Source organism: Siphateles boraxobius, unplaced genomic scaffold, assembly GCF_051911475.1.
Source record: "Siphateles boraxobius isolate OS27281-9 unplaced genomic scaffold, OSU_SipBor_1 77, whole genome shotgun sequence".
NCBI lineage: Eukaryota > Metazoa > Chordata > Actinopteri > Cypriniformes > Leuciscidae > Siphateles > Siphateles boraxobius.
The window spans coordinates 16,662,344-16,723,291 of record NW_027509205.1 but is presented as its reverse complement, the minus strand read 5'-3'; the positions used below and the strand labels follow the sequence as shown (position 1 = coordinate 16,723,291).

The 60,948-nt window shown below is 36.7% G+C and overlaps 4 protein-coding genes across 8 annotated transcripts; 2 read left to right on the top strand and 2 right to left on the bottom strand.

Moving 5' to 3' along the window:
* Positions 1-210: 210 nt before the first annotated feature.
* On the bottom strand, positions 211-8,891 carry copz1 (COPI coat complex subunit zeta 1). 2 transcript variants are annotated; one of them, XM_077218249.1, is made up of 9 exons: positions 8,794-8,891; positions 8,371-8,439; positions 6,513-6,594; positions 6,339-6,430; positions 6,203-6,258; positions 6,026-6,103; positions 2,690-2,741; positions 2,415-2,513; positions 211-715 (listed from the first exon to the last, which is right to left on the bottom strand). In XM_077218249.1, exons 1-9 carry the CDS (start codon positions 8,809-8,811, stop codon positions 668-670), a joined length of 594 nt encoding a protein of 197 aa, XP_077074364.1. In that variant the 5' UTR covers positions 8,812-8,891; the 3' UTR covers positions 211-667. The 2 variants fall into 2 exon arrangements, with proteins under 2 accessions (XP_077074364.1, XP_077074365.1); XM_077218250.1 differs by having other exon boundaries at positions 2,415-2,453.
* Positions 8,892-17,986: 9,095 nt separating this feature from the next.
* nfe2 (nuclear factor, erythroid 2) lies at positions 17,987-23,550 on the top strand. Its single transcript, XM_077218241.1, has 4 exons — positions 17,987-18,185; positions 19,927-20,005; positions 20,553-20,690; positions 21,236-23,550. Exons 2-4 carry the CDS (start codon positions 19,958-19,960, stop codon positions 22,445-22,447), a joined length of 1,398 nt encoding a protein of 465 aa, XP_077074356.1. The 5' UTR covers positions 17,987-18,185; positions 19,927-19,957; the 3' UTR covers positions 22,448-23,550.
* hnrnpa1b (heterogeneous nuclear ribonucleoprotein A1b) lies at positions 22,725-27,332 on the bottom strand. 3 transcript variants are annotated; one of them, XR_013198297.1, is made up of 12 exons: positions 27,223-27,327; positions 26,593-26,712; positions 26,322-26,468; positions 26,035-26,245; positions 25,855-25,947; positions 25,652-25,777; positions 25,492-25,563; positions 24,450-24,638; positions 24,193-24,363; positions 24,024-24,095; positions 22,882-22,951; positions 22,725-22,808 (listed from the first exon to the last, which is right to left on the bottom strand). XR_013198297.1 is itself a non-coding variant. In XM_077218242.1 (11 exons), exons 1-10 carry the CDS (start codon positions 27,232-27,234, stop codon positions 24,034-24,036), a joined length of 1,203 nt encoding a protein of 400 aa, XP_077074357.1. In that variant the 5' UTR covers positions 27,235-27,327; the 3' UTR covers positions 22,725-22,951; positions 24,024-24,033. The 3 variants fall into 3 exon arrangements, 2 of the variants coding, with proteins under 2 accessions (XP_077074357.1, XP_077074359.1); XM_077218242.1 differs by having other exon boundaries at positions 22,725-22,951; XM_077218244.1 differs by lacking the exons at positions 22,725-22,808; positions 22,882-22,951 and adding an exon at positions 23,533-23,831 and having other exon boundaries at positions 27,223-27,332.
* A 440-nt stretch (positions 27,333-27,772) lies between these two features.
* On the top strand, positions 27,773-39,266 carry cbx5 (chromobox homolog 5 (HP1 alpha homolog, Drosophila)). 2 transcript variants are annotated; one of them, XM_077218247.1, is made up of 6 exons: positions 27,773-27,908; positions 29,052-29,124; positions 29,637-29,850; positions 31,899-32,130; positions 32,373-32,473; positions 38,106-39,266. In XM_077218247.1, exons 3-6 carry the CDS (start codon positions 29,711-29,713, stop codon positions 38,245-38,247), a joined length of 615 nt encoding a protein of 204 aa, XP_077074362.1. In that variant the 5' UTR covers positions 27,773-27,908; positions 29,052-29,124; positions 29,637-29,710; the 3' UTR covers positions 38,248-39,266. The 2 variants fall into 2 exon arrangements, with proteins under 2 accessions (XP_077074362.1, XP_077074363.1); XM_077218248.1 differs by having other exon boundaries at positions 27,784-27,908; positions 29,052-29,120.
* Positions 39,267-60,948: the final 21,682 nt, after the last annotated feature.

The window sequence follows — 60,948 nt, the reverse complement described above, 5'->3', positions numbered from 1 at the left end:
ATTTCTGTTTTGTTGCTAGGGAGGTAACATTTACTAGCTCACCAAGAGTCCCTAATCATACGTATGAGCAGTAGTAATAGTGATGAATGACTTTAAACTCACAAAACAGTAAACAAAATGACCTCAAAATATTGGCAAGGGAAAAAGAAGTCACAACCGCCCCTGCAAACCCAATAGTGACCAAAAAGAGGAGAAAACACACCGCAGCAGTACGAGGGTGAAACGGTTTGTTTATTTCAATCAAAAAAAGGGTCAGAGTGAAGAACAGAGAACAAGATCAACCACTGGAATGTACATGAATCGTAATGAAAATCAATCTCATAGTACGACAGTGATATCATTCACAAAACCAGCCATATATTCAAGCGTTTACTGGAATGGGATGGAAAAAATAAAAACACGCCCCGGTACTTTTCCCTAAAAAGAAAATCCCGCCAAGACAATATTCCAGCTTCTTCATCTTGCCATGACAATCTTTAGAAATGTCATGTTCTTGGTCTTATATTTGAGATAGAGAGAGAAACACTAGAAGTCAATTGCAGTGGATGTACACTTTAACAGTCAAGAAAATACTTGAGGAAAAGGGCAGATAGGACAGTAGTGATGAAAAGTGGTTGAGTCTCATTCATTCCCCTGATCTCAGCTCAGGAACGGGACCAAAAGCGTCCTATCGGAGTAAAGACCATTTGATCTGTTCCTTAGCTGACTGTAGCACCTAGAAATAAAAAAATAAATAAAATATAAATTAATTTTATAATGTAAAACTAAAAAAAATTTATAATGTAAAATTAAAATATAATGTAAAACATTAATATTATATTACTTAAAAAAATATATACATGTATATAAGTTTTAATTCACCAAAAATTATGAAATGAAAATTTCTAAAATGTATATATTATAAAAAAATATAAAATGTATTAATATAATCTAATAATTTTATTCCACAATCAATCTGATAATATGAGGGCTACCGAGATAAAGTGAGATGTTTTTTAGATGTCAAACTTTAAATGGAAGAAACATAACTTGGTGCTCCTTTAAATCCACTTATAATGGTTGTTATAATTAATCTGAGGTGTCATTAGGAGCTTATGAAAGAATATATGAAAGTGGCTTCAGCCAATTTATTATAACCTGAAGTTTTAAATTAGGCAATGCAAAATAATTAGTCACATTTAATTTGAATGAATTACCATCTTCAGAATCATTTATTTGAAATATTTTGTGTTCCTCTTCAGTAAATCCAATCACTCAGTGAGGACGGATAGACCAAACCACTCCCACAAAACCTCACTTGTCTCCAAAGCTACAAAAGGTAATTGAATTTTAACGTGTTTGTGTTCTTGACTTATTAATGCCATCATTTTTTTAAAAGACACATCCATCCTTTATGGTTTTCAATACTTACGAGGCAAAATATTAGCACCTCCTCCTCAAGATACAGTGAGGTCCAAAAAGCCTAAAACTATGGGTGAAATCACTATATTTTCCTAATTTATATCCCAATTTTTTATAACTCCTAAAACCCGTGTTTGGGGTCCAAAGGTTTAGGGTCGCAAGAATTTGCTAACCGAGGCTGCATTTATTTGATTAAAAATACTAAAACAGTAATATTGTGAAATATATATTGTAATAATATATTAAAATGTAATTGATTCCTGTGATTCAAAGCTGAATTACTTCAGAAATCATTCTTACATGCTCAATATTTCTTATCAATGTTGAAAACTGTTACGTTGCTTAATATTTTTGTGGAAACCATGATACATTTTTGTTGGATTTTTAGACAAATTTAAAGTTCTTTATATTTTAAATCCTTTGTAATGTTCAAAATATATCTTTACAGCCACTTTTGATAAATTTAAGCATTCATTTAATTCATTCTATTAAATAACTGACCCCAAACTTTCTAAAACTGTCTCTAAAATGAAAAAACTGCATAAGTGAAAAAGCAAAACTTTTACATGTAAAGGTGCCAATGTTAAGGGGAACCCTGTAATCGAGTAATGCAGGCGCAGCAAAACATCCAGGAATTAATTCATCATCTTAATTTGCAAAAGACGAGGCAAAGCATAACCATATAGCATGGAAGACGAGGAGACAGCCATTAATCATGGACACCAAAGGGATACAGGCAGCCTCTTAAACGAGAACATTAATCAGTCCGCACTCACGACTACGCCAGCCGCGAGGAGCCATCGCTGGCAGACAGCCGCCAATAATTAGCCATCATGTTTACATGCGCCAGACACACGCGGGAACCCGGACCAGCGACTGAAAAGTTCTTAATGTGGGAGCTGTGAAACCAGACCACCACAGACTCGTTTTCCAAATGAATCATGGGTAAATCACAGAGCCGCTATTAAACATAAGAGCTGTGTCGCTGAAGGAAGCGCGTGGACTTCTCTCACCTGAGTGACTGTCTGTTCTGTCAGAGGCACGTCATCGCCCTGGAACGAGATGAGAGAGGGAGATGCTGATGACTTTAGGACTGCTGGCTTGCTTGCTTCCTGTCTCGTACATGCAAGATTATTGGAAATCAAACTTAATAGCTGCCTAGCAAGTACCATAATGCTCATCAGTGGCGTCAGAGCACGAGAGATGAAGCAGAGGCAACAAATACTAATCAGATTAACATTCACATCAGTGTAATGGAACTCAATAGAGGAGAACAAGATGTAGTTACCCTCAAAGCAACACGGTGAACCACCTGCTGTGGGTCGCTCTCCAGGATCACACTGCAAAACAGACGATTAATCAGTGCTGCGACCACAACAATGGGATTTTTAGGCTCAATTACGATTGTTTTCAAAAATGCATGCTTCCTTTTTTGGCCCTCTTTTATAGAGGGAACAGGAAAGGATGTGGACAGGACCAGGAAATAACACTCGCCAGAATCAATCTTATGTCGCCCGCATGAGCACTAGTGGTCGCAGTGGAGTTTTCAGTGGCCGATGTCTAGACCCAGAAGGAATCTATAGGCTTTTTCTGCAATGATTTTTTGTTTTATTCTCTCAGTGGATTGCATCAAAGTATCTGCTTTATTAGTTTATGCATTACACATACCTGAAATCTGGGCATTGCAAACCATTGTTTGAGCTACAGGATTGACATTTAACCATAATAAAAAGTGTTAAACAGAGCTGAAAGAGTATGACAGTCTTAATGGTATCTGAAAGCATAATATAATCAAAACAGCCTGAATATCCAATAAATTAATGGAAGGAGCGGCTGATTTATAGTATTTAATGAATGATTTGCATGTCTGCAATTCTTTAGCCGTTGATTGTGTGTGGGCCAGTTGATTACCAATTATTTTTATAAATACAGTATAATTATAATTATATAAATATTAATGACACAAATTGATTGATTAGAATACTTAAAGCTGCAGTCGGCAAGTCTGGCAGATTGAGGGGACTTAGCCAAAATTCTGAATGTTTACAACTCTCATGCCCCTCCCATCGAGTTTGTGCTCGTCAGTGCGTGTATATTGTAACGTGCTCGAGGGGGGATCTTTGGCGTGTGCACTAGGGCTGCAACAACTAATCGATAAAATCGATTATAATCGATTATGAAAATCGTTGTCAACGAATGTCATTATCGATTAGTTGGTCTGCTTACGTCACGGGGAGCGTTTACTGGTACGCACACACACGCAAGGTCTCTCTCCCTCAGGCGCTCTGCCGAGCGCGCGCGCTACACGGTTTGGAGCAGTCTCTTCTGTCTCGCATGCGCGCTCTAGATTTCGGGAGTTTGAACTAATTCGCGGGCATCAGGGAGCCGCAATCAATATGCGGGAGACTCCCGGGACTTCCGGGATCTTGGGATGTCTGTATTTTGTCTCGAGCATCAGGTTGCGCAATCAGTTCGCTCGCAACGTAAGTGATGGATTAAAATAGCGCTACCGCAGAAATAGGTTAAATTAAAACGGTCTTTACAAAGCGAAGCACTAAATATAAAGGCAGTTAATAACAGCAGCAGTAAAATATTGTTTTTTAGTCACTGTACTCAGTGGTTTTCAGCGAATGCTTGTGCACTAATGCATAATTTCTCGTTTCCTTTACTCAAGCCTGTTAGCTTGCTGGGTAACGTTACCTCCATTCCGTTCTCTTTTTATAGCATTTGTCTACTAAGTTTTAATTGTTTTTCAAACGCGATCTACTGCGGCTCTACATTCACACAATTGTTTTCAGTCTTTCTATATTTATTTAATCAATTTATCCTTATATTATATTATTTTCTATATTATATATATAATATATATTATATTCTTTATCCTTATATTCCTTATATATAATTAAATTTAAATAAAAATTAAATGAATTATATATTTTAGATGTTTTTAATTTGTTTTTAGTTCAGATATTCACATCTGAACAACATGTCTGTGTAAATTTGTTTTAACAAAAATTGTGTTAAAACATAATATGTTGGATATCATTTTTTTAACAATAATCATGTTTGTCAACTTGCCATCAGCAATTATCATTAAAAACAATGCAAATATTGATATTAGTAAAACTCAATGTGTGGCTTTTGCACTTTTTAAAGTACACTTTTACACATAAATACCCTGATTTACGGTTTTATTTAGTTATAATAAAAAAATATATAATTTAATTTCTATCCGTTTAATCGAAAAAATAATCGTCCGATTAATCGATTATCAAAATAATCGTTAGTTGCAGCCCTAGTGTGCACGAACTGTGATTGACAGTCAGATCTCACAGCCCTGCGCTGATTGGACCAGAAGAACCGGGAGCGTCGGATTTTTGCAAATCAAATAACAGGCTCTAGGTGGAGGTAGAAGCGCGGGATTCATGTTGTTCTGTCGGAGCATAGTGTCCATTTCAGTGAATATGATCAAAAAAGTATTGCCGACTGCAGCTTTAAAATATTATTTGTAATAAATTACAATGTAATAAAATCCATAACATTTCTGTAGGTCAACTAGTAGAGCACAGTAGGTTTGACTCCCAGAGAATGCATATACTGCTTTGGATAAGAGCATCTTACAAATATGAATGTAATTATAATGTACACTACGGTTTAAAGGTTTGGGTTCAGAAGATTTTTTCAAGAACAAAAAAGTGACAGTAAAGACATTTATAATGTCAGAGAAGATTGCTATTTCAAATAAATTATTGTTCTTTTCAACTTTATTCTCAAAGAATCGCTCAATTGAGGACGATACATTTTTTATCAGATCAGACGACGTGCGCATAAACTATGATAGAAACTCGTTTACTGAATAAATCCCTCGATGCGCAACAAAAGAACTCGAGTAACTTTGCCTCAACAGTGGATGTGATCTTCTTCATGTGTGCATCACACTGCATCTCAAATGTTGGTTTGATTATTCTAAAATGCCTGAGCCAAAATGATTTGGTTTAATTCCCTGCCAGAAGCATCTCACATGATTGCGTTCCCAACACCAGGCATCTGAACGCAAGATAACATGACAGCGTTTATGGAATTTTGTCTGAGAAACACAAGTAATTTATGATGTAGGACAGAAGAGCCACAGTGGCTTTACCGATTGCAGCAACTTCTATTTTTATTACAGATATTTTTTGCCAATTTCCCAGGAAGTGGCGATTTTGTTCTCTTGAACACATGGGATGGAAACGGTGCTTTATTCGCAAATGTTTTATGCAACATTCCTAATGCACACAAGTTAAATTCACAACTTTGGATGGGATGATACCAGTATTTCTCTCTAGCATTTTGAGCGCTGTTGAATGGATTCTTAAACACCTCTGATTGGCCATTGCACTCACGCACTCAAAATGCTAGCGGGAAATGCTGGTATAGTCACAATTTTTTTTTATTTTATTTCACAACATTAATGGCTATTGATCAGAAGAAACAAAATGCAGAATTGGCGAGACGCATTTCAAAAATCTTACCGACCCCAAACTTTTGACCGATAGTGTATGTACAGCAAGATCTCTATGGAACAAAATTGTTTTTTTTCTTTAAATTAAATACAAGTTTGAATACATTCATTATGGCTTACCCTCCATCAACAATCTCATCAACGGCCAGGAACAGACCCTCCATATTTTCAAGCAGGGCTCGCTTTTCTACATTTTTCCTAAAAAGAGGAAGAAAACAATCAAAGTCAAACTTTTTTGGGGGGAGGGTTTTTGACAGAACCATATAACTCATAATGAAGAAGTCTTTCCTACAGTACCTCAACATTTGGCTCAAGGAATCAAAGAGACAATTCAACACTGACATAAGCATCAACTGTGTGAAGAAAGACAATGACACTTATGAGATTCACATGGTTATGATAAGACAATACTGGATAAAGTATAAAGCATTACCTCATTTTCATGGGAGCTGCCGATTACGTAGAAATACAGATCAATATTGCTCTTGTACACAACCGTTAGACCCTCCAGTAATGCTATTTCACCTGTGTGGAAGAGAGGAAGAATGACTCCAAGATATGACTTTATGTTGGCGAACACAAGACTGACAGTAACATAATCACTTACTGTCTGTCCTGTGTGTCTTGTTGAAGATGTTCTTCTCAAAGGCTTTCTGCTCTTTCACTGTGGGGTACGTGTCATCATAATACTGAAACAAACACAACCACTCAGTCGCAAACTAATATATGAAGCTTATAATACAGACAGAGCACTTCTATATTACTGAAATAGAAGACAAATTAAGTGCTAATAAACACACTTTCATACACCTTATGCAAACAAAAAGCTTATGTTTCTAAAGGGTGTGAGTTTGAAAATGACAGACTGTTATACGGTTTTGAATAACATGAGGGTGAGTAAATGATGACAGAATTCTAAATCTGTGTTTACTTTCAGGTTTAACCCTATAAAGCCTGCTATTTGATGAATTTCAAAGGCCTCTAAATTATCAACATGATCACAACTTTGCTGAAAACCTGTTGCACACAATCGTCTATTTACTCACCCTCATGTTGTTCCAAACTTCATCTTCGGAACACAAATTAATATATTTTTGATTAAATCTAAGAGCTTTTTGTCCCTTCATTGACAGCTATGAATCAAAAAATTCATAAAGAGATCATAAACGAATCTAAATTCTGCATAACACACGAGAATAAACCAAATTAGTTATCTCACGTCAAGCAAACATGCTAAAGCTTCCGATTTATATAAAGCATTCGTGTCTCTACAGAAAATTTTGGACTAAACCGCTCAATTCATATGGATTAGTTTTACAATCGCTTTATGAACTTTTTGAAGTGTCAGAGTGCTAGTTGCGTACTGTCAATGGAGGGACAGAAAGCGCTCAGATTTCATAAGAAATATCTTCATTTGTGTTCCGAAGATGAACGAAAGTCTTACGGTTTGGAGGAATGACATGAGGGCGAGTAATTGACCCTTCGCTAAGCCACGCCCGAAAACCGCCACTGGCCAATCGTGTCTTAGCAACCGTAACTAGGCGCGGGAGGTCTGGCAAGCTTTCGAGCGAGGGAAACATGCCGAAGCATTGTGCGTATGGATTGTGCAAATCTGATACCCGGTATCCTAAAAGTTTGGACGGGGAGTGGATTTTTTTTTCCTTCCCGAAAATCTAAAAGCCAAGGGGAGAAATGATGGGCGTGGATCAAGCAGTGTGGGAGACCCCATTCACAACTACTTGTCGACAGGTTAAAAAAACCCACCTATTGCTTGGAAGTTGGAAATAATTACGGTTCTTTGTTCATAATGCACGTTTTAACGTAAAATAAGACGTTTAAAGACAAGACGGAGGCTCACTGACATACTTTAAAATATATTTCAGCATTTTGTTAATCGACGGCATACTGTTGGCCCTGACTGAGTAACTTTAACCCAATCTGATCGCGGCTCTCCCGGTGTTAGTGTTATTCCACAAGATTTATGGATAAACTGTTTGATTTATAAATATTAGATTAGTTTCACATTTCACTTACCCTGCTGTGCACGAACACAGCTGTACCTCAATTTGTGCGTTTCCCATTTTTGAATGGTCAGCGTATGAGGCGCTGCTGCTTGCGCTGGGCTTTAGCTTAAATTTTTATGAAATTATTCTCTAATCGGTTGCATATTATGTCGTGGATATATCCCTTGAATGCACACTGCAGTCCCTTTTGTCTTGCTCTCTCAGATATTTCACATATTCGCTAAAAATTACTAATTATCTCATTGGAAATCTCTGACAAGGTGCATACACACTCTAATAGACGTGCTAGATGTGAAAGCTTGACAGGCGTAGCAACAGTAACTAAGGAGGGCGGGGCTTAGCGAAGGGTCAAGTGGGTGAACTATACCTTTAAATAAAACGTCAATGTAACGTTATATCAACTCAAATCTGATCCTGATGTTCATCATCTGATGATCTCACCTTAGCATAAAGTCTCTCTCCGTCATTGTCCATGATCAGAACAGCTTTTACAGTGTACAGAGAAGGCTCCTGTCACAGCACAGACACAAACATGACAGATAACCAATGAATTACACAGTCAAATGAATCAGCTGATCAGGGCAAAGGTTGAATAGACGTATAACTGTAGCTCAGATACCCATCAGCAACTGCGGAGGTTGTAAAGTCAATATTATAATGTAATATTTCAGTATAATCTTTAACCTTTAAATATAATAATTATCTTATACACGACGCTGTTGCTAAACTCGTATGATTGATTAGTGATTAAATTGTTTAGCGTCAGATGTGGCGGAAGAGCTATTTGAACAGGCAACAGAGCAGATTTAACTGCTAGCGGATGATTTACACTTATATTGGGATATAGAGATAAAATCGTATTACCAGTATTAGCGTATCCATCTTGTACTGTGCAGAAGGCTCTCACTCTAGCTCCGTGTATTGAATTCCTGCGTATGTGTACTTCCGCCTACGACATGAGGTAAAAGGTCAAAACTAAGCGGAAGTACTTTGTAACGTCTTTAATAATTGCGGGAAATAAATAGCCTACCTAAAGTTATTATTATATATATTTTTTATTATTATTAATGTTAAAAAAAACAATAAAAACATTAAAACAATGACGTGAACATTACAATACAATCTACACACTACAATACATAGTCTAGAAGCACACAAATCGTAAGAATCCAGATGTGTACAATGTGTGTGTCAATAGCCTGTTTGGCTGCTTGTGAGAGCAAAATGTTGGAAAATGTCCTAACAAATTCCATGAGATTTTGTTTTTATTATATGTGTTTATTATATGTATAGTATAGCTTATAGGTAGCCTATATTGTATTCACTTTACACCAGTGAACTAACGTTAATGCAAACAGGGCTTTAAGAGAGAAATTGGAGAGTATAGCCTAAGGGACATTCTAACAGAAACGGACATGATCTGTCCTTGAATTGTTACAGTGAATAAAAAGTATTTCATCCAAAAATTTCTAAAACTGGCTGATGGTTGATTTCTGTGAGTTGTTGTGTAGGCTAAAGCAGGGATGCCAACTCTCACGCATCTGGCGTGACACTCAATCTCACGGTCTCACTCTCAACAAAGAAATCTCACGCTAAATAAGACATTCTTCTGTCCTGTATATTTTTTTTTCAGTCATGTGCTCTAATTTCCGAATTACTATAAGCAATTTCAGGCTCTTAACTACTGATTGGACCACTGCACTTTCTCACGCAGAGAAAAATCGCGGACAAAGAGGACACGAGCTACCAGTAACTCGTGGCCTGATTGGAGGTAGTTCGCCAAGGGGCCGTTCACATATCGCGTCTTTTGCGCGCTCAAGTTCGTTATTTCAAATGTAGGAAGCTCATAATTGAAGCGACGCGCTCATTTTTAGCAGGCGCAGTGAGATAAAAAATGCATTAGCTACTAAAACGTCTTTGTCATTGTGGAGAGCGCGGTGCATGGTTGCATAGCAACGACAGACGCCACGGGAAAATCGGAGCGAATTTTATTATTAATAATAAAAGATAAGCTAATGTGCATTGTAAACGTCAGTAATTTATCTTTTTTGACTCATTCTTTTTATAAAAATGATTAAAAGGCTGAAATATTCAAGGTTTCTTTATATAAATCTTTTTTGTCAAAACTTTATTTGAACTTGTAGGCTACATGTAGATGACATGTCCAGTATACTCCTTTAAAATCTGGCCATCATTTTTAATGTTTTTATTTTAATGTTTATGTAAACAAAAAGTGCATATTAATGCTAATTATATTTGTTATTTGCTGGTTTTCGACATAAAACTTGGTGAATTGATTTTATTGTGTAGTAGTAGCCTACTTTTTGAACAGGATTCTGTGTAACCGTGATCATTTTGGTCACTATAATCATGAAATGAAATTTCCATGTTTTTACAGTATAATATGCAAAGTAAAATTTTCTTTAAAAAAAATTATCTCTGATTCTGTTCTTTTCTCTGACATTTAAGGGTGACATATATCATGGGCCTACAAAAACTCTTTTAGGTCTAAAACAGTTTAGATAGTTATTAATATGAGAGTTATGAGACATTATTTAAGAGATTAAAGTATTGTATTACATGAGTAGCTCTCGGCCACTATCTTTTTTAAAAAGTAGCTCTCAAATGAAAAAAGGTTGGAGACCCCTGCACTAGACAGAGAAGGTTACTTTTGATTTGGAACAAAATAATTCCAGCTGTCAGATGTGTGGTTTGGCGGTTTTAAATGTGACCGATCGCTGTAGCGCGTCAGTTCAACGCGAAACATGTCTAAAAAGGTTATTGAAATTGCTTGCATGCATGTTAACAGTTTTTATGCTAGCATGCTAGCAGGTTGGCAGTTTAAAATGGCCGATCGTCAGGCCCTGTCACATCAGACCTGTGTGACACGGCCTTACACATGAATGGCATTGTTCTTTTCTTTTTACCTTTATTTCATATAATATGTATTTAACGCATGCCATAATAAAACATTGTTAGAATAAATCGTCATTACACTCTAAATATATTCTAATGAATTAGGTCCTTATTATACACTATATTGTCAAAAGTTTTGGGACGTCTGCCTTTACATGCACATGAACTTTAATGACATCCAATTCTTAATCCGTAGAGTTTAATATGGAGTTGGCCCACCCTTTGCAGCTATAACAGCTCCAACTCTTCTGGGAAGGATTTCCACAAGGTTTGTGTGTGTGTGTGTGTGTGTGTGTGTGTGTGTGTGTGTGTGTGTGTGTGTGTGTGTGTGTGTGTGTGTGTGTGTGTGTGTGTGTGTGTGTGTGTGTGTGTGCGCGTGCGCACTAGTCTAATTAATCTAGTAATCTCCTTGTGTGCACTGTAAAAAAATATTTTCATGATTTATCACAACTTTTAATCTTTAGTCAAATCAACTTAGATAAGTAATGTGGTTCAGATAACAATATTCTGAGTTTCTATTTATTAAACCAATATCTTTGTTGTAATAATAAACTCAAAATTTTAAGGCAACCAGGTAACTTTTTTTTTAAAAGTTAAACCAACAATATTTTTTTTTTTACTGTGTGTGTGTGTGTGTGTGTGTGTGTGTGTAGTAGTACAGGGTAGAGAAGAACCATGCTTACAGGGAATGTTCTCAGAACTTTAGTTAATATTATGTCAAGGTTCTCTCAAAGTTCTGAACAAATATTCTTCCAGTATTGTCAGTAGAATGTTAATTCAAAGTTATCTGGTGTTTAATAATGTTCTCAAAACGTTTTTTCCTGAAATGTTTTAGTTGAACGTTCATCTAACATTTTTTACTACTTGTTTTAGTAACATTCCCATTATGTTTGAAGACTGATTAAAAATGGAATGTTTCCTTAACGTTCACATACACTTTTAAAAAACAGGACATTTTGAACAGCGAGAAATAATGTGTTCATAACGTAATGGGAATGTTAGCAAAAGTTTTTAGAACTTATTTTTGTTAGCTGGGAACCAATCATGATCCCGGAAAACTCTTAAACAATGAGGAACACATTTTAGCCATGTTTTTCCTGTATAATCCAATATTTTGAGATCCAACATTTTGTCTGAACTGAAAGTTTTACCAACTGAATTTACCAGCTGAACTAACTAATTAAAAGCTGCTAATTTGGCCTGTTCGCTTGAAATTTAATCTAACTGATAAAAAGGTATAGATGTCGAGAAAAAAACAAATGGTAGGCTCACAAATTAAAGTAAAATTCCCATTTACAAACTTTTCATACTTCATTATGTATGTGTCCTATTAGTCATGTGTGTGTTTAAGGATAATATAACAACCTCAAAAAATATTTTTAAAACAAACTTGCTCCTATTTACATGATGATTCAGGTGATTCACAGTCTACCTGGGTACAATGACTTCATCATGCTTCCAGAAATGGAAATAAGCCGAGCAGTAGTTCTAATGAAGTAAACCTCTGGCTCTCAGGACCAGACGCTTAGTCAAACATAATGAGTGATTCGGATCCTGATTCTGAACTGATTGGGTTTGGAATCTGTTTGCTCTCCGTGAATGACACACTGGCCTCAATGACACAAGTCCTCCTCAAAATTGCATATGCTTCCAGCCTGTCCGTTTTTTTCAGAGATAATTTAAGAGATCCTCCTACTACTGGGGATCATAATTACATTGGTCACTTTTTCTGGGAAGCACCACTGTGAAAATGAATCCGTACAGGGGTTTTCCCTGCGCGGCTAACGGCTCTTTACTACAGCGAATACACTGACATCAGAGGTCACTTGTTTTGATCTCAGACTTAGAGAACGGTTTAATCTAGAGATCTGTGGTGGGATAACCTGTAAGTAAAACTCACGATAATATTCTGAGCATGTTGGCTACATTTCATTTTGCCTGCAAAACCAGTCTTAAAGCACAAAGTACAAAAAATAGTTTCTATTCTGAATAAAGATGTTCTTGCTTTTTCAGAAAGGTGGCTCACCAGCGAGTTTCGCAATGAAACACTGGGTTTTCACAACTTTACCACGAAGAACATTTCGAAATTACCCTATGTTATATCAGAAAGGATACAGTATGTGTTTCCTTGGTGTCATTTTTTCTTTTCTTTTCTTCTTTAGGTATGGTTATGTCACCCAGAGTATGAGAGTCATAGCCCTACGGTTCTGTTCTTTACGGATTTTTTTATTTTTTTTATCCATAAATGTTATTATATATTATATTATTTATATATTATTTGCCATGTTCATTATATAGGCTACTGCCATTCAAAAGTGTGGGATCAGTTTTATTATTTATTTATTTATTGAAAAAAATTAATGCTTTTATTTAGAAAGGCTGCATTATATCGATCCAAAGTGACAGTAAAGACAAGTGCTGTTCTTTTTTTTATTCACCAAAGAAAAAAATTTTTTTGGTTTCCGCAAAATAAAAGTTAAATTCAACATTGATAATAATACAAAATGTTTCTTGAGCAGCAAATCAGCATTAGAATGATTTATGAAGGATCATGTGACACTGAAGATTGGAGTGATGATGCTGACAATTCAGCTTTGCATCATAATATATTTCATAATATATTACCATAGCAAAAGCTATTTTAATTGGTAGTATTTTGTAATATTAGAGATTTATTATATATATAATAAAATATATATATATATATATATATATATATACTGTATATGTGTGTATATATATATACATACACAAAAAAAAAAATATATATATATATATATATATACATGTAAATTATGCATTTTTGATCATAGCTCCACGGTGCTGTTCCCAGAACAATAATTTTTATTTCCAGCCTATATTCAGCGTAGCGATCATGTCTTTGTATTGTGGTGCATTCATATACTAACATTTGAAAATTTGCGGTACATAGTATTTAAAAAAAAACATATTAATACTTATTTCAGCAAATATATAGGTGTGTTTATAGTAAATATGTGTGTGTTTATGGTTGCAGCCATTTAGAGCTTGCTGTACTTGTTGCATTTCATTTAGTCTTAGTAATACATTCATAAGGCCTACAATGTTCGGCGGTTGATTATTATGGAATAATTTCTAAATCATTACTTAAGTCTTATGAGACTCTCTGAGACCTACATAAACTCTTTGACTCCTTAAATAGCACTGCTCTAATGTTTCATCTAGTCAAATGTACAGTAGAAAAAATTTCCAATAGAGATGATCTTCTTAGAATCCAATTTGTCACCAAACAATCGTTACACCTGACGGACTCCAAAAGAGGAACCTGCGCCCACAGTATCATTGCGCATAACTGTGTCTCAATAGTGCTCGAGATCAAACTCTTCAGATAATCGGACGTCTTTCACAATAAGATCTTTATCTGTGCGGTCACGGCATAGTATGTGTCCGCTGATCTTTTCCACAGCGTATCAGAAGGGCATTGATGGACATCATCATCCTCATCATCATCATCATCATACTGGCCTGTGATGAGTGTCTGACATGAAGGTGGCTCTGTATCCCACCGGTTCCCAGTGTGGGCTTGGGTGTGGTGAGAGTTGTGGTTGCAGAAGGAGAGGAGACCAGGGGGAAAGGGGATGTTGGGTGGCGGAAGCTCTGGTGAGCGCTGATAAAGGCTTGTCTAGGTGCTCATGCTAACTGTTGTGGTTTCTGGCATGAGACGTGGGTAGAGGGGAGCTGCTTACACGATCGTTATATTCTTTAATTTACCCGGCCTGCTCTATTACACAATACAGCATGGGGTTCAAAAATGCATCTTGTTCTTCAATGAAAGCAGGAGTTCACATGGGGAATGTCATACATTTGATGTGCATAAGTGACCTATAGTGTGGATTCTTAAATATTTCTGCAGGTGACATTATAGCTTTTCTTTGACTTAAATATTTCTAAATCCTAAAACATTTCTGCTTTTCTTCAGGTTTAAATATTAAAATCCCCCATTTAATGTAGTAACACAAGTTTTGAACCTGACTATTTGCAGGCATGCATATGGATCTGTTTAGTAAACAGATTGATATATATTGCTACAATGCATTGCACTGGACTGTGAGTTGAATTAAAAACATATACTTTATTTGAGGTTTAAGGGAATGCTATTTATTTATAGCTCTTACTGTTACGGTATATATAAATACATATATATATATATATATATATATTTTTTTTTTTGCATTGGATGAAATTACGTTACTCTTGATTACTCATACACATATTTTCCACTTTTCCCAGCAGTAGAATGAATTTTCCCAATGGACCACAAACCAAAGACATGAACTTGAACGACATGAACGATCATAACTAGCTCGGGAGGATTTTCCGTCTAATTGAAAACGTGTTCTCATGTTCACTTGTGGCTAATGACAGTCTGATAGTAATGTTATGTTTTTTGACTGGAAAAATTAGTTGTTAAAAGTATAAATACTGTTCGAAATTTTGGGGTTGGTAATATTTTTGAAAGAAGTATCTTATGATCACCATGACTCCAATTATGTGTTTAAAAATACAGTAAAAACTGTAATATTGTGAAATATTATTACAAATGAACATACCTGATTTCTTTGTTAATATATTTTAAAATACAAATTTTTTCTTTATATTTGAAATATAAATCTTTTGTAACATTATAAATGTCTTTACTGACATTTATGATCAACTTAATCTTCTCGCTAAATAAAAGTTGAATCTATTTCTTTGAAAAAATAAATGAACTTACTGAACCCAACCTTTGCACAGTAGTTCAAATTTAAATAAATAAATATAAATTCATATATAGATGATATACTAAATATTATTATATTACATAAAAAATATAAAGGCTGAAAAAAGGAAATTATTACAGGCCTAGTTATATTAGTGCTATCAAATCATGATTAATCCCATCTATCATAAAAGTTATATAGATATATACCCATTATATATATTTGTTAGATGCAATTAATCACAGTAACAAAAACAATTTCAAAGCAGTATATATATTGTAATATATATATTATAATTTATTTATATTTACCTGTATAGAAAGTCTCACTACTCTATTTTTACTTAGAATATTTATACTCTTAGAAACCATCCAGTTTTTGTCAACTTTCTTCTTCTTTTTTTCTTCTTTTCTTTACCTATGGGAAGCAGGAAGAATAGAAATAGTTGGATGGGTCAGGATGGTGTCATGGGGCTGTTTCACTTCCTGTGGTCAAACCAAAGAGGGTCAAGAGAATCACGAGGCCACAACGTGACAGAGGGTCAAATGAATACAAAAATACAATAAAACACATTAAAATATGCAATGAACAGCAAGAATAAGTAGATGAAAAGGACAACAAGGTCACACAGCCGTGAGGTATAGAACTGTGCGAGCGACTCGATGACCTGAGCTATGTGTGGAGACAGTCAGAACGGCTGTTTAGGTTGGAACACGGCAAATCCCAAACCACTGTGGTGGATGTAATAGCAGGCTGTTTTCATGTGTGTGTTTGTAGGTGGTGAAGTCGGGTGGGTGGGTGGGTGCTAGGAATCAAGGCTTGGGAAGTCCCGTCTCTCTGGTTCCTGGCAGGCGCCCACCTCTTTGGACGATGTCAGCCACCTACGTCCATCATTATTGTGCATTTACATACAAACATATTAACGCGTGGGAATGAAAACACTGCATTGTAAAAGACGAGCTCAAACAAGTAACAAGAAACCACTGTAACAATCCTTGATAAGCAGTTTTTAGTCATAGCTTTCTATTTCATTGTACTCAACCACACTATCGAGCTTCTAATATGTTGCCATTTTTATAGGAAATTCTCTACACAGGCAGTCTTTGGTTTCTAATGATTGTGGACCGCATGCACCTGAACGCTCTTTAACTGGTGTAATATTGAGAACTTTAAGAAAAATATTTTGCTTCAGAAGCTCAATACATAGGTTGACTAAACTGTCATTATATTGTAAATATATTCTATGCAATTTGAAATATATTATTATTTTTTCTTTATTATATGTTGATTATGGGGTTATTTTATTGAGATAATGTAATATATATATATATATATATATATATATATATATTAATTTTTTTTTAAAAGAGTTGCTTTCTTGCAGACATTTAAATATGTACATGGTTATTTAGGTCTAAACTTTTCTTTATTTTTCATTAGACACTAACCACTTTTTTGATTATCACAAAACTTGCCATGCATAGAGTAATGTTTAAAAAAGAGAGAGAGACAAATGTATGAAATAGAAGTAAATATTGTTTATTTTTTTATGTTTCTCAACCAGAAGTGCAACTGCATGCACTCCAATGGCAGTCCTTGGTTTCTAATGACCGTGAACCATCATGCACCTAAATGCTCTTAAACTGGTGTATTATCGAGGGTGGGTGTAACATGATAAGGCATTGGTCAAATAAAATGAAGCACTTCAAATAAACAAGGAAAACACATCCTTTCACCTCGCTTGACGGTTGTGCCTAAACAATCCTGCCGATTGTCCCATGTGTGTGTGATTTCGGAAGGACTTCATCAAGGACTCGAATGGTCACTTGCAATGTAAGACACGCTCTTCCACCCTCCCGTCCCGTCCCCCTGCTTTCACTGGCTGTTTGTGGTTGTGCGGCAAATACAGGAACAATGTGGCCTTTCTTACCTGTTGAAGGTGTACATTCCATCCCTACTAAAGCAAGTCAGAAAACAGCCCTTCCTCCGCACAGCAATCCCAGATTTAACTCCAGGTGCGCCTGTTCATAGTGTCTGTGTTCAAACCCCATCCCTCACATGGGTGTACATGATCACCTCAGGTCATTTTTGCACCCCATGAAAGACATGGTGATAGACTTTAGGACACGTACACACTTAAGCTGTGGATGGGACTCACTTGTCCATAAACCACAATCTGAAGGGTCTAAATCTATATTTGGTCTGGGAAGTCCACAAGTGCGAGCTTATATATATCCCTGGCTTAACCGTTTTTGGTCTTTTTTTGTGGGCAACGTATTTTAAACATATTAAAGTGCAAGTGTTGCATTTAGGAGGGCAAAAAGTGTGGGTGCTTTACAGGAAACCTGCTTGCATCGCCCATAGACCCATCCCATTTGTGTGAGTGACAGCCAAAAGCAGACAGGGTGAGTGGGAGAAAGAGTGAATGAGAGAGGAAGACAGGTTGAGCGCATGCACACTTGTAGTTGAAAACTAAGAGCATTCAGCGAACTCTTTCACTCTGCAGTTTAACACAGGGGTCACTGGTTTCTGCTCACAGGATAATATGATATTGTGAAGACTTTTTCATCTGAGCTCAGTGCTCAAGGAAATGCTAACAAGGTACAGTTTGTCATTTCATCTTTTTTGAGGGCTTGTTGGAAAGTGTTTTTTCAGTAAATATGGCTGTTGTTGACAGATATTGTACAATTCTGGTTCACTTTCAAAATCTTCAAGATTCTAAATGAAACTTTGAGTTTTTGAGTCATAATTGTAGTCATAAAAACTCTCTAAGGACACATTAAATGTAAAGAGTGTTAACTTTTTTTTGCTTCAAAAACTGAATATAAGTTGACTTTATTATTAACTTGATTAAAGTGTCAAAGTTGTTGTGTATGTGTGTATGTATGTATGTATGTATATATATATATATATATATATATATATATATATATATATATATATATATATATTAGATGTAAAAATAATTTTAAATTGAAGTATTAACTTTTTAAAAGTTAATTTTAATAAAGTGTTGCTTCGTTGAAGACTTTAAAATATATGTGCATGGTTATTTCTTGCTCCAAACTTTTCTTTATTCTTCATTAGACGTGAACCACTGCAGTCACTTTTTGATGATCACAAATGTTTTAGAGTAATGTTAAAAAAATGAGAGAGAAAAAATTATTAAATTAAGGAAAATATTGTTTAATTTTTCATCTTTCTTGATTGCTGTTGGCTCATGTACACTGCTACAGTGGTTAGTACCACAGCTGATGTTGAAATTGGGAGGCCTGTCCCACAGCCCTGTCCCCTCAAAATTTCAGAAACTAGTCAAAGGAAATAAGCTAGACACCGCGGTAAAGGCAGGATATATGTCTTTTACCCTCAAAATGTCAAAAGGAGTTAGAGTTAGTTATCTCATCACACATGAAATACAAAATCATTAGATGTTATACAGCATTTTTGCCGTCATGTCCTGTCAAACTTGTACCTAACAGTGGATTTAAATTTTTACGATTAGCTAGATTGAACAGCTTTCAAAATTGATTAAAATTGGTATTGTTTCTGGCAAAAATAACCAGCATTCATACACAATTTCTCTCTTGTAAAAGATAACAGTTTTCCTCTTTGGTACAGTTAAAACTTAAGTGCGAATAGTAGACGAATGACATCTGAATGCAAAGTTGCATTGTTTTTATCGCACCAGAATATATACCCAATTTATCAGGAACCCGCCATTAACATTTCAAGCAGTTGTTGTGTATAAAAAGGCTTCACCAATAAAAGCAAACCACCAGATAATGAGGCATCTGTTTCACACAATCATAAAAACACAGTGGTAACCGGAATAAATGCTAATGCATATTAAATATCACTATACATCAGCTCATTTATTATCAACATGAAGGAGTGTAGTGATAAATTCTTCCTGACATTCTGATGTCTGTGGTTAGGCCCCTGCCTTAGTTTACTGGAGAACAGGCTGGCTCCCGAAAGATTGTCTTATCAAGGGTTGACATTACTGTTCAAAAAGCCAGATGATAGGACAAATCCAGCACAACGAAACTTCCTGTCCAGTGACACAACATGACATTTGGAGCACATGGGAAGGGAAACAGTTTTAAAAATATATATATATATATATTCTTAAGGTTCATTTTTTGAAGTTTCAGAGTGACATCATCCTCAGTTTACGGGTGTGGAGATGGAAATGTACTCAAGTCAGTTTAAATTTGTTCTTAAGATTGTTGGCATGTGGTCACAACTGACCTTACCCGTTATGTGAACGCATGGTTTGTGTGTCTGTTATCTCCATGTTCGACAAATGAAAAAAAATTCACATTTTATTTTAATGTTTTAGATTGATTCACTGCATCAGGGGTTTGTCCTGAATGTGTTCAGCAATCGACGGTGCATTTCCCCTGAGGATCAGCTGTGAGGTGAGTATCTATATGAGGAAATTGCTACTATAAATCGGCTGTTTTCCCAACGAGAAAAGGCGGGAAAAAAATCTGTTTATACATTGCTAAAAATGACTTGTCTTTTCAGTAAAGAAAAATAATTCAAAATAAAACTCATGAGAATGTATATTTAATATCTATTTTACATGCATATTTTGTCTTACTGCAGTAGCAGATTTTTACTTTAAACTTAAAAAAAAGTTAACAAAATAAGTCAAAATAAAGACATAAAATGTAATTTTGAATAACCTAAAACATGTACTTTTGAAAAGTTAATTCAGAAGAAAAGTGTTGCTTCGTTGAAGACATTGAAATATGCACATGGTTATTTCTTATTCTAAACTTTTCTTTATTTTTCATTAGACACATGCAGTCATTGATCTTGTTCCAAGGATTTTTAGATATTTTAAGTGAGAAATACATATTTAAATATATTTAAAAGACAAAAATACAAGTTGAATTCTATTTATTTTGCATGGTGCAACAATCCATATCAAGTCTTCCAAAAACTGCATTTAATTTCAAGGGACTGGCAAACTCAGGAAGACTGCATGGGGAGGTGTCGACGTCCACCAATGTCACTGGATTCCGGGCACATCGTTCCCCCCAGCATTTGGAGATGGATTTGGCCTGGCAGGAACTGATGGCCATCACAGATCTTCAGGTCAGTACACTGGAACAACCCACCAGGTTCCTCTTTTACATGCACAAACACCAAAACTCAAGAAAACATCAGATTATTTTGTGGTAGGATACAGCCAATAATTTTAGAGTGAGTGCAAGCTGCCTTAGTGAAACGGTGGCCTTATTACATTTTTCTAATGCTGAATCCTCTATAAACACACATTGAGTTTAGCTACGATCTGCAACAATGGGCCAATTGAGTGATGCGAGGATAAAGGCAGACAGAGAAAGAGGGTGACTGCTGTATATTGCCGACAGCCCCCTGCATAGCACAATGACCATCTGTTTCGACATGAAACCCGAGCGCTCCTAAGTAAGACCTGCATAAGCTACGGGTGGCACATTCACCCAGGTGGGCTGGTCCTGTAGAGAGCAGCTGACTGAATACAACCCTCCTCTGCAGTACAAATCAACTGTAAAGCAAAACCTTCGCTTTACTAGGTTCCCACGGTGTTTTTTTAATAAGAGTTTGATTTGAATCACCAACTGAAAGTTCTTGTTATTAAAACATTATTTGTGTCACAGGAGTTAGAGGTACCCAATGAGAATCCTTTTGAAGCAACCCCATACCTCTCCATGGAGCCCATGGTTTCTCAAGGTGGGTTCGGGACGAGTCAGCCTCAGCAGGAAACCATTCCAGCTGCTTGTGTTGCCCATCATGCTGGTGTTTATGAAAACGCATACCCAGAAATGATGCCACCCTATCAGCGTTTGAACCCACACATGGATATCCGCTACGGCCACGGTTCCCCCAGAATGCTTGCTAATACGCAAGCTCTTCATCCACCGCTCATGAGTCTTTTGGAGCACATGAACATGGCAACACGCAGCCATGGGATTGCAAAAGATGGCGTTATCAACCTTCATGGCACAGGACAAATCAAACAAGTTTGCACGGATGATCTGGAGTCAGATTCTGGTTTGTCGCTTGGTTCAAGCCCCCCACTCGCTTCTCCTGAGAATGGGGTGCATGGAATACCTACGTACTTACCTGCAGATGGTGCGATGGGCTATGCTGAAAATCAATTTGAAAGCATTGGGGAACCGTGTCGCATGCGGCCTACTCTGCTCGGGTCTGCTGACTACCAGCAGCCCTACAGCTCATACCCTGGAGCATCTTTTCCCACAGCTGCAAACATGCAAGCTAGCAACCAGCAGACTTACCAACCACTGGCAGTGTTACCCACAGCACTGCATGATCAACTAAATAGCTCAGGTTTAACAAGACTAGGTTCATTTCAGGCTCCATACCCAAAGCCAAAATCAAACAGTGTTCCTGTACCCCTGAGCAGAGATGAGCGGCGAGCCCTCACTCTAAAAATCCCATTCCCCCTGGAGAAGATTGTGAACCTACCAGTGGACGACTTCAACGAGCTTTTGACCCAATTCACACTGAGTGACAATCAAATGGCACTGGTGAGGGACATTCGCAGACGAGGGAAGAATAAAGTTGCAGCTCAGAACTGCCGCAAACGGAAATTGGAGAATATTGTGCATTTAGAACATGAGTTGGGACAACTTCGAGCTCAAAGAGAACACTTAACCAGAGAAAGACTGGAGTTTCAGCAAAACTTAGCCATTATCAAATGTCAGCTCTCAGATCTTTACACCCAAGTGTTTTCACAGATACGTGACGAGGAGGGACACCCATATTCAGTTGATGAGTATTCACTACAACAAACTAATGACGGCAACATTTACTTGGTGCCACGGAATACAGTACTGGAGGGTGAATGAACTTTTTTTAAGGCTTTAAGTCACCACTTGGCTGGTCAAACCTAGTTATGGCCAATGAATTTGAATTACTTCAATAATTTGTGATGGTTACTAAACTATTTCTAAAAAGAAATCATTCACAGTAATTTAGAGAAGAGCTTAACTACACAATATACATTCATGTCTACAGAATTTTGGTAAAAACTCTTTGTACATTATAACACTGGTCAAACTTTGAAGAATCAGAATTACATGTCCAAAATACACATGGGTTCAACAAGACAACCAAATCACATCATTTGTTTTAAAAAGTTTTATTTGTAAAAGAAATAAAAAAGTATAAAACCACAGGTATAAAAATCTATTCAGCTGCATCTTTGTCCTAGAAAGAGAGAGAAAAAGTCTGATTCAGAGACTGTAAACACACAAAAATATTACCTTACAAAAGCAACTACCTTTTATAATAGCACCAGTTTAAACGGACAAACATGTCTTCATTTGGAGAGATGATTCACTCATCAGATCCTGAAAAAGCAAGAGTATCATGGTCAGCAAGTTAAATATGGAACATAGAAAAAAAAAAAAAACTTGGCATGCATTAAATTAAAAATGTTTCAATTTTATCATCACCAAACTATGCTGACTGCAGTTACTTCCTCTGTAATACACAACACTGAAAGGGAAGTTCACATTAACTGTACAGCTTCATCTAATAAAATTCTTAGTTACCAGCGGTAGTGGAGAAGTCTGTTCTTACCTACAGGAGTTTTAAAAGCGCTGCCTGCTAGTCTGAGTAGCGCCCTGTACTCCCTGCTCTCTGCTTCTTCACAGGGCGATGATCTTGCTACTCCTTTCTCAGCTTGCTCCAATGGCTAGACTGATATGCAACCAAATGTACACTACTCTAAGCATTTGCATTTAACAGCCCATGCTTTTTGAATCAGTATAATTTACAATTTAACAAGAATGGATTCATTTTTTTTAAGAGCCAGAAGCGTCTTTAAAATTGAATTACTACTAAAAAAGGCTCATAGAAGCTCTCATATTACGTTAAAGTGTACTACACTAAAACACCCAGAAACCAAAAACGACTAATACAGCACATCTTTTAAAAAAAAGAAAAATTATATTTTATTTCACCTTGATTGGTTACATAAAATAAACCATAACGACTGCAAGTAATTCTACATAAAACCTCATTGGAATGCTTTTTCCTCAATAGACAATATAAAATAAGTTTGCATGATGACAAATTCATGATGTCCCACACACGATAGCGCTACTGTACACTTCTTCTGGTGGCAGCTGTAAATCTGCCAAACCTGTTTGGCTGAGCAGATCTAGGGATGTAAACCTGCATCTGCCCTGTCACTTCTCTTGCTGTCCTCTCCTAAAGCACTCAGTCCTGTTGAACAATATGAACAACAATTGTTAAGCTGCACACTAACTGAGGGTTGTTTCTACACCAGATGTACAGCAAGGTTAATTTAATGAAGGACATTCAGTCCAAGACTAATATAAAAGGCATTGTTACCCTGTAAATAAAGTAATCTGAAACAAAGTCCATTTAAGGTAGACAGCAGAATTTGAAACAAACCTTTCTGAGCTTAAAACCGTCTACCACCAGAGCCACCACCATATCCACCACTGGATCCACCTCCATAGCCACCTAGAACAGATACCATGCATGTTAGGATTCAAGTTGTTTATATAAGGAGATTTGAACCTAAAGGGACATGTGTAGAAGGCCATTATGAAGAGCTCACCACCATATGGGCCACTGTTCCTCCCTCCTCCGCTGCTGCTACCACCACCTCCAAAGTTCCCTTTCATGGGACCATAGTTGGACTGCTGGTTGTTATAGCTGCCGAAGTCACTGTAGTTACCGCCTCCACTGCTGCTGCTGCCGCCGCCACCGCCACCACCACCAAAGTTACCTATGAACATTTAAGTCATACACCGTTACTGCCGACAATTCAGGAACTTCCAAAAAGGATTATAGTTAAGATTGACATGTACTCACCACCTCCAAAGTTTCCATTGCCATTATTGTAATGGTCATTATATCCACCACTGCTGTTTCCACCGCCGCCACCACCATAACCTCCTCCGCCCTGGTTGCCATAACCTTGTCCTCCACCACCACCTCCATATCCACGATTTCCTCCATAGTTACCAGGACCGCTGCCGCCACCTCCACCACCATAACCACCTGGAGAAAGTCACAGGAATTACTTGCCATTAGGGATGGAAATTGAAAAGTAAAAAAATAAACTTGATAAATTAAAATGTATTTCCGTGTACTTTAACTTTAAAGCATTCAGTCTTATGCAATGTTTTCACATCCAAAACAGACAAAAAGATGCCTCTCAGTGTGTAAATACTTAAATTAAAATCTTAAAGGGGTGGTTGATTATGATTTCACTTTTCTAACTTTAGTTAGTGTGTAATGCTTCTTTTTTATTTAAAGGGACACAAAAACGGTGCATTTTTGCTCACCCTCAAAAAGTGACCATTTTAACATGCTATATTAACATATCTGTGGGGTATTTTGAGCTTAGAAAATAAATATCACACACACACACTGGGGACAGAGACCTATTTTACATCTCATGAAAAAGGACATTATACCACCCTTTTAAAACACTTATTAGCATCTTTGTTCAGTTGTATTTGCGCCATTGCCAACTTGTGTTCTTGCTCAGTTACTAAGCGTTTTCTTGTCTTTAATGCTAGAAATATATTAGTTTGGATCGTTTTAGCTTCTGTATTTGTTAAAACCATGGGCAAAAGTTCCTTGTTCTTTAGCCTGTTGATTTGATCATGGTATACAGAGGCAACATTTTAGCAAAAATGCTTCAAATAAAATGATTCTCAACCTTTTTAGATTCTCAACCTTTTTAGAATCAAAATGATATCCAACCCTACATAACGCTTCAAATAAAATGATTCTCAACCTTTTTAGATTCTCAACCTTTTTAGAATCAAAATGATATCCAACCCTACATAACTTAATTTAAAATCAGTTAAACTTTCAAACTACTAAAGAGAAACCAAACACATACCATCTCCACCAAATCCATTGTTGTAGCAGTCCCCACCATAACCACCACCTCCACCATTACCTCCTCTACCTCCTGCAACAAGATTGTAAAAAAAAGCTGTTAAGTCACTATAAAACTCAAACAATTCAAAACTCTTCAAAATGTCCTCTTTGGCATGTACCTCTTCCAAAGTATCCATCGCGGTTGCCACCGCCGCCGCCACCACCACCAAAGTCGTTGTTGTAGCCACCATTATTGCCATATCTGTTGAAGTTTCCACCTCCGCTGTTGCCACTCCCACCACGGCCTACAGATTTATTTAAAATAAATGAATACAGCCAAGTGTATCAAAAGAGATACCGGGAAAACCATTAACAAACTTACCTCTCATGTTCATGCCAGTGTTCTGCATTTCTTGTTTAGAAAGAGCTTTTCTGACTTCACAGTTGTGCCCATTCACAGTGTGGTATTTTTGAACTAATGAGGGAACATACCAGGGTTATTTTTTTTAAACTATACAATATTAAGATATTAGATGGTTGACACCAGAATGAAAGCACTTACTGACAATACGATCAACAGAATCATGGTCATCAAACGTAACAAAGGCAAAGCCCCTTTTGTTTCCGGTCTTGTGGTCAACCATTATCTCAACAGCTTCAATCTTTCCAAACACGTCAAAGTAGTCACGAAGATGGTTCTCCTCAGTGTCATCCTTAATGCCACCCACAAAGATCTTTTTCACAGTTGTGTGAGCAAATGGCTTGTTGGAGTCCTGAAACAGACATGCATTTAGGCATTTGCATCCATACATCTCTATAATAAACTTTTTACATTACTAGAGATCTCACCTCTCGAGACACGGCTCGTTTGGGCTCCACGAGCCTACCATCGACCTTGTGGGGGCGTGCATCCATAGCAGCATCGACTTCAGTCACACCAGCATAGGTGACAAATCCAAAGCCCCTGGAGCGTTTGGTGTTTGGGTCTTTCATCACCTAAGAAAAATACATAAGGGTTAAACACTGGTCCTCATCATACCCTTAAAAACTAATAATAATAAGTGTTCGAAAATAGATTAATATAGCGAACAGGTAAATAGATAGGGTGAGAGGGACTTACCACACAATCCGTTAAGGTTCCCCATTGTTCAAAATGCGCCCGCAAACTATCATCTGTGGTTTCAAAGCTGAGCCCTCCAATGAAGAGCTTCCGCAGCTGCTCTGGCTCACGTGGTTGGCCCTGAAAATAACAATCCATATAATGCTGAGTAACACTAAAGCTGCGCAGCGAGTATATTTTCAGCAGCAGATATTAAACTAACACATTCGAGCCCGAAGCGTCATGACTCCTCGTGAGACCTTGAGGTAACATACTCTATAAAAGGGAGGTGAACGAAGACCTCCGCCATGTTGGTGCCGGACCATGCGGCCTATTTGTAGTAGCAATAGTATCTCGGTTTCAACCAAACAGTGGTGGTAGTAAATAAATGTAAAGCATTATAGATGCGGCGATTGAGTAATTAAAACAAAGAAAAAATATATTTTCGGAAATACAACCTTCGATGTAATCATGCGGCCTAATGTCTGCATTCTACAAGAGTTAAAATGGCGGCTCAAACACGCTCGTTGCAAATAACAAAGAGCAACGAATAAAGTCAAAGTTAAATTCGAAATAAGACAGACGGCCAAAACGGCATTGCTTAAAATAGACGGTTATAACTCCTAAATACCCATATTAAATTCAACATACCTCTTTAGACATCCTACCGACTGTTACTGTCTGTGCTGCGCCACACGCCTGTTGGTGAGACACACACTGAGAAATGGGGGATATACCATAAATAGCTTGAGTGAAAACAGTCCCCTCCTACTTTAGAACATGATTGGTTTACTATTCCCGCTAATGCTTTTGTTTTGCGTATTGGGGACGTCTGATTGGCTGAGACTCAAGTCAATCCCAAGAGCAGAGGTTAGTGCATTTGATCGGAAATCTTTCTTAAAAATTCGAAAAACAAAACCTGTACGCTTTTTTAAATTTAAATAAACGTTTTATTTAATATAAGAGGGGCTTAATACTTTATTAATTAATACGTTCTAATTTCATGAATGTAGCTTCGATATAACTTATTATGTAAAGGCACTCATGCCTCTCATTGGAAATATAATTATATGAAATATAATATGAAATACAATTAAAAAAGATATTAAGCAAAACCTGTGGTTTTAGTAACCATGTGGCGCGTGCGCATCTCATTGTATGCACGCAGGCTGTTTTTGGCGCGAGAGCGGCTCGCTCAGGCGCATGCTGATTGGCTAGACTCGCCACTGGACGGATGCATGCGCGAGAGGCAGCAAACTCCTGTGTGCAGGGAAAAAGCCGCCGCCGCCTCAGCCTCATTATCCAACACGATTAGAAAAACGTCGAAAAATACCTCAGTAAGTATAAGATAATTATCAACATTAACGGCATAATATGTTATTGTATATTCTCCTTGCACTGTAAAAGATTTGCGCCGTCGTTGTTACGTTTAAACCTGATAAGATCAGGTGAAATCTGTTCAGCTCGGCCCGCGCTGTTGCTAAGCAAAGGCTCACACGGTGTAGCGCGCACGACGATAACATTCAAATAAATGCGAAAAAGCGCGTAAATGCTTTGCTCGCATCGGTTAGACGACGAGAGTCAAATATAGAAGTAGAGAGTGTATGCTAATTGAGCTAAATTAGCCTGCTATCATGCGCGCATGGGCATCGGTGAACCTTGTTTTTTGTTATTGCAGGCTTTGGCTCGTTGAACTAACGTTAACGTTAGCTTATAACGTTAGTTATTTGTACACAAACAAAACACCACGGAATTATTTATCAAGCATATTGTCTTATATATTTGTTTTGTTGCTCATGTACAATGAGCTTATAGTGAGGCAAACCGTAGTAATCAATTTGACTTCTGTAGCCAAATGTTAGCAGTGCAGCTAGCACTGTATTTAAATCCGATGTTGTTTATGTTATGTATTTTGGAATAAATGCATTTGAAATTAGCATATGACGAGAATGAAAACGTGAGAGCTGTGTAACTGTTAGGGCTGCTCCGTGTTTCACATTGTTTGGCCTTACTTCGCTAATATCCTAAATAAAATGAAGATAAGAACACATGGCTGGTTTGTCGCAATTCTAGTGCAAGGTTGGGGAAATATGTGTCTTGGTAGATGAATAACTGGGGAACTGCATCCCAATCCACCAATATAATTGCTTAGTCTAATATAGAGTGCTATAGACGGTGTGCACCAATATTTTCTTTTGCCTTTTAATTGATTAAATCATTGTTTACTAAACATCTTTTGCATTTTATTTATTTTGCTATTATTATTATTATTATTATTATGCGTTTAAGCCTGAAATGATGTTGTAGCTCCTCAAATGAAATGCATTTGTATGTTTATTTGTAAAGAGCTCTGTGGAGTTTTTTTTTATAAGAGCAGTGAGTGTGTTTCACTTTAAGATGAAAGTTTTATACTTAATGCCTTTATATACATTTTGTTTATATATAAATGCAAATGTTTCAATGAACTTTATTTGCTTAAGGGATCCCTGAATGCTGTGATCAAGAATCATCTCTGCATTTTAAGAGGTCACGTCCTACATTAGAGAACTGTAGGTGAGTGCAGAAAAACAAATACTGATTTTTGTCATTGCTGTTAAGTTGACTAAAGTTTAACTCTTAAGATTTTGAGAATTCTACCGCCCTCTGTTATTATCATGTTATGAGTAATTTTAGTTCATGATAGTTATTTTTGCTAGGAAAAGAATTTCACAATATAGACACTAGTCAATACTTATACCTATGAAATCTTATGATTATCAATACCACAGCAGAAACTATTGCTAACTGATTTCTTAAGTAGGCCTAAACATTTTTTTGTGTTCTTTGGCAATTTTTAAAATAAACTGTAATAAAATATAAATTGCAAATGACAAGCAATAGAAATAAACTTTTTCTAGAGTCTTAACACCATCTAGTGTTAGTTTTGATCAAAATTTGCAGTGGATATGCATCTGAACAGTCAAATATGAGCACCCTGCAGGGTTTTATTCTTCGTAATTTTATATGGTAAATAGCATCTACTCATAGTCTTGCTAATGGATTTTTTTTGTTTTTTTTTGTTTTAGTTGACCACTTTCCTCCCCAGACCAGGGAGCCACAGAGGTCACATTAGCTCAGAGGAAGACACTTAGAATCAGCCATGGGAAAGAAGAACCAGAACCGTGAAGATGATGAGGCTGCTTCCTCAGATGAGGAAGAGTACATAGTGGAAAAGGTCTTGGACAGGAGAGTTGTGAAGGGCCGTGTAGAATATTTCCTCAAGTGGAAAGGCTTTACGGAGTAAGTCAGCATTGCCCTTTACAATAATCTAAAGGCCCAGATACACTCGCAGTGAAGTTCTTTTTTTATTAATCTTCACCTAGGGGTTTGAAATACGTGAGCAGCGATATACTGTTAGCGAGCATCCTGACGCTGCCCACACTGCTGAGAATGCAATCTAGATGAATATGTAAATATGTGCTGTGCGCCTTCCTCTCAATAACAAAATAAACACAACAAGTGACAGTGCTGAGAAACAGCAGTTAAAGGGATAGGTCTACCTAAAAAGACTATTCTTTAATTTACTCGTTGTTCCAAACCTGTATGAATTTCTTTATTCTGCTGAACTCAAGATATTTTGAAGAATGTCGGTAACCAGTTGATGGGCCCCATTGACTTCCATAGTATTTTTTTGTTCCAATACTGTGGAAGTCAATGAGGCCCATCAACTGTTTGGTGAATGTTCTTCAAAATATCTTATTTTGTCTTCAGCAGAAGAGAGAAATTCATACAGGTTTGAATATGTTTACACCAGCTCTGCAGTTTAGTACTCCAGTCATGTCACCTTTTTTAATTTAGCACTTTACACAATAGATTGCTTATAGGTAAGCAGCTCTACGGTATCAAACATGAAAAATGGCTGATTTTGTTTTAAATTATGTCATACCAGTTCGTTCTTCGATTTAGCTTGAAGTATCTTGGGGCCTTAAGCAGGGTTCCAGACTGCGACAAAATTAGTCGCATATGCGACCATTTTTTGAGTATGTGCGAGTTAAAATGTTATGTGGTCGCATTTGTGCGAGTGGACGCTTGAGCAACAGAACGCCGTTGTATCAGCTGCTGCAGTCCGTAACTTATGTTCAAAATGAACGAGTAGGCTACATCATGAATCCATTTCCCAACCCGTGTTTTTGACTTCTTCTGAATCACTACGGTACGCCTATAATAAGTGTTTATATTCGGACTATTTTATCCCGGGTTCGTCTCGGCTGCGGAGTAGCCCAGTGCCTGCGTGACTCGCCATAGACATTAACGGAGATAAGTTCCGTCTACAGTGTTCTTCCGCAAGTTTATTTATTGACGAACGTAGACGTCACGCGCATTGCACACTGATGGTGAAACGCGCCAATTACGAATTCACGAATTAAGGCATATAAAAATGATAAACATGGTCTCACGAAACACAGAGCCCCTTCCTCCTACGTCTTTTCAGCGGTTATATTTTCCTCTGTCGAGCGATTACTCTCATGATCGCTCGACAGAGGAAAAGGAAATTATTATAAAATGCAGAAGGTAAGGAGTGTGAGATTTCTGCTTTTTGTTACAACTATAAACTTTGATAACGAAAAATCTGTATCAGTTTATTATAATACTCTAATCTTTTAAAATGTAATGCATACATTTGAATGTTTAATGATTTTTAAAAGATAGAAAGATGATAATAGACAGATAGATAGATAGAATATGATTCAAATGTAAATAGATAGATTCTATATAATTCAAATTTAAAATGCTTAAAATTACAGAATAAAATTACTGTCCAAAATCCTGAAATTTGGCAATGATAATTAATATATTACAGGTATTTCTGCTGCAACCCAGAAAGCCTTTGCTAGCCTTGGTCCATTAAAGCCACTATTCATCAGCATGCATTAATTAATCCCATGGCATGTAGCAAAAGAAAAGGTGCGACCAAATCATATGCTGGTGCGACCAACTGAGAAAGTTGGTAGCACCAGTGCAACCAGTGGAAAAGTTAGTCTGGAGCCCTGGCATTAAGGGTGTCTACGCAATCACTGTTTTCACATCTTAGGAACATGTAAGGTGTTGCTGCATGTAAAAGTCTTAAAATGCATGAAATGACAATGAAACATGTCTCAGTTTTTACACTGAGATGCAATGGGCCTGTCTAAATTCTAATCTAAACCATTTAAGAAATTAGTTTGAAGATCACTCAATTCTTGGCAATTTTAGTAGTGAGCAAACTTCCTGTTAGTATATCTCATGCACACATGATATGAGGAAATACAATGTTCTTAATTCATCATTTATCGTGCATTGTCTTGCAGCAAACACAACACGTGGGAACCGGAGAAGAATCTGGACTGTCCAGAGCTTATCTCAGAGTTCATGAAAACCTATAAAAAGGGAAGCAGTGGAAGCCCACCCAGCAGCAAGCCCTCCAGCACAGGCTCTTCTTTGGCCCGTCCCAAAGACAGTAGCGGCAGCAGCAGCACAAGCAAGAGGAAAAACTCAGAGGAAGAGAATGGGAGTGGCAGTAAACCCAAAAAGAAAAAGGAGGTACAGGCTTAACAAAAGTTTAAGAGCCCATACTCAAGCTTCATTTGCATGTAATTACCATGCAATATCCATCTCGAATATGCAAATATATCCAGAGGGCTGAAATTCATTCTAAAATGTTTCTTCAATCAGTTCTTAAGTGATATCGTTGTGGTGGCCAGTGTATTTAATGTGCTGGTGTTAATGATATTTCTAGTTTGAGTAATTTTAGGGATTTTGATCTCAGTCTTTGTTCTTCTTAGGATGAGATTCTTGTAGCAAGAGGGTTTGAGCGAGGCCTGGAGCCTGAGAAGATTATTGGAGCAACAGACTCTTGTGGAGACCTTATGTTCCTTATGAAGTGGTGAGCAATTTATTTCAATGAAAAAATCTTACCATATTTCCCAGTCAAAAATTGTCTTCTATGGTGGCGGTCGAACATGGTAAACCAGACACATTTTAAAGTAGCCTACCCATGTGAACTGTGAGCCCAGTACTGAATAATAAATAAATTCAAAATAAATGCTAAGAAGAAACAGGTTGTAACATCAACTTATTATTTATTTAATATTACAAACTGTTATATTAACTTAATATTACTAAAGGGATAATATTAATATTAACCTGTTTATTTGTTAATTAAAAAATAATCACTGTCTAGACAGATCATCGAACAAAGTGCTTGGAACTATTTTATATTTTAAATAAATCTGTAAATTTATATCTAAAAAGTCACAGAGTGACTGCTTTGAAAAGTTAGTAATAAAATGAACAAGAAAGTTTACATAGAAACGGTGGCAGGTCTATTTTGCATTTATACTCCCAATACTTAATGCACAATCATTTGACATACAGTATCAGATTTTATTGTTCCGTCCATTGCTGTGGTTATCACTGTCAATCACACATTTAAATACGGTCGCCAATCCAGAAACGTTGCAATGTGTTGTTAGCAGCATGAAAATATATCAGTTATGTTTTAGGACTGGGTGAAACATACAGAATGCAAACAAAGATCGCTACCATCATAATCACTGAAGCTTAAATTCAACGCAAGGTACACAAAGTTGCATTCTTGTGAAACTCCCGTTATTATTAATGAAGCTGTTTACGCTGTGCAATGAATCTTTTACTGACATTGTTTTTATACTTTGTTGGTTATAAAGAAAGGATTTGCGAACGTGCAGAACTTTTGCTGAACAATAAACAAAAGCCACTAGCTGAACGGAAAATCTGGTGTTTCGAGTGGATTATGACTAATCTGGTTGGCCATAACTTTCACATGCTTGACAGAGATGTCTGTGGTTGGTTACATCTCAAGTCTGCCAAAACACATTTTAAAGCAGTCGACTATCAGCGTGTACCAGTACGGCAGAAAGGCAGATATTGTCTTATATTAAATTATACAAATAAATTCAACAAGGATTAATTTAGGCGGCCACCAAATATTTTCAATGCAGGAAAAACCCTGTTAAAATGTGTATTTAGAAGTACTATGTATTTGGCATTTAAATTTGATTTAAATCTAATCACAAGTGGTCTCAATATGCATGTTAATGACAGGGATGTCTCTCGACTGACCAATTGTTATTGGATCACCCGAGATGGATGTAGGGACAATAGTTTCAATGGCCTCATTTACACCTGGGATTATGTCTGATTTCATGCAACTGCCCCGTTATTGTTTCTTTGTCTGAACTTTGCTCACATTCACACTCCTGCCCTGTGTGAGACTATAGAACCAATATTCTTTTGTCTGAATTTTACACCTTGACATTTAAAAACCCATCATTGTAGTCTCCACTCAGCATTTATTTATATTTGACTTGTTTACAAATATAATTGGAGTTCCTGACTGGTACACTAACTGTAAAGGCTATATTAAACTTACCATACATACACACTTTAACAGACTACACAAGTTACACAAACAATTGCCACTTTTCCAAGCTCAAGTAGAAATATAACTGGAACCGTTCCTTACCGATCTTAGAAGCATTTGGCCCGATGGTGGAATAGCACCTACTATTCCTACTACTATACTATATACTGAGTCCAAAAGTATATTCCTTTTATGATCTTGTGTTGGTTTTCTTCATAGATTGAGGCAGAAAATACAGTGTTTATTACAGATGTAGCCTTTTGCATCAAATCCACAGTATTCCTGCGCCCCATGAGGCTTTGCGCGAATTATGGGTGTAACTTCCGTTAAGCTGTAAACAATCAGTGAAAAACTAGATCTATGGACGCAATAATATATATATTTTTAAACCGTGTACGATGACATTACATTATTCTACTCACCCTTCAACCATTGATCATTAACCCGTTTAATCCCAAATTTTTTCTTGCAACTTGAGTACATTATTTTTACTCCTTAGACCTCCCTAATACTCAAACATTATGCCTTTTTTGATTTTATGTTGGTTAAGTTAGTTAAATATTAGGTTTTATACACTGTCACAATAGTGACCGGTGGGAAACACCATAGTCAGAATTCATACAAATTCTTCAATTAGACCTATTGACACAATTCATTCCAAGACATCCAATACCTCGTTTTGTCATTTTTGCCCCCATTTTTCATGAGCTGAACTCAAAGATCTAAGACCTTTTCTATGTACACAAAAGGCCTATTTCTCTCAAATATTGTTCACAAACCTGTCTAAATCTGTGTTAGTGAGCACTTCTCCTTTGTCAAGATCATCCATCCCCCTCACAGGTGTTGCATATGTTCAGTGTAGGATTGCCAATACCAGCCAATACCTTTTTTTCAATTGAAGTACTGTGTTATACTACCGGTCACAACTGTGACCGTAAACAAATTTACAAGTCTTACGAGCAAAATATATATGCAGGAGTATAATTTTCAAAATATATCAGCAGTAGACCCTTTAAAGAATATATGTACAAAATATGATAGTTCTATCTGTTAATTAAGATGTTTTACATACTACTTTTTGTAGTAGTCTGAGGAAGACATCTTCTTCTAGATGTGCAAGCAGGAAGTAACTGATCTGGTCATGTGACCTTTCACACTAGTCACATGACATTAATAGATTTTAATCAAGACAATCTATTTTGTCATTTAAAAGTTGAATTTCTTGCCCAAAGTCAATAACAACGTTTTCAGAGCTTCCAGAAATAAGAAAAAAGATGCGGTCACAATTGTGACCGGTGGGATTAAACGGGTTAAAAGGACATTTAAAAGTATAAAAGCATCAACAAGGTACTTTCAACAGACCATGAATAATCCCAAAAGCAATCTTTCCACAGCAAAATCGGTCAGTTAAGTATCACTGCGGTAATCTGTATTATGTAACATACGTTGCCTTAATAATAAAAAAATGTTTTACTTCAGCATTGCGTGATACTATTTTAAAGTGATTTCAGTCATTTTGACAGATAATAAATTATTATTGTATTTACCTGTGAAACCAAACCTTGAAAGAGACTTGAGGATTTGGGGAGGGGAAAAAAAGAGATTCTTCGTGGATTCCAGTGAATTATTAATGGTATACATCGTAAATTAAATCGGGAGAACAGACCACAAATGTGCAGTATTTGTTGACCTTTATCATACTATTACAGCGGAATTCAAAAGGAAAAAAGAAAATAATCTTGAGGAAAAGAATGCAGAACTCTTACTATAGATATTCTTGTTATAACATGTCACGTTAAAATACCAAGTGTTACGTTATTCTCATGTTATTCTTAGATGAAACATGAAAGAAAACTGATAGCTCATTAAGTCAAACTGACGGATCAGCTTTATTTATAGGGCAACCTTATGATTTGAAATGATGCGTTTCAGTCTTTTTGAATGGAAGTTCCCCAAACCGGAAGTGCCACCCATAATTCAAAACGCAGTAAGCTCGTCAGGAATAAGGTGGATAGCATGCATTATAAACGGAATGTTATCCTACTTTTCTATTGCCTAAATGTTCCATTGGTCAAATGTTATAGCTGTACACTGGCACAATACAATAAATCATAATTAAACTGCATAGTTGCGTAATAAATGAGGAAAATTCAGATTTTTGCATATTTCTGTTCATTGCTTTCTGAAATTTGTAAATGACTTGGCCTATCCCGTAACATTTCTAATATAAAGTTGTGGTCAAATATTATGCATAGCTTCATATATAACCCTGAATATATTTTCAGGGTTTCTGTGGGTCCTCAAAGTCTTAATTCAGTTTGTTTGAATTTAAAGGTACAATATGTAGGAATTTTGCAGTCAAATATCCAAAAACCACTAGGCCAATGTTATATATTTTGTTTAGTTGATTACTATAAATATCCCAAAAAACTTGCGATTTCAACCACGGAAACGGGACGTGTGTAACCAGGGGTGAGGAGTCGCCAGTCAATGACGTCATATCCGCGTTACCCTCGGTTTCCGCCAGGTTTGACCTCGCACTGCCATAGTAACCATGGCGACAAACGTGGAACAACAGGCTTATGCCCATTATGCCTAGCAGGACGCTCGCTCATGCTGTTGTTGTTTTGTTCAAACATTATGGACCATGGCAAGCAGACTTTGAGACAAAAAAAGGACTAAAACGAAAATCAGCATCTTTCGCGATGCCGAGAGCTCAACGTCCACGACTAACTTGACAGAGACGCGAGTGTTGCATGTACTTTATTAAACTGGTGAGCAAATGTACATAAAACTAATCCATGTTATATAGTTCAACATAATGAAATGTTAGAATATGATCTCTAGGTTATTCTAATGTTGATCTAGCTTAGTTAGTCTCATACAGCCAACACACAACCTAACTAACAACATTCAACACACTCAAATGCAGTTTAGTGTGATAGTGTAACTGTTAGAGCAAGTGAAACAGCGCTGCGTTACCTCAAGTTTGATTCGTCTAATAAACTGACCTGTGTGAGTATTAATCCAGCACTTGCGTGTAGTTCGGTAGAATGAAATGTCCTTATTCCTTTATCCGCGGGACTCACGTTGTGTGTGGCGTCAAAACGTCAAGCAATCGCGCCCTGCTTCACACCACAGTCATGTTAAAAACATCAATGTATTCACTCATCCATAAAAGATCCATCAGCTTGACGACAAGATCCATAATTACGCTTAATGCGGAATATACGTCATCAATATACGCCTTTGTTATTGTGAGAGGTTAGCGACTCCTGGTGGAGAAAAATCCTTGCATATTGTACCGTTAAGGCCATAAAATTTCTTAATTATCTTAAATGGGTTAACGGGAGTTTTATATTTTGGGACAGAAACTAGAACCGTGATGCCGCCTGATGTGATTTTTAAACTTCAAAAGGGCTATGATTTTAAGACATTTGAGCGCTTCACTTTCAAAGTAAAAATGTTCTACTGGGTCTGTTTCAGAGGAGTTCACAATCAATGAATACCACACATCTATGCCAATCGAACTCTTATGATGCACGGTTGATGAATTGATATTAATATTGTAATGTAGATGGTTGTTGGAGAGCATATTTTATCTCCATCATTTTGTGCAGCTGGAGTAGTAAAGCATAGGCATTTCAAAGTTAGAGTCCCAGTGTATATAATTGTTTATAATTAAAAATCTAATTAAAAAAAAAATATTTTTTTTAAAGGTCGTTGTTGGTTTTTGGTTGCACAATAGTCCAAATCTTGCTTTTAATTGAATCTAAACTCTTGCAGCTTTTCTCTGGGCCGCCCAAAGACATTTGAAAAACATTATTTAACACATTCAATATACAGATTTGACTAGTATCTGCACAATAATCTTTTTATTGTCTTTCTTTAAACACAATATTACATCAGAAGGTCTTTATAAATGGGTGTTTAATTCTGTTCAAGCTCTCCTAAATGAACTTTAGCAAACAAGTGTATTTAAGGATTTTAATGTCACACCAAGTGATTTTTTTCTTTTCTTTTTTAATAGAACTGGAGCTTATTCAGTGCAGAATGATGTATAACCGTGTGCAATTGTCCAATTAATGCAAATTTCACTGATGTCCCACCACAGGAAGGACTCTGATGAGGCAGACCTTGTGCTCGCAAAGGAAGCCAATCACAAGTGCCCACAGATCGTCATTGCCTTCTATGAGGAGCGTCTGACCTGGCATGAAGACGGCGATAAGAAGGAAAAGAGTGCCACGGCTGTTTAAACGGCAAAAGGGGGAGGAAAGACACAGTCCTCCAAACCTTGTGCTCTGTCGTACCGGTGACACTCTCATAGCCAACTTTTAACGGACCATTTAGAAAAAGAAACAGCCAGCGAGTAATGGAGGTTACTAGCCACCTTGAAAACCTCTGGCCACCCTTCATGAAACAGCATCACTCACCAGACAAACCGAAAGGCCACGGTGAACTGTGGCAGCAGCGGAGAGTGGTGGGAATGTGATCTCTTTTCTCTTACTCTCTCTGATCTTCCTTCTTTTTTCTCATTATTTGTGTATTTGTGCCCCTACAACTATGTTCTTATGATGTATTGTGTGCTAGTGTAGATGTGAAACCATGAAAACCCGTACATGCCAACCTTTTAACTTTATTTTCAGCTGATTTCGTAGTATTGCTGACATGACTGAAAAAAAAAAACGGTTGAGGTTCAGTGTTCGTCTATAACGCTGGATAAAGGGTTTTTCCAATCAGGTAGAAAGAATTTTGCTGTATCTCAATTTTTAACTGTAAAAATGACCCATGTGGGCCAGAATTATTATTTTTTGATTTTTTTTTTGGGCTTCTAATTTTCAGTAAAGCCACATAACAGAACTTTACCTTATGGTAACTTGCCCTGATTAAAATTAGGAAAATGATTGGCATCCATTTATTTTTTATTTTATCCCTCTATCGTGTAAAAATGATATAACTTTTTTAACTAGCGTCAAAATTGGCCCTTTTTAACCATTCTTATTCTTTAAACTCGTCACTCTTGCTTGTGGGAGGGCAGACAATCGTCATCACCTGAGTGAAATGGGACATTTTTAATCGGTTTCCTCAATTTTACCTTGATATTCATAAGTCTAACTGACAGACTCCCTCTTGTGGCTGATTTTGGTGAACACATTCCCTGTTTGACCTCATGAACTCAGAGCTGTCTTCATTCACGTGGTAGTTTAAGCATATGTCGGGTTCTTGTTACTTTTTTAACCTAGAGTTGACTCAATAAAATTGTTTATCAAGGTCACGTGACTACACTTGCGTTTTGTGCTCTGTAGTGCTTTTTCGTTTTTACAGAGCATAACTGAACAAAGCTACTTTGAGATCATTTACAACAGGAAAAGTCTTTTATTTTTAAACCCATGGGTATAGTCCACTGGGAGTAGAAAAGTGGGAAAAGTTTAATTTGAAATTTTATTGTTTGTAATGGGGGGGAAAGTTTTTAAACAATTGAACATGGTTACAATTTAAAAAATGTTTTTGTTGTGTTGCAAAAGGACCATCCTCGACATGATCATTTCCACAGATGACTCAGTTCTAGCAGTTGATTCTAAAATTGCTTTGTTTTGTGCACAGCCTTTTTTTTAAATGTCCTGTACCAAAGGACAGTAAATCAAGTTTTCAACACTAACAGTTTAATGTTTTTGGAATCCCTCTACCCTGGCTTTTTGACTCCAGTCATGAAATAAATTCATTGTAGTGCTGAGATTATGCCAGTTTCACTCAATGCAATGTTAGAAAAAGCTAATTTGAAACAATCTTTTAACCAATGAGATATGCAAAATCCAATTTGGTACAGTTGTAATTGCAGTGCGGTAATAAGTTTGACCTGGAAAGCAGTGCTGATGTGTACCAGCAGATGTCATAATGTAGCAACTCTTGCCTGTGTTTCTATGTCCATGGTTTCTAATAGAATACTTATGGTAAGGCAAGTTTATTTATATAGCACATTTCATACACTATGGCAATTCAAAGTACTTTACATAGAAAGTAATAAAAATAATCACAAAATAAAAGCAAGGATAAAAAAGTTATTCTAAATGCTTTACATAGAAAGGAATTAAAATAATCACACTATGGCAATTCAAAGAGTTTTGCATAGAAAATAAACAAAATTAAAACGGTTATAAAAGGAATTAAAAGAGAACTAGAGTAAAATGAATTAAAGTAGTAAAAATATGATACATAGAATAAACACTGTTATATCTTATTTTGCATATTGATTTACTCTTGACACTGTGTCTGTGGTGTTTATTCTGAGTCTTTAAAGGAGCTCTAGGACTGACTAACGGGGTAGTCTCGGGTTCACTGCCCCATCAGTGCGCACCCCAAAAAAACCATTTGTTCGGAAGCTCTAGGAATGGAGTCGATCGAGTCCGCACCCCATTACTTAACAGTAGGCCTAATTAAGTAGCTAATAATTGCAGGTTAAAAACTAGAAGACTAAGAATTAATTCGCATATTTGAACTTCAAATGATTTTTATCCTATATTTGGCTGGTAGCCTAAATGTAAATTCATATATAATGCATTGTTCATCGATTTGAGAGCTCATATATCTACTTTTCTCTATTTTGACCTATACTTGAAGCAGTTTAATGCCAATTTCAGTCATATTCACTCAGTTTCATGCAACTTTGTTCGAATGCCTTAGTCTACTTTCGTCCATATCTTTCAGATGACGGTATGCTGTTGCACAGGCACTAGCCCTGCCCTGCAGATTTGAGCCTCAACATACTTCCAGTTCAGCCTCTTCCTTTTGTATTCCGTGTCTGAGACACTTGGACTATTGTGAATGTGACTTGTAGCTCCTTCATGGCCTCAGCTCCACACAGTCCAGCGTCTGAGCCAGAACCCCTCCCTTTAATACCGCTTTCTCGACTACCTCAGTGGCAGTGGAATTTTCCAAAGGGGAAAAGGGGAAGCGGTTCAGCTCTGAAAAGGAATGCAGAGGTCACTAGTAAATGTTCAGCCCCGGGGAGCAGAAGTCACATCAGATAACTGAGAGGTTGCATTTATGTTTTATGGAACGCTGGAGAGCTGAGCCTGTCACACTCGCACTGCTCCACCAGGACTCAAGGAATGTTAGATCAGGAAAGGAGAAGTATAGAATATATAGTCACATTGACACAAAATACACTTAAAAAAAGTTAACTACAACATCTATATTATCGTCCACACCAACGCACGATAAAGTAATGTTTATTACAAGCGCGTGCTGCAGTTTTGCGGTCAGCTGCTTTAAATGCTCGAGCTCTTTAGGCTACAGCAGAATGGATTCTGATTGGCTGTCAATGTTTTTATCGTTCATCAGCTGGGGGAAAAATCATTCTGAAAGTGATTCCAACGATATCGTTCATCATTATATATTTGTGATGTAGGTCTATCATTATCGTATCATTAAATCGTATCATAGGCTATAGTTGTGATGTGGACTCAATCTGCTATTCTTTTAAATTTGTTTTTTTGTTAAAATGTTTTTTTGAACGTCATCGTTATAGTAGCCTGTGAACGGGCCTTAAAAGAAAATTCTATACTCTCTTTAAAATAAAGGCTCCAAAAGGGAGTTTTCGCAGTGAACCATTTTAGGTTCCCTTTCAGTGAACAGTTCTTAAAAGAACTGTGAAGAAGTAAAATAAAAAATTTAAAGAACCTTTTGCAAAATGGAAAGGTTCCATAGATTTTAAAGGTTCTTATTGGAACCAACCATTATATATTTAAGAGTGTAATCAAACCTGAATGACATTCTTTTGTGATATAAGCTATTTTTGTAGAAAGTAAGTCATGACTTTGGAACAACATGAGGGTGAGTAAATGATGTTTATATTTAAACATTAAAATCATAATCCCCATGGTGAAACCCACAATGCTGAACAACGTGCAGGTCGTTAAGGCTTGCCTGAGCGACGTTTTTACCCATAAGGAAAGAGTGCACGCTTTGAATATGTTTGCTGAAGCAAAAAAAGTCTGCAAGCAGCGAATAGAGTCAGTGTGCAAGATTTCTGGGATGCATGTGGTCCGATGGGTTTTCGCTGCACATAAGCTCAAATAGATGGCTGTCAAGGGGACCACTGAACAGCTGTGGTCGAGGGCTGGAGTTCGGGAGGAGAAGACTGCAGCAGTGTGTTCGATCCACACTGCACCACCATCCAAATCGCCTAAACGCACACACAAAGTGCACTCGAGCGCCGTCGCTTTCGTTTGGACCGGCGAGCAGAGTCCTGTAGGCCTCAGAAGTACGATATGAGACCCTTTTCGAATCCCTTTCCAAACCTAAAAAACATAAACGCACACAAAAGCACCATTACACCATGATTCTGCTGACTTGTAGTGCAGCATTATGTGCGGCGTCATTAAGAACACAAGGTCACGCCATTAGCCGTGACCTTTCGAGACACTTATCGCCCCTCTATTGGGTTGTTGTCCGAGCCGTGCATCGTGATGGCGCAGCAATGCTCTTTGGGCCACAGTTGCGTTTAAAGCGCAGCAAAGCTTGGAGAAACAAAGCCCTGCCACTCCCCAGCAGCCCCCACCCTGGAGCGAGCAGTCCTCCTCCACCCCCATCTCTTCCCCGAGCCGGGGGAGTGAGAGAATTATGGCCGCCATAAAAGGCAGATAATGCATTGTTAACTAATTCTGTCTGCTCAGAGCTGATGTATCCACTGCTCTAAATCTCCATGCCTCCAATAAAATGCAAATGCTAATGCTCGCCCTCCACGAGCTGATATCATTTTTAACAGGCTGGAGGTAAAAGCTGAGATAGGGTGGGGCAGGGGACGACATAGACAGTGTGAGGTTTGCTATCCGGTAGGAAGAAAAAGATACAGCGTGGCGAGAAAGCCTATTAGAGCAAAGCTCTCTATGAACGCCCGATTCTGGTGCTCTAGCTTTTGGAGGCAGGGAGCTGAATGAGCACAGAGTAAATGTCAGTGTGTATTGCTCTATGAACTGATTCATGGGCTTTTTTAAATTAGCTTTGAGCACATCATTACATTACTTTGTATGTATTATTTACAGCGAACTGCACGGCGAGTTTCGGTATTGAAATATTACATCCCTTAAGGACATTCTAATTATAAAAATCTGGGCATCTAAATCATAAATATTCATTTGAATACTTTCATTAAGATTTGTGGTACATTTGGCTATGTTCTGATTGCGACCAATATTTGATATTTTCTAAATTGCATTATATCAACTAAGCTATATATATACAATGAAATCATGTTTACAGTCCTGCAGTTTAATTTTCTTTGAGATTATGTTCTGTAATTAACAAAGAAGATCCAGTACTCGTTCCTGCGTCGCTCTGTAACCTGCTGGGACTTCTAAATATTGATTCAGATCTATACTTCAATTACGAAATGGCAGTTTTCTGTCATTTGTTAATGATGGCTGATTTGTGTCCCTTCTACGCTTGCCATGTTCTGTAATTAGACTGTAAATTCATTTTCACTGGGGACGTTAAAGATGAGAGAGAAAGAATAAAAGAGATAATGTCAATGCCGTTATTAGCTGAAAATGTTTATTTCAAGCATTTAAACTTTATGGAATTATTCTTACACCAGAATTAAACCAGCCCTGCAATTACACATCCACATTTATATATTTATTTATATGATTTATGTAATGTCCATCTGCAAATGTGTTGCGGCTGACCTCCTCTGGCATAAAAATTGACCACTCTGCTGATATAGCCTCATCATAGTAGGCCAAATTCACTTCGATATGTTGGTTTCAATTGCTTTTCGTTTAGTAGTATTGCCCTGTTTTTTTCTGATGACTGTTATTTAATGCTTATAAGCCTAAACGGATCTCAGTGCACTTGGAACTAACGGCACAGTTAATCTCAGTAACCGTCTCAGTTCTGCTCTGAAATTACACACTTGTGTGTATTCATTGGGTTGGAGGGAAGCAATTAAACACCTTTGAGTTGGCACACTGCTATCTGAATCAATTCTGAGCATGTAGATCAGTATAACTATACAAGCTACTATCAAAATTCATTAACATTTTGATTTAAAAAAAATTTTTTTTATATACTATAGAGGTCAAAAGTTTGTTTTTGTGTTATTTTTTTTGAAAGAAGTGTCTAAGCTGTTTTTATTTGATCAAAATAATGTGAAATATTATAAATAAAAATAATATATAAAATATATAAATAAAAATATATAAAATATATATATATATATAATAAAATATATTTTATCCTTCAGATAAAAGCTGAATTTTCAGCATCATTACTCCAGTCTTCAGTGTCACATGATCCTTCATAAATCATTCTAATATGATGATTTGATACTCAAGAAACATTTATTATTATGATCAATGCTGAAAACATGTGTTGCTACAGAAATGTATAATGTTAGAAAAGATTTATATTTCTAATAATTTCTGTTCATTGAACTTTCTATTCATCAAAGAATCCTAAAAAAATGTGCCACGGTTTCCACAAAAATATTAGGCAGCCCAAACCCTTTTCAACATTAATAATATTAATAATAAAAAATGAACCATTATTACAAATTGAGCAGCAATCCAGCATATTAGAATGATTTCTGAAGGATCATGTCACACTGAAGACTGGAGTAATGATGCTGAAAATTCTGCTTTGCATCACAGGAATAAACTGTAATAATATTTCAGAATATTACTCATTTTATTTTCTATTTTTGGTCAAATAAATGCAGCATTGGAGAGCATAAGACACTTCTTTCACAAGCAAAAAAACAAACAAAAAACTTTTTACGAACTACAAAATGTAGTGTATATTCATTTTTGGTGACAGCCACATTCTTCACTTGAGAGACAACTTTACAGAATGAAAGGTCAGCCAAAAGTGCCCACCTGCTGGCCTCTCTAACATCCCATCATGCCCCTGGGCTAGGAAGACCACGTTGCATTACTTGGGTTGGTTTTGGTCAGCATGTGTCCTCTAATTTATGATGGCGACTTATCGGCGCCTATTTTGCTTTAAAAGTCTTCTTGTGTTTCCTGGCTGAGCTGGATGTGTGGAGAGTGCTAATCCACTCACATTCAGGACAGACACGTTCAGACGCTGGCCCGCGGCCACTCAGTTTAACTGACAGCGCGCTGTTCTGCACAGACTGCAGCACAGGCGGCTTGACATGGCACAATGGAGCCTCTAGAGTTACTGCATCCCCGGAGGACCCTGTGTTATCTGGTGGCGTTGGAAAACAGAGGGCCCTGTGATCTAACAGCGAGCACGACCCAGACATGTGCAAGACGACCCAGCTGGGGCTGCGGCGGGCACATCTGTCTGATGGAAAAGCCGGCTCATCACATGCATCTCAATCGTAAAGTGTCAGAGAATGACTGAAAGGAATGACCTTTGAAACAGGGATTCCTCTATTGAATCTCTGTGAAATCCCCTGGCGTTAATGCAGTACAGGCATTCATGCACTCTCAAACTCAAAATAATTTCATAAACAACATGATCTGGTTTAACGAATAAATCTGATGGAGGAAGTTAGAGTTAAAAAATGTAAAAAAGTAAATTATCCTAATTTAATTTAGATTTAATGGTATTTCAAAATTGAGGTCAGTGGCATTTTTTTAAAAAGGAATGAATACTTTTTTTTATTTAGCAAAGGCGCATTAGATTGATCAAAAGTGATGGTCAAGATATTTATAGTGTTTTAATATAAGATTTCTGTTTCAAATAAATGCTGTTCTTTTGAACTTTCTATTCATCAAAGAATCCTGAAACAAATGGGTCACGGATTCCACAAAACTACTAAGCTGTTTTCAACTTTAAAAATTATAAGTAATGTTTCTTGAGTAGCAAATCAGCATATTAGAATGGAGGATCATGTGACACTAAAGACTGGAGTAATGATGCTGTAAATTCAGCTTTGTATCACAAGAATAAATGATATCCTAAGATATATTCAATTAGAAAACACGTATTTTAATTATAATATTATTTCACAACATTACTGTTTTAATGTATTTTGATCAAATAAATGCAGCCTTGGTGAGAATAAAAGACTGCTTTCAAAAACATAAAAAAATTATACCCATTTTTTTATGCTCAATAACTATATTAAGAAACAGGAGGATGCAAACATTTGTTGATGATTGGTATGTGTCTGCAAACATTTGTTGATGATTGGTATGTGTATATGCGCGCGCGCGCCACACACACACACACACACACACACACACGCACAAACACACACACACACACACACACACACACACACACACACACACACACACACACACGCACGCACGCACGCACGCACGCACACACACACACACACACACACACACTACATTGCCGAAAGTATTGGGACACCCCTCCAAATCATTGAATTCATGTGTTCCAATCACTTCCATGGCCACAGTTGTGTAAAGTGAAACACCTAGGCCTCCAGACTGCTTCTACAAACATTTGTGAAAGAATGGGTCGCTCTCAGGAGCTCAGCGAATTCAAGCATGGTACGGTGATAGGTTGCCACTTGTGCAATAAGTCCATTTGTGAAATTTCCTCACTACTAAATATTCCACGGTCAACTGTTATTGGTATTATAACAAAGTGGAAGCAATTGGGAACAAAAGCAACTCAGCCATGAAGTGTTAGGCCATGTAAAATCACAGAGCGGGGTCAGTGCGCAGAAGTCCCCAACTTTCTGCAGAGTCAACAGCTACAGACCTCCAAAAGCCTTCAGATTAGCTCAAGAACAGTGCGTAGAGAGCGTCAGTACTTCCAAAGGATGAATCTGGGTTTGGCGGTTTCTAGGAGAACAGTACTTGCCTGAGTGTAAAGTGTAAAGTTTGGTGGAGGGGGGATTATGGTGTGGGGTTGTTTTTCAGGGGTTGGGCTTGGCCCCTTAGTTCCAGTTAAATTAACTGTTAATGCTTCAGCATACCAAGACATTTTGGACAATTTCATACTCCCAACTTTGTGGGAACAGTTTGGGGATGTTCCTGTTCCAGTATGACTGCGCACCAGTGCACAAAGCAAGGTCCATAAAGACATGAGCAAGTTTGGTGTGGAGGATCTTGACTGACCTGCACAGAATCCTGACCTCAACCCCATAGAACACCTTTGGGAAGAATTAGAGCGGAGACTGTGAGACAGGCCTTCTCGTCTAACATCAGTGCCTGACCTCACAAATGCGATTCTAGAAGAATGGTCAAAAATCCCCATAAACACACTCCTAAACCTTGTGAAAAGCCTTCCCAGAAGAGTTGGAGCTGTTATAGCTGCAAAGGGTGGGCCAACTCCATATTAAACTCTACGGATTAAGAACCGGAGGTCATTAAAGTTCACGTGCATGAAAAGGCAGATGTGGCAAAACTTTATATATATATATATAAATATATATATATATATAATTTTAAAAATACTGTAAGTATTTTTTATATCTCATATTTCTACAAATAAATTAGGAGATAAAAGGGGCATTATGTTTGTACAGTATAAAAACATCCTGAATTGTTTTATAAATAGAAAAACCTTCATCAGACCTGTCTTTCCCATTTGTTCTGCAATACAACCAGAACGGCCTTGCAGAAATCCAGGAATTACGAGAGGATTGAAGAAATGGTCTCTCCACCAGATGACATCTCTGCCTGGCTCTTGCTCAAATCACACTCTTACTCCCGTCCTGTCTGTCTTGACAGCTAGAGCTTTTCCACAAAGGATTTATCTTCCACAAAGGTTTCTATTTGTTTGTTGGGAGCATTGCTGGTTCTTCGAAGTGTTATGGACCAGTTCAACATGCTGCATTTGATTAGCAATCCATAGACGGCTGTGAGTAAAAACAGTGTGTAAAAAGTTGTGTTGCATGTTTCCACTCCTGACCTCTCGAGTTCAGCTTGTCCGCACCTGGTTTCCTTTAGCCTTCTCATCATATGGAGAGGTAACAGGGTCCAAATGTTTAACAAACACATGGAGAAAGAAACATAAGCAGAATGGAATCTGTTCCTCTGATGAGGATTCTGTCTGTAACATTGACGTTTAGCTTCTCACGGAAAGGAAAATGTCTTTGTTAAAGAGCCATAGTATGTGTGTGAGAAAGAGCTATATTCAATTATGCTCATACTCGTACTCATTTATATGCTCTGTGGGTTTGACTAAATTAGATCTTTTTATATTGAAATTGTATTTACAATAAAAATGTTGTCTGCACAAACATTGAGCCTCATCATAAACAACTCAAAATGAACTCCAAAAGATGCTTTTAAATGGAATGCCAAACTAGGTGAAAATGCATGGCAGATGTGTTACCTTGGCAACATCCAGGTCACCAGAAGCTTGTCTTTCCTGTGCTGGCCAGTGGAGAGCGGAGAAACAACAGTGGCACTGCTGGGTTCACTTACTGCCCTGCTGGAGCCTCTGACGCCCACTAAACTACTGCTTCTGAAGCCTCCTGCTGTTTTGGGTTCCTCATCATAAATCCAGGTAAGGAGTTTGAGTCCTTGTGTGCAGGACAAGGTATAGGCCTATATACAATTTTGTCTTTGAGAGTAAAAAAACACAACCTAAACCTGGAAATAAACTGAAAGTTTAAGGATTTTGCAAAATAGTTTTGCACACTATTTCATACAAAAGTTTAAACTGCGTCAAGGCTAGTGTTTTCACAAATGTGACCCTGGATCACAAAACCTGGATCACAAGTAGCACACATTTGTAGGAATAGCCAACAATACATTGTATGGGTCAAAATTATCGATTTTTCTTTCATGCCAAAAATCATTTGGTTATTAAGATCATGTTCCATGAAAATATTTTATAAATATCCTACCGTAATTATATAAACCATTTATTTTTGTGAGTGAATGTAGCACAGTTGCGAACATAAATGGACAACTTTAAAGGCGTTTTCCTTAATGTTTTGATTTTTTTGCACCCTCAGATTCCAGATATTTTTAAATAGTCGTATTTCGGGCCAATATTGTCCTACAAATCCCACATCAATGTAAAGCTTAATTAATCAGCTTTCAAATGATGTATAAATATAAATTTTATAAAACTGACCCATGTGACTGGTTTTGTGGTCCAGGGTCACAGACGTCAGGGTGGGGCAAGTTGGCACAGGCGTTTTAAATAGTATTTACACAAGAGTTTTAAATACATTTTTACAATACATAAACCCTACTTATCACAATTGCCACCACTTTAAGCTGTCTTTATAAACTTTTAAAAATAAACGCACCCTGAAAAAATGTTGTATGCACGCACATTTTAACAAATGCCATTAAGACTCGTTTCCATCGAATCTGTTTTATAACGACTCGCTTGAGTATATTACTCAATGACTCACTCAGAACACAAAAAAGATCTCGCTTGTCGCCACCCAATGCGGGTGTAAACTATTTATTTTATTTGCCTGTACGTGTAACATAGGCTAAATATTGAGCCACTGAAAAAATCAGTAAACGAAAAAAAAGATTCTTTTTAGCGATCAGATTCAAAAAGTCGAGTCACTGAAACGAATCTAAAGCCCCACGCTTACGCTAGTTGTCACCCGATCATGTGATTCAAAATGGCGTTTTTTGAGTCTCCATGGCTTTATGTGAGTGAGTATCATTTTAAACATTTCTCAAACGTGCTGTATGGTGGGAACGAATTTACTTGAGCAGTTTTGCAATTGTTGGTTTGTACGGGGGTCCAAGAAGTTTGCGAACTTTTTGTTTGACAAATTCCCCCCCTAATGCGATGATCCTTTTTCTAATGTAGCCTATGATTTTGTTAACTTAGGCTATAACGTTATATTAACATGTAGGCCTACAAAGACCGACTTCTACCTGGTAAGAACAACAGCAAGGGTGATAATTTAAGGACGAGTTATTTTAACAATCAGCTTTATTGTCACAAATTGTAATGTTACTCAAGGCAAATAATTTAAAGGAAAATATGCCTTTTCGTCTGATTTCTTTTTCCTTTTACAAAAACATGACTGTCAGTAGCCTATAGCTATACTTTAAAGGTTGAACCAATGAGGTTCATTCTCATATTACACAGCATGTTTGAGCTTTGCTAGTACCAATGAGGTTCATTCTCGTATTACTCAGAACGTTTGAGCTTCGCAATCTTGTGTTACGAAGCACGTTTGAGCTTCGCAAGAACCAATGAGGTTCATTCTCGTGTTACTCAGAATGTTTGAGCTTTGCAATCTCGTGGTACGCAGCACGTTTGAGCTTCGCAAGAACCAATGAGGTTCATTCTTGCGTGTCAAACAGGTTCGGTTGAGCTTCTTTCCATGTTCGCTGATCAATGTTTAGGCTAAATGTGAATAAAAGCCTATAAAGACTAAAACGCTTCTATTCACTAGATTAGTTAGTTTTATGATCTCTTTATTAACTGTCTGAGTGGCAAAGTGGCAGTTGCGTAGCTGTCAATGGAGGGACAGAAAGCTCTCAGATTTAATTAAAAAGATCTTTTATTTGTGTACGAAAGTTTTACGGGTTTGGAATGGCAGGTGAGGGTGAGTAAATGATGGCAGCATTTTCATTTTTGGGTGAAGTTGAACTAACCCTTTAATCGTGATCAGTCATGATTCTTTAAATTTATGACCAAAACGAACATTAATAATGCTACATTTTATATTCTTTCTTTCTTTCTTTCTTTCTTTAAAATAAGTTCTACTTAGTTTGTAATTTTACAGTTTTCCATAACTTTCATAAATGTTTATGTGCATTAAGTGTCTAAAACTATAGGGCCACTGTTTGTTTTCTCAACCCCACCTGAAATCTCCAAAACCTTCTTGGTTCCTGGTGTGTCTGCTGCCCTCTGGCCTTCTTAACAGGACTTGCATTCAAGATAATGTCTAGTGTTCACAATCAGATTAGACTTGTAGAAGAGTGGTTTCAACAAACTGTTAAAATGTTATGTGAAATACTAGTAAGATTTTTTTATTTTCTGGCAGTGTGATTGGAGCTCTGACAAACGTCTGTTACTATATCAGAGTTGGCACCGGTGGGACAGAGGCCAAACGGCGCTCTATACAGAGTTATGAGCTTGTGAATGAAGACAGATTGGGTACTTAAGGGCATGTTCACTCCTGTAAATAGCCACAGTGGATGTAATGTGGCCCTATTTTCATTTGATGTTAGTAATTCTGGCATCTATTCAACATTTATTCACAATAACTCAAGTATTTATTTAAATCTATAATGTTAGTAAAATAGTCATTGACTTGTCATGTAATACAATTAGGCCTGTATAAAATCCATTTATTAAATGTATAAGAATTCATATTTCTAAAAGTTAAAATTAAATTAACCATGAGTGCCTATTTTACAAATAAAAAATAATGAAGGTAATTTTATTCTCATTAAATAGGCTATACAACTGAAGTTTTTAATGATCTTTCGCCCCCATTTTGTTCCATTGTATAGTATATCTGTGATCAGGTTTTGTTTCAGTTAAAAGAAAAATATTTCTGAGAACACGAGAAAAAATGTATTCTTTGCTGCATGGGAAGAATAATGGTATAATGTTATAAATGTGGATTAGATCATCCACCATGACAGCCACTAGAGGGCGCTGTCAAGCTTATTTAAAAAATAAATAAAAATAAAACGCCTATTTTGTATATTTGCCTCAGTTTGAGGAATGGAAAAATGACCAGGACCAGCTTTGTATGCCAGTATAATATAGATAGATTGTTTTCACTGTCAACAGCTCGGTGTATTCAAATAATATAACAGACATTCAGTAAGTACTTCTTGAAAATATGATAATGCTTACAAAGTAACAATAGTTTCCAACAAAGTAGCCTGCTGTTGTGGCTACAAATATTGATTGCTTGATTAGTTTTGCCTTAAAAACGAAATTACAATTGACGTTTTATGTGCTATTTTTGCAAAATGTCTCTTCAGCAGTTACCATAACGGTAGGAACGTAGGTTATGCATTTTTGAAATAGTAAATTTTTGTTTGTTAGTTAAATGTTATGTCATAGGACTTTAAGAAAAGTGTAAATGCATCAGAAAACAGAGGACATTTCTTGCTTCTGTCTTTTAACACATCTCTCTTTAAGGGCAGTTCACTGCAGATCATTATTGCAGCATTTTCATGGGAAAAAAAACGAAATATATTGTTAGGCTTTAGTGAATTGTCAGAGCAAAAAATGTTGACTGGCGATAGTCAGTTCTTCTGTTGTGGTTGAAACGGCCAGCAGAGGGCACTTTGTGATCAGTGTGAAGCGCATCTGAAGCTGATTAAAAGGTGCAAAATTATTATTCCCATTAACTTTGTGACCACCCACCCCCCGCAAAAAAATAAAACTAATAAAAATGACCAAAAAAACCCACAACAAAATTACTAAAACTTAAAAGGAAAACAGAAATCTAAAAAATAAAATTTAAATATTAATAAAACCGTAATAGTATCTCAATTATACTAAAATAACACTGTGCTGGATTCAAGTTTGCAAAAGGCAATGATTTGCCATTTAGTATGTGGGTTAACTCCAAAGATTTCCATTCATTTCAACTATAATAGTTGAAAAAAAATGTCTTTCTCATTCCAGATAAAAGGTGTAGAACATCAAAATTAATTTCAGGCATTATTAATGTAAGCCTACTAAGTGAAAAAAAAAATAGAGCCTTTTATTTTCTTGAACAAATAATTATTTGACCTTTGTCTGGCCGAAACAATATTCAGTGACATAACCAGTCATTTTAATCTCTTACTTCCATATTTCTTTCCTACTGGAGTGTATGGGATCAAAATGCTATTCCTCTTAAAATTTGCAGAGGCTTAGGTGAGTCTAATAAATTATGGATTTTAAAGCCGAACAGCAAAGTCATCATTTTCTTTGGCTGTGCGTCTATGTTTTCAGCACTTGTGTGTTTTCGAATGTCCCATAGTTAAAAAAAACCCGTCTCTTTCTGTTCCAACCAAGTAGCATAGCTCACCTACTCTCAAAATGTTGCAAGCCACAGGTTTGTGAGGAAGATGCTGAACATTTCCAGCAGAGGTGGGGGTTTGCTTTGTTTGCTTTGTTTGTTGATGCTGGATTGAAGGTCCGCAGTCAGCCAGATGCTCTGTTTGGGAATTACGTGCGTTGTCTTGGCATCCCGAGATGATGACTTTAATCAATCTACATGATAACACTGGCAAAGCAGGACCCAATTTGTGATTTTTGAATCTCGTTCAAACCCGAATTTCAGGCTCTGTTTTTGATGGACCGTCTCCAAATGTTCTCACTCTTAACCGGCTGACATCCAGCTGTTACAGATGGTGGACATTCTGGATCGAACTGGACAATATGAGGTCCAAGTCTCTGCTTCTCAGAACGGAGACCCCAGTGATCAGGCCTGTTGTTCTCCTTTGTGCTGCAGAGAGTTTTACTGTAGACATTCAAGATGGTCTTGTGGTTTGAGCTTGCTGGAGTCTATCCAGTTATGGCGTTTCTCATCTTCTCTCTTTTTTTGTGTGAGTAGGGGGAATAGAGGAAGTGGTATGTGTTATAAAGAGAAAATAGAACTTAAAGTGGTTTATTTACAGGAGAATAATATGTGATTTGGTGCATTTAGTTAATAAATATGCAGGCTGTCCCACAACCGTCATCAAAAAACAAAAACAAAAAAAACCTAGTAAATTGATTATTGCATTAAGTTGACAGGAAGCTTCATGTATTTGGAGGGAGATCCCATATTATAATATTTTTCTTCAGTAATTACCATTACTAACTAATATATATATATGTATAATTTTTTTTTTTGGACAGAAATGCAAGAAATGTTGTTTTTTTTCAGTGATTATCATAATTATCATAAATATAATATTGTGGCAGGTACTATAATGTAGTATATGGACAAGTTGTCCCACAATAGTAATTAAATAAATACTTAAGTAATTACCATTACTATCAAATATGTAATATTTTGACGGATATGTTGGTACTGTAAGTTATTTTTTGGTGTATTTAATTTGTGTACAGACAGGTTGTCCCACAACCCTCATCACAAAAATATGTATATAATAATAATTATATTTAAAAAAAATGCTACTATGATATTTTGTCAGTGATTCTTGTATTATTTGTTATGCACGAAAAATGTATATAAAGTGACATAAATTTAAAGCTTCTTTAAAGGAGATCCCATTTTTGAAAACTGTTACTAGGTATTTTTGGTGTATTTAGTTCATGTACGCACATGTTACCCCTGAAATAACCTGTCTACAATACAGTTTTCACATAAACATTTTTCCAAACCAGGCAGGTCGAACCAGTCTCCATCTTCTGACAGATAATATGCAGAATGTTTTCAGACAGGTCTGGATTTCATTGCTTCATACATGAACAGCTGCATCAAACCCCACCAGATATACACAGACTGTAAGTAACGGAAAATTTATAGCTAAACCTTAATTACCAGGTAATCTCTCGCTTCGTATTGAATGAATAATTTACTGTTCAGGATGTGTGCTTGGTTACCTGGCAACCACCGCCATTCATTTACATTTTCAGCATTGGCATTTGTGCTTATTTTTCATGGTGCTAAAATTCCAATTGGCAATAAAACACTGCAAATGTACATCCTCCGTGCAAATCATAGGTGTGTGTAGGGCCGTCGTGTGCTTCAGGGTCTGCTGAGCTTGGAGGTGACCATCAGAGCATGTTATGAGGATCTAGAAAACACCAGCTTCTGACTCTGAAAAATAAATAATAATGTAAGGTGTTCTTTGACAGTGTAACAGTCCCAGAGCTGAGGGAAATATAATCTTGTATAGCCTATAAAAATGTTTAAAAGTCTCTCAGGTCCACTCCTCAGGTATTTTCACGGAAAATATTTGGTCCAGAAACAATTTTCACACTGTAAAAAATTAAGTACAATCAACTAGGATGTTGAAGTCATTTCAACTGACATTACATTAAACTGACCCAAAAAATGAGCTGAATCTGATTAATTTATGAAAAAAAGTTGAAAATTGCTTAACTTATTTTGATGAGTTAAAGCAATGTAAAAACATGTTGTAACCTATTTATCATCTAATTTTTACAGTGAAATTGCTAGTAAACGTCAATTAATTACAAAGAGACAGCATGTAACGCATTGAATTAAACATGAAAGTGTTCTTGTAAAACCTACTACAGTAATTTTTGAAAAATCAGTGTACCGCAGTTTTAAACTCGGCCGGTAGGTGGCACAAGTGTCAATTTGAGCATGTTCACTTCATTTTTATTACAGTCAACTTCCTTTTTATTACAGTCAGTGGTAGTTTGTCACACGCTGTGCAGTTGTTTTGAAATTCATATGTTTTTTATTCAGAGAGATGGACCATATGAATTACATCATAACTAGGTTTGCTTGTAGAAATTGCACGCAGGCTTCGCCGTGTCAAGGCGAGATTTGGGGGTTTCTGGTTTTCTCCCCTTCCTCTTGTACGCAGAGCCCCGACTGGTGCACCTTATAGATTTCTCCTGAATAAATCATCCTTATGGGACAAAGATGCATCTCACCGCATGAGAGAAGAAGAATGAGGGCAGGAGGATTTATGATGGGAGAGGTGAGGCCTTGATGTTACTGTCAGACGTTATTGCGGCTGCGCCTCAGGCCTGGAGCATTTTCACAGGAACGTAAGCGAAGGCCCGGACGCAGCCAGCATGGCCTCCACACACCCAAAAACAGATCCGCTGTAGGCTTTTGAAGTTCACTCGCCCCAACCCCTCGCAACTGCACACTTGTGTTCTCTCTCTCTTAATGCCCATCCAACTCATTCATCTTTCCCAGGCGGGTTCTCAGCCTGTGGTGCTGAAATATGGCAGATGAACCTGTTACATGTTAGTTTAAGAGATAGTGTAGGTGTAAATTACACAGGAGGCTCTGGCTAACCTTATTTATTGGAGGGCTGTCAGGTGTTTAGGTGTTAGAGCGAGACGTGCTGCTTAAATCGTTTACTCGGCTGTAAATCAGAGCGTGCGTGCCACATTTGTGCACGGCGGTTTGCACACGTGTTTACATGTGCGCACCTCTCTGTTTTTGTGTACCGAAGGTTCTGGTAAACTCCGGAATAGCTGGTGGAGACTCAGACGGGGGCCAACCAGCGTGGACGGAGCTTGCTGTTATTTCTTTTATGAGTTTAATATTTTAATTTTATTGAAATATGCAGCTCATAAACCCTCTCGGAGTAACAGTTACCTCTGTTTTATTCCAAGCGAGCTGAAACGGATTGTATCTGTCATCAATTTTTGTTCTTCAAGCAGTTAGATTTTTCTTCTCAGCACTGTTGCACAACATTGATGGATGTACCTTGATTTTTTTTTCTTCTATTTTATATGCTATTGTTCAAAATGTTGTGGTCAGTGAGAATTGAATAATTTAAAGAAGTTAATACTTTTGTTCAACATGATGCATTCAATTGACCAAAAGTGACAGTAAAGACATTTATAACGTTTAAAAATTTCAATTAAAAGCTGTTCTTTTAAACTATCTGTCCATCAAAGAATCCTGAGAAAATGCATCACTGTTTCCACAAAAACATTAAACATTACATGAACATGCTGGTTGCATAACGGTTTTTAAAAGGTTTCGGCATATTAGAATGATTTCTGAAGGATTTTGTGAATTGATGCTGAAAATTTAGCTTTGCATCACAGGAATAAATTACATTTTAAAATATATTAAAATCGAAAATAGTTATTTAAAATTTGTACTAATAATGTTTCACAATATTACTGGTTGTACTGTATTTTTGATCACTTTCAAGAGACTTTCAAAAGCATTCAAAAAAGTCTTACCCACTTCAATTATTGTAATGGTATCGTAAGTGAAAGTTATTGCACTGATTCTAGAAAGAAAGTACTAGAAATGAAACGGGATATAGAACTGAAAACAAGTTTGTGACAAGTAATTATTTTGATCGATTTATGTGTTATCAGCCGAAATTTAATATTTGTTAAAATTTAATTTAACTGATATTTAATTGTGGGAGCTCATTTCCCGTATTTTTACGTTTAGATGACCTTTGCCATCATCTGGCGCTCACTTAAAGGCACAGTATGTAAGTTTCACTGCTAGAGGGCGTTTATTCAAAACAATAACAAAGGCGTAGCTTGAAGGCGTCGTCTTCACCTCCACAGCCGATGGAAAGCAATCTCAGGCAGAAATCATGTTCATGGGTGAGCTAATGTATTAAATGTTTATTAACGTTACATTACTGTGGTATGAAGCGGAATGGAACGAGGAGGGTGGAGTGAGACTGTCGGCCTCTACCGCTCCTTTCATTTTTGTTTGTTCGTTTATTGATTTCACAATCAAAATTAAAAATCACAATCAATAATGCCGGTTCCTGCCACCTCCTTCCCTGAGCTTGAACTTTGTTACAGTTACGTTTGATCTTAAATTCGCATTATTTTATTTCATTCTAATAAAACAGCCGCAAGTGCTGAATAACTACTCATACTGCCACTTTATTAATTAAAATTGTGGGGTAAGCACTGTTTTACTTGGTCCAAAACAGTAAAACTAAAAGCACGTAGTGAGTGTGTTGAAAGTTATGTTATAACGTTACTCATGCACCTTGCAGTAAGCTAGATTGATATTAGAATATCATATTAATAAAAGCTGGATGACTTGTGTTGCTAAATGGCATGCAATTCATTTTAAAATAGTTTGGTGGAAAAAATGCTGTATTACTGTTCCTACAAATAAAGCTCTTTCTGATTACACTGTTAGCCACTTGACTAAATAGTGTTGTCTCTGAGGTATGGTACAAATATATTTTTCACTGTAAATTAAGAAAATGAGCTTCAAACAATAAGAATAAGCCTGTTGAGCTATATAACAATTAGTTTTCTGTCACCTGTCTAATAAAACGCATAATATTTTAAAGCCTTTTTTTGGTGTTTCCATGGCTTCTACGGATATGACTTCACTCACTGACAGGCGACGCAATGACATGGGATGTTTCACTGGTTAAAATGCAGATTTCTCTGGATTTAAACTTTGTTGGAAACACTTGGAATAATGTGTCAACAAAATATATGATGTTGTTCTAGTGGTTTTGGGATATTTATTCCAAAAATCTTACATATTGTGCCTTTAAAGTGACTTAAAAAACACATTATTTAATAACCCTTAAATGTAATCTTTTGCAAATCATAAAAACAATGTCAAAAAACAATTTCATATTGTACACTATATAGTGTTGTGATGCTAACTTCACTTGACGCATTTAAAAAGCACGATTTTATTTGTTTTTCTTATTTAATTAGCCAAAATAGTATAGAATTTAAATTTGGTTATCGGCCATATCATGAAAATAAGGATCAGCCAGAATTGTAATATTGGTGCATCCTTTCTTTTAAAGTTGTTTAAATTCATGTTATATATAGATTTTAGTTCATAGAAAGTTTTTTGTTTTGCATTTGCCATTCTAACAAGCTTCACTCATCAATTAAAAATGGAAATGTTGCTATTTTTGAAACTAATGGCAGGCCATGTTTTATCTGATGTCTCAAGAGTGAATACTATCCGCAGACTCAATAGAAGTGCACCTGCATTTGACCCACTGAATGGAGCTGAGCTGATGAATCGGTCTGTGATACCAAAGAGGACGTTCGAACACATTGGGAATGAGTCATTGAAACACTAAACCAACTCGGAGCACTTAAGAGAGTCTGGATGTGAGCGCTGCTGGGAGAAGTGTTGACTTTATACCTGTGGGCGTTTACGATCCACCCTCCATTCATTCTTTGAGTAGCCCATTGGGACAAACATGTTAGTGAGGAGTAATCTTTCACCATGTGCTAACACGAGATGTTCTAGCAATGTCCTTCTCATAAGAGAGAACGTAGTATTCGGGGTAACCGTATTTATTACCTTTGTTAGCGTGAGCTTAACGTGTTGCAGGGGGAGTCATTGTGGGTTGCTCGTCGTTCTCACCGCCCTGCCTGGAGGTCCGGCGTGTCTCGTGTGTCAGGGACGGCTCAGAGGAATTGTCCCGTAAGTGGTTAAGTGTCCGGCTCGTTGGAGGGCGAGGGAGGAGACAGGCGGGGTGAGGTATATCTGGACCCAGTCTAAACATGGCACAGGTCTGTCTCATGTGTCTCTGCCGATCTCACACCCTCAGGTTTATGATGCCCAATGTGTGTTTTCATTTCACAAAATCACATATACACAAAGGCTTGGAGGCAGTTTTTGTCTGAAACGAGAGACGCACAGAGCTCAACAGGATTTTTTTCTGCTCGCCCGCTTCGGCCAGTAGTACAGACTTTTATATGCCCTGCCAATGTTTTCACTGGACCCAACACAAAATGATTAAAGACGTGAATTTATAATTTTATTTTTACATGTAATAATTACACTAATATCAAAAGTTTGGGGTCTGTAAAATTACTTATGTATTTTAAACTCTCTATTGCTCACTAAGGCTTCTTTTATTTAATCAAAAATACAGTAAATTGTGTATTATTATTATTATTTTTATTACAATTTAAAATAACTGTTTCTATTTCAATATTTAGCCAGTATTCCTGTCTTCAGTGTCACTTGATCCTTCAGAAATCATTCTGGTTTGGTTCTTAATGAATCCTTCAAAATAAATGATCATGGTTTCCACAATTTGTTTTTCAGGATTCTTTGATGAATGTATAATTCAAAAGAACAGCTGTTATTTGAAATAGAATAATAAATAATCTGCTTCTTACATGATAAATGTCTTTACTGTCACTTTTGATTTATTTAATGTATCCTTCCTGAATTTCTTTAAAAAAACATTTGAACAGTAGTGCATGCATATTTTTACATAATACATTTGTTTACATGTATAATTTTACTTTTTTATTTTATTTTAAATTGTTTGTTTTATTTTTAAAATTTACATGTTTGAAATTTATTTTAATTATTTAAAAAATACAAATGTTACAAATTTTCGCATTTTTTCCCACAAATGCTATACGTTTTAGACATTTTTCAATAAACCTGGAAACTATACAGCTAAATGCCATGGCCTCATAAATGAATAGACACTTTTGCTGGAAAAGGATGGTGTGTGTGTCTGACAAAAACACGACGGATTGGTTCATCATTTTTATCCCATTCTTATAATTTCAGCAACCCCTGTGTTAACCTAAAGGGATAGTTCACCCAAAAATAAAAAATTCTGTCATTTACTCACTCTCAAGTTGTGTTAAACCTATATGAATTTCTTTGTTCTGTTGAACACAAAGGAAGATATTTTAAAGAATTTGGGAAACTGAACTGTTCTCTAGCACCATCGAGTTCCATAGTATTTTTTTTTTCTACTATGGAAGTCAATGGTGCCCCAAATGTGCCTGGTTTCAAACTTTCTTCAAAATATCTTCCTTTGTGTTCAGCAGAACAAAGAAATGTATACAGGTTTGGAACAACTTGAGGTTGAGTATGATGACAGCACTTTAATTTTTTGGGTGGACTATCCCTTAAACCAAATGTCGCAGAAAAGCAATTTTTTTAATTCACAAGCCCACAAGGCATACAAAATGTATGTAAATTTCATGTTCAGCACTTGCCAATTCACTCGAAACAAGGTCCCTAAAGCATAGTGTGCCTTCAAGTCAATGTGATTGACTTTTTACTCAATAATGAGTTAATTACTCACTCACCACATTCCATTCTGAATAAATGTATGTGTATGTTTGAATAAACGTATGAAATGTATGTATGTTTATTTATTGTATAGTATTTATTGATTAATGGTCTGAAAATGATTAATTATTAATAATATCCTAAACAACAGTTAGTAGCAAGAACAAATAGAAGCTACATATCATATTTTATCTTATTATTGTAATTAAGTAATAAATAAATAAGAACACAAAAAAACCCTATAAGACATTGTGACATTGTTTTGATTAATAGTATGTTAATATATTCTCACACTTGCTTTTTTTTTCTCTGTTTCAGTAGTTCATCCTCATGCTTCCCTTTGTATTATTTGGCGTGGGCTATAAAGCACTCTTTT

Excerpts from the sequence above, each read along its gene's own strand:
- copz1 (XM_077218249.1), bottom strand. Across the intron at positions 6,595-8,370 it reads GAGAGAGACTTTATGCTAAG|TATTATGATGACACGTACCC; the intron begins GTGAGATCATCA and ends TGTTTGTTTCAG. Across the intron at positions 716-2,414 it reads CAGAACAGACAGTCACTCAG|GTGCTACAGTCAGCTAAGGA; the intron begins GTGAGAGAAGTC and ends TTTTATTTCTAG.
- nfe2 (XM_077218241.1), top strand. The coding sequence starts at position 19,958 with ATGTGTTCAGCAATCGACGGTGCATTTCCCCTGAGGATCAGCTGTGAG. Across the intron at positions 20,006-20,552 it reads CCCTGAGGATCAGCTGTGAG|GGACTGGCAAACTCAGGAAG; the intron begins GTGAGTATCTAT and ends TTTAATTTCAAG. Across the intron at positions 20,691-21,235 it reads TGGCCATCACAGATCTTCAG|GAGTTAGAGGTACCCAATGA; the intron begins GTCAGTACACTG and ends TTTGTGTCACAG.
- hnrnpa1b (XM_077218244.1), bottom strand. Across the intron at positions 25,948-26,034 it reads TTCTGTTGATCGTATTGTCA|TTCAAAAATACCACACTGTG; the intron begins GTAAGTGCTTTC and ends TTCCCTCATTAG. Across the intron at positions 25,564-25,651 it reads CGATGGATACTTTGGAAGAG|GAGGTAGAGGAGGTAATGGT; the intron begins GTACATGCCAAA and ends ATCTTGTTGCAG.
- cbx5 (XM_077218247.1), top strand. The coding sequence starts at position 29,711 with ATGGGAAAGAAGAACCAGAACCGTGAAGATGATGAGGCTGCTTCCTCA. Across the intron at positions 29,851-31,898 it reads AAGTGGAAAGGCTTTACGGA|CAAACACAACACGTGGGAAC; the intron begins GTAAGTCAGCAT and ends ATTGTCTTGCAG. Across the intron at positions 32,131-32,372 it reads AACCCAAAAAGAAAAAGGAG|GATGAGATTCTTGTAGCAAG; the intron begins GTACAGGCTTAA and ends TGTTCTTCTTAG.